At 38.0% G+C, this 72,089-nt stretch overlaps 2 protein-coding genes and 1 long non-coding RNA gene across 3 annotated transcripts; 1 reads left to right on the top strand and 2 right to left on the bottom strand.

Annotated features, from left to right (window-relative positions):
• The first annotated feature begins 14,443 nt into the window (after positions 1-14,443).
• Positions 14,444-23,839, top strand: LOC104235118 (thioredoxin-like fold domain-containing protein MRL7L, chloroplastic). The gene is made up of 7 exons (XM_009788797.2): positions 14,444-14,604; positions 16,358-16,552; positions 16,670-17,211; positions 22,835-22,916; positions 22,994-23,105; positions 23,212-23,364; positions 23,450-23,839. Exons 2-6 carry the CDS (start codon positions 16,361-16,363, stop codon positions 23,325-23,327), a joined length of 1,044 nt encoding a protein of 347 aa, XP_009787099.1. The 5' UTR covers positions 14,444-14,604; positions 16,358-16,360; the 3' UTR covers positions 23,328-23,364; positions 23,450-23,839.
• A 14,238-nt stretch (positions 23,840-38,077) lies between these two features.
• LOC104225468 (uncharacterized) lies at positions 38,078-46,777 on the bottom strand. Its single transcript, XR_011406845.1, has 2 exons — positions 46,247-46,777; positions 38,078-42,921 (listed from the first exon to the last, which is right to left on the bottom strand). It is a non-coding gene; the product is annotated as an uncharacterized lncRNA (long non-coding RNA).
• Positions 46,778-63,553: 16,776 nt separating this feature from the next.
• LOC138889812 (uncharacterized) lies at positions 63,554-64,153 on the bottom strand. The gene has a single exon (XM_070173148.1). The coding sequence runs from the start codon at positions 64,151-64,153 to the stop codon at positions 63,554-63,556; it is 600 nt and encodes a 199-aa protein (XP_070029249.1).
• Between the last annotated feature and the right edge of the window lie 7,936 nt (positions 64,154-72,089).

Raw genomic sequence — 72,089 nt, 5'->3', positions numbered from 1 at the left:
TTTTCAGACAAAGACTGACTAGACAGGTTTTTGACCCGACCCTTATTTGGAGAGACTAAAACTAAGAGAAAATGGGAATGTGACCGAGCCCTGGTATCTGGGCTGCCTACGTATCCTTGGCTATAAAGGAATCAGGCCACGTGTAGTTCAGAGATGAGTGAGGTGATGGAGTATACCGAGGTGGAGAGCCAATCGAGGTGCCGTTCCGTCGAGGTTCCGGTCCGCAGTCCTGCTATTACATCAAAATCAAAACATGAAAAAGACTAGCTAAGTCTATCAACTACGAGTTACAAGATTCCTATCTATAAGTCTTCTGAAGCTTGATCTTGAGTCTTGAATGGTTCTTCATGCAGACTTTAGCTTTGAACCTTGGCGCTTGTTAGCTGCAGGTGCTAGCTCGTTCTTCTACAGCTTTTGGGTTAGGACCGGACATGTAGTGCTTGTGACTTCCACCACGTCTTAAGCAGTTCACATCTTTTATCAACTTCTGCATTTGGATTCACTTCTTGCCTTTCTCTCTTTTCTTTATTGTGACTAACTTCTGTTGATCACCTCGGACTGTTGACTCGCATTCTTGCCGCGAGATTCTTTAGTTGCTGACTTGAATTGCAATCTGAGATGTTTTTCCTTTTCTTTAGGAGGACGCCTGACTGTTGAACTCGAACTGTCTTCTCTTGTTACTTGACACTGTTTTCCTTTGCACCTTGAACCATTTTTCCTTGAAACTTGAACTTTCTTCCTTCAAAACTGCTTTCCCTTGAAACTCGAGTTGTCTTCCTTCGACACTGATTTCCCTAGAAACTTGAGTTGTTTCTCCTTGTTCTCCAGGTGGGCGCCTGATTACAACAAAATAGACAAAACAAAGAAATTTTCTGCCCTAGTTTGCACTAGGAAGATTTGTGGGTTGTTAGCAAAATTGTAAACCACTTGTACTGTTGATGCAGTGATGAAATTAAACTAAAGAATAGACTAGGAAAACTATAAACTAAGCTTTACTAAAGTAAAAACTGACCCTATTCTCCAGGCGGGGCTCCCTGACTGCTAATTTGAAATGTATTCCCTGCTCTCCAGGCGGACTCCTGACCGCTGACTTGAAATGTATTCCCTGCTCTTCAGGCGGGCTCCTGACTGCTAAACTTGAATGTATTCCCTGCTCTCCAGGCGGGCTCCTGATTGCTAACTTGAAATGTATTCCCTGCTCTCTAGGCGGGCTCCTGACTTCAACAAAATAGACAAAACAAAGAAAATTTTCTGCCCCGGTTTGGTGACTGGGCACAGATGTAAGTGTAAAATGGATCACATTACCAAATATTAATAAGAACTTGAAAGCTAAAACTTGAATTGTACTCCCTTGTTCTCCAGGCGGGCTCCTGATTGCTGACTTGAAAGTATTCCCTGCTTTCCAGGCGGGCTCCTGACTTCAACTTGAAATGTATTCCCTGCTTTTCAGGCGGGCTCCTGGCTGCTAACTTGAAAGTATTCCTTGCTTTCCAGGCGGGCTCCTAACTTCAACTTGAAAATGCTCCCTGCTCTCCAGGCGGGCTCCTGACTTCAAGATAGATAACACAAAGAATTTGAAAGCTAAAATTTAAATTATACTCCCTTGTTCTCCAGGCGGGCTCCTGACTGCTGCGCTTGAAAGTATTCCCTGCTCTCCAAGCGGGCTCCTGACTTCAACTTGAAATGTATTCCCTGCTCTCCAGGCGGGCTCTTGACTTCAAATAGACAAAACAAAGAATTTGAAAGCTAAAACTTAAATTGTAGTCCCTTGTTCTCCAGGCGGGCTCCTGACTGCTACGCTTGAATGTATTCCTTGCTCTCCAGGCGGGCTCCTGACTTCAACAAAATAGACAAAAACAAAGAAAATTTTCTGCCCCAGTTTGGTGGCTAGGGATAGATATTATTGTAAAACTAAATCATATTACCAAGTATTACTAAAGATTTGAAAGCTAGGTCCCATTATTCAGGGGGTCCTGACACTCTTAACTAAATGACAATTTTAAATCTAAGTTATATCTTCTACAGGTGTGACTTCTGCTAAATCTTGTTATCTAAGAGGGTCTTTAAACTACTCCCCATTATCCAGGAGGGTCCTGAAAATCAAAGGTCAAATTTTATCTCAAGGGCAACAATTTTTATGTCTGAATTATACTACCCTACAGTAGAGTTTATGCTAAATGTTGTTATCTGATCGAAATCTTAAAGCTAAGTCCCATTATTCAGGAGGGTCCTGGAAACTCCCAATTGAATCCTATCTCGAACATGCATACTTATAAGCCAACTTATATTCCTTTGGGATGCATTTATGCTAGATTATGCTATTTCTGAACATTTAAACTAGGTCCCATTTTCCAGGAGGGTCCTGAAAATCAAAAATCAAACCTGTTTCCACGGATGATTTCTTCGAAACAAACGAACTTTTCTGCCCATGTTTCAATCAAAGAAAAATCTTGTTAGTTTAAAATGTGGTGGTTGGTTTGTGGCCTTGACTTTGAGGGCGATTGCTCCTTCACTTCCTATGATAACTGATTTCCCCTCGAGGACATTGCTTGCTTATGGACTAGCCACTTTCTCTGTCATCCTTATCACATAAAATGCCCTTTCTCCGTTCAGACCCAATTCCTTCTATCTGTTGCACTGCTCATGAACTGACATTTACCAACCTTTGTGTTTTACCAAAAATACTTTTGATCTGCCCACCTAACACCCTCTATCTGTTGTATCGTGCTCTTGTGTTGACGTGTACTACATCTTTGTGTTTCTCATGAATTCCAAAGCACGACAATTGCCACCCACTCATCGCGCATGTTGTTTTTCTTGACTTAAACCACTGGCCCTGGCCTTGAGGTCTGTTGCTCCTTCACTTGCCACGATAACTTTGATTTCTGCTCGGAGGACCTCGCTTGTCACTGATTAAACACCTTTTGTCGATCTTACCACAGAAAATACCTTTGATCCATTCACCAAACCCCTCCATCTTGTTGCATTGTTTATGAATTGATATGTACCAAACCGTAGTGTTTCACCGAAAATACCTTTGATCTGTTCACCTAACACCCTCCATCTGTTGCATTGTTCCTGAATTGATGTGTACCAAACCTTTGTATTTCATAAGGATCCCAAAGCATGTTGATTATTACCAGCTCAATGTGCTTGTTGTTCTTTCTTGACTTATGACACTTTGATGTACTGGCCAGATCCCGTTTTGTGCAATTGAAAAGCCGGTGGCAAATTTTGAAGTCATTTCTCACTTATTTTGACCAAACAGACTTAGGAAGGGGAAGTAAACAAGACAAAAGGAACAGAGTAAAGGGCCAAGGAAAGAGATGATTCCTAACAAGAAAACTACAAAGTAGAAACCTATCAGATGTGGATACCAACTCTAATGACCATGACATGCACATGTTGATTAAGTGGCCTAATCCGTCAAACAAGTCTGATGTTCAACTCTTGTTATACCCATGAACCGTGAAACTGGGCTTCAATGCTCTGATTATCCAATCTGATTCACAATCCTTATTCGACTTGTAGTGCCCGAAAGGTTTTCACCATCAAGCCTCTCTCATTCTGTTCTTTCTCTCAACTTCCCATCGCCTTACGGCGTCCGCAAGGGCTTTCACCAATAAGACTCTCTCATTTTTGGATTTCTCTTAACTCTCGTCTCCCTACGGTGCCCGTGAGGGTTTTCACCAATAAGACTCTCTCATTTTTGGATTTCTGCTTGGACCAGAGTGTTGCCCCTGATATGAATTACCTCTCCTTGCTTGACTTGGCATCTCTCGAAGACTGATCGAAAGGTCTTTCTTTGGACTGTAACGTGGGATTTTGGATAGGGTTAAAAAGAAAGGATATCAAAGGCTCAAAACAATTCAAATGGGTTCAAAATTACAACTTTCGGAATCAGATTTCTTACAACAACCACAACTTCTGCCCCAATTTCTTTGCTTGGGGACTTTTTGAGTTTTTATTTTGATGGGACCGAACCGTGAGGCTGCCTACGTATCCTTAAAAGGAATCAAGTCGAACATAGTTCATGACATAGGAATTGCTTCGTTTTTGTACTTTTCTCTCTCTCCTTTTTTCTTCTTTTCCTCTTTTTTCTCTTTTTTTTCTTTTCTTTTCTTTTCTTTACTCTTTTTCTCTTTTTGTTGTTTTGTTGTTGTTTTTTCTTTTCTTCTTTTTTTTCAATTTCATTTTTCTTCTCTCCCTTTTTGTTCTTTTCTTTTCTCCTTTTTCTTTGCTTATCTTTCACGCTTGTGTTTCTGATCTTTGCTACTGATTCCGAAAGAGGGGTATGAAAGAAAATAAATGAGGCTCAAAGGGGTAACGAAGGATAAAGTGTTTAGATAGCAGAACAAAATGCCTTCGTCATTCCAATCTCCAAAACATGCCAAGTGCAAACTACACAATTAAACAGACCAAGGAAAACATTTGTAACATCTTTTGATTGTACTAGACTTGATAACCATATCCACACATTCGCCTTTTACATCTGTTAATTACCAAGCCCCATTGACAACACCCTCACTCTCATTACCACGAACGCCCCCCTAGAAATTTGGGGCAAACTTGCCATTATCTTCACCCGATGCAGCATGATGCATTTTAATAGTGTATTTTTATGTTCCACCTGCCCCAGTTTCACAAAATTCGGGCTTGAAGTGATCTCAAAATGCCTTCACTTATTTCCCTCCAATGTCCCTATATCTTCAACGTTGTTTCATTGCTTCGTGACTAAACTGACTTTTAAAACCAGGCTGAGAATTACGAGTGCATGTCATGTCACTAGAGTCAACAGGAAAAATACTATAAAAGAAAAAGAGAACTAAACAAAAATGACTAAAAATAACAGAAAATTGCATTAGACAGATGGTGAAAGGGTTTGAACAACAAAACCAACAAACTAAACTGAGTTACAACCCTAGAACAAACCTAGACAACACTAAAGGAGTTACTACGAAAAATAAACTAGGCAAAATAAAAGGATAGAAGGGTTTGAATTACAAGACAATATCCGGATTACAACCCTGAAAATAACCCGGACAGCAGAAATGACAATAAAATAAACCACCAAGACTCCTCTCCAGCTAGCCAAGAGATGAAGCGTCTTTCCAATTACCAAGCATGACATCTTAGCCACTGGGTTCCCCATCAATATTACCAAAACCATTAACAACCTCAATATTATTAACTTCAGTCCGCAAGTTCCCAAGAGGATTCACATGCTCCCTGTCACTATCATTGATCACAATTACCCCTTCTTGAATCATTCTTTCTATTTCCCTTTTCAAAGAACGACAATCTTCAATGCTATGCCCTTGGACATTAGAGTGGTACATGCATCGTACAGTAGGATCAAAGCCTTTTGCATATGGGTCTGGAGTATAGCCGAGGAGCGGCTTAATTAGGCCAGAATGCTTTAACTTTTCAAACAAGCTTGTGTAGGACTCCCCAATTGGCGTGAAACTATTTCTTTGCCTTTGTTCCCTTCCACGCCCCTATTTTCTAGGGTTGTTGGGTGCTCGAAAATGTTGTGAAGGCAAGAATGCATTATGTGGTGCTGGCGCTCGCCATAGGGAGTGACCTGTGGTTGGACATATGATCGAACATTGTTCAGAGGATGATACTGAGGTGGATTATGTGGAGCTCGGGGACAAGTTTGGGGTTGGAGTTGAGGCTGGGTATATTGGTGAAGCGGACCTTTTGGTCCACGTCGTGACTCTGAAACAACCATGGCAAAATCATCATGTTCCTTCTGACCCAGCAAGCTTCCTGTGTCATTCTGAATTGCTTGTGTTGTGACTTTTAAAGCAGAATAACTCATGATCTTGCTAGACTTCAACCCATCTTCTACCATTTCTCCCATTTTTACCACATCATTAAAAGATCGACCCATAGCCGTGATCAAATGCCCAAAGTAAGTTGGTTCTTGAGCTTGAAGAAAGTACTCGACTATCTCTTTTTATTCCATGGGAGGATGGACTCTGGCAGCTTGCTCTCTCCATCTGAGCCCGTATTCCCTAAAGCTTTCATTAGGCCTCTTTTCTATCTTGTCGAGGGACATGCGATCTGGGACAATTTCTATATTGTACTGAAAGTGCCTGGCAAAGGCTTGAGCCATATTATCCCACGTGTACCACCTGCTAGCATCTTGGTGGGTGTACCACTCCAGAGCTGCCCTACTCAGACTCTGACTAAAATATGCCATCAATAATTTGTCTTTCCCACCGATGCCTCTCATCTTACTACAGTAACCTCTCAAGTAGACCACGGGATCTTCATGCCCGTCATACAAATCAAACTTTGGCATCTTAAACCCAACAGGCAGTTGGACGTCAGGAAACAAACACAAGTCTTTGTAAGACACGCTCATCTGGCTCCCTATCCCTTGCATGCTTCTTTAAGACTGCTCTAAGATTTTCATCTTCCTGGATATCTCATCTTGCTCCACTGTCTTAGCAAGCTTTTCAGTTTCGCCGGGAGGCTCAAAATGAGGAGCGGGAGAGTATAAATCTGAGACTTTGAAAGTTGGTTCTGGTGCATAGTGTTGGGCACCAGAGACTTTGAACACAACCTCGTTAGAGGATCGAGGAAAAGTAGCTGAGGGAGGAGCTACAAGAGCATGAGTGGCCAAAAGAGCGGGATACGAGGTGGTTTTGGCGGGTAGAGTGTGAAAAGGTTGTGGGGTGATATCATCAGCAGTGGAAATCTGGATTTGGGATAGTGGTGGGATAGTTGCAGGGTTTTCGGTGTAGTTAGTGGGGAATGAAGGCGGAGGATGCCCCCTGATCCAAGACTGATACATTTCTGCCATCTGTTGTTTCACCCTTTGGAACTCCTCTTTCGATTCAGACTCTGACTCCACAAACTCCCTTGACGGGTCAACAACTCTTGTGCCCAAATTTTTGCTAGTCATGGCTACCTTGCCCTTTGGCCTTGTGTTGAATGGATGAGTTATCTTAAGAACCACAAACCAACCACCCTTCTGCTCAATGAGGAGAACAAAAGGAACAAAATGAAGTCATCATGTTAGCGTTAGAGCATTTAACAGCTAAAAATATCACATTTCGTGCCATGCACCTAGCAATAATTTACGGTCCAAGAATGACTTCGAGGGTCACAAGGTCACTTGGCATCATCCCAATTTGTTCATTTCAACCTCTCTTCTCTTTGTTTTTCTGGTACTTGCTGGCTTGCCCATTTTCCTTCATTTCTTTTTCTTTTTTATTTTCATCACTCTTTTCTTTCTCTCATATCTCACATCCCATAATTTCACCTTTTTTTTCGTTTCCCCCTTTTTCTTTTTTTTTCCTTTTCCTCTTTTTCTTTTAATAATAATAAAACAATGATTCGATCGAACCCTATGTAGGTTGCCTACGTATCATGACGCCGCATGAATCAGATCTTTGCGTAGTTTTGGAAGATCGAGAGTAAAACACATAAACTAACGTATTCTTTTTCATTTTCATCTTTTTTTTTCTTTTTTACCTTAGTGACTAATCCGATGAGAAAAGAGAAATAAAAGAAGCAAATCCTTTTTTTTTTGAATTTTCTAGACTGAATGCTCTATAACCGATTCTAAACTCAAGCTTAATGAGCACATATTTTTTCTTTTTGAAATAAATACTCTATGGAAAATTATTAAGGAAAATCCCTACAAGAGAAAAAAATATTTTTTTTGATTTTTTTTCTTTTTAAGAAGGAAATCTTAAGGCCAGACCAAAGAAAAATATTTTGAATTTTCACTTGATATCCTGAAGAAAAGACTTCGAAACAAGAAATGAAAAAGATAAAAAAAAACTGTTTTTGGATTTGAATTTTGATTACCTAAGGAAGAAACTCCGAAAATAAACCAAAGAAAAAGTATTGTTGTTTTCTTTTTCTTATATGTACAATGTCCTAAAGTTCTAATAAAAATAAAAGATTTTTTTCAAGTCATTTTTCATCAATTTTCCAAAGAAAAACCTCAACAGAAAATCTTTTTGGATTTTTGGATTTAATATCTTAAAAGAAAACTTTTAAAGAGGTACTAAAGAAAATTCTTTTTTTTTTTTGAATTTTTGGTCTTAATATACTAAAGGAAATATAAAAGCAATTTTTATTTTGATATTAATTGCCTAAAGGAAAAACAACCTCAAAGGAAATTTTTTTCATTTATAGAATTAGTATTCTAAAGAAAACTTATAACGAAAATATAAAAACGCAATTTTTTTTTTTGACTTGTAATACATTTCCAAATACCAAATAAGGAATACAATAACAAAAGACTAGGCAAATTTAACTAGACTATTACAAACTCTAACATTACCTAAAAGACCGAATACTACTATACATGACTAGAAAGTAAAACATAAACAATTGACTCAAAAATATAAAATGACTCCTCGAGCAACTTCTGAATGCAGTGATCCTGACTAGATGTCCTAGGGCTTCGTCATGCTCCAACTCCGATAAATAAATCCACACCTGTATAAGAAAACTTGAACCAACACTATATGAGACGATAACATTCCCTACTAGACACATGCAAGACATAATTGAGGCTACTTTTGAAAAATGGCTTACTTGGCCAAAAGGTGGCTAGAAGTGCAAAATTTGGCTATGACCCCGCAAAGTCAAGAACCTAAGATTTACTAGGAAGACCGGACCTTAAGTGGGTTGCCTACGTATCCCGCCCCGAGAGACGAGAATCAGGTTCGCGTAGTTCGGGCAGATTGGATACGGGCGAGAATAAAGAAAAAACAACTGACGTATAGCAAACACATTTTTTTTCTTTTTTTTTTCGAAAAATAATGAAACATATAAAATATTTTTGGATTTTCTTTTCTTTTTTTTTCGATTTTTGATTTTTGAAAAATGATAAAAAGTGCAAAATCTTTTTGAAGTTTCCATGCTCTTTTTTTCTTAATAAAATGTAACAAAATTATAATTGGGCCCTACTCGCTTCATCCTCACATTTCAGCCTCTCTTTTTTTTCTCTTTTTTTCCCTTTTTTTTCATTCGCCCTCAGTTATCATTGGTCCGCAAAATGACCCTTTTACCTTGAAGAAATGCAACATGTAGCACATAGGATGCATCAAGATGGTCTGTTATTTTGGGTACACCTGTCCTAGACAGACCCAACCCCTTTGTTGAGTCTCCAAAGTCAAAATGCACATGATGCAAACAAACGTTCCTACTAGGGATCCGGCATAAGGCTTTGTTATACTAGGTTTAAAACCTGAGTTTATTTGTTTTAGACCTGGCTTACCCGAGCAGACAACTCGAGCCGGGGGGGGGGGCTGCGTACCAGTAATCAAAAGATCATCCGGCTTTGCAACTTGTTCGAACCTCGTCCTATTTTGGATTTGACACTAACAGAAAGAAGTCATGACCAGCGTGCACTCCTCAGGAGAGGGAAAAGAGGGGTTTCGTAGCAGTTTATATACAGTTCAGATAATATCAAAGCGGTAAAAGCAACATTTAGCACATTAGGCCTGAACATGTAATAAAATCAGATAATAAATAAAGCCAAATATAACAATTTATCTAAGCTCGAATTCTGAACCCTAAACCAGAGATTCTGGGTTCGATTTCCCAGCAGAGTCGCCAGAGCTGTCACACCTCCTTTTTTACCTACACCCCCGGGAAAGGGTGTATAAAGGAGTTTTTCCACTTGAAGTGACAATCGAAATGAGATTTATTTATTTGAAGATTCAGAGTTGCCACTTGAGATAATTTGTGGTGTCCCAAGTCACCGGTTCAAAATCCTGAATCGAAGAAAATATTGACTCTGTTTAACAATCCGCGAACCAGAAATCCAGGTAAGGAATTCTGTTAACCCGAGAGAAGGTTTTAGGTATTCCCGAGTTCCGTGGTTTTAGCACGGCCGCTCAACTGTTATATTTAGCTTAATTATCTGATTTTAAACAATTATGAACCTACGTGCAAATTTTGACTTTTAACCGCTTTATTCATTTTTAGAGAAAATTGCAACGTCATTAAAACACACCTCAAACCACGTCACATAAATGCACCCGCGGTCTTCGACATATTTCAGCATCGTTGAGATTTGGGTCACATAAATGCGCACCCGAATTTAGGAAATCAATTTATTAAAATAACGCGCCTAAAGCAATTATGCGTTTATACCCCACTCAATCCGTAAGCCCAAACATTTTCATGACCAAATAATATCCTTAGGCTCAAACAAACAATTTTTTACAAGTCTAATTTATTCCTTTTCTGTTGCACCATTAACAACTTCAAGACACTTACAGGGAATGCATATAACGGAACTACCAAAAAAAAAATTAGATTTCAGAATATCCTAAACCAGTACTACAAATCATCATATATGCGTTTGTCTATCACTGAAGAGGTGCATAAGCATATAAGCGATAAAAGGTTCACAAATCATTCATCCTCCGATCAAAACAGTAAAAAAACTTAATCCAAACCATTCATACATTAGAGAGTAATAAATTGACGGAAATACACTTAAGCCAAACAGAGTATGAAAAACGAGGAACCAAACCTCAAAATGGATCAGCACCTTACTTATGAGGCAGTGTTAGACTCAGACACGACAAACCATGGATGGAGCTGAAACGGAACCCATGAACAATGACCACGGACAACCATGAAGCTCGCCGGAGAACTCAAAAATGGACAGAACTTTGACTGGGTGAGAACAGGGTAGAAACAGGTTGTCTAGGTTGGTTTTCTTAGCTGTGTTGCTGCGTTTTCCAGCAAAGCACTTGGCATAAGTTCTGGTTTTTCCGGTGGGGTTGGTTTCCGGCGAGGAGTCACTGGACGGAGTCGCAAGAGTCGGCGACGGGCTGGCGAGGTGTGATGGGGCGTTAGGCTGCTGGGAGCAGCTATCAGAATGAAGAAGAAGACCAGTGGGGAAAGGGGTCGTTTGGAGAAGGCCACGCGAAGGGGGGTGGGGGGTCGTGTAGAAGACGATGCAAGGGGGGTCAGGTTTCTCTGTTTTTGCGCAGCTTTTTCAGCTGCCACTTTCAGCTGCCACTTTCAGCTTTTCCTTTTTTTTCGTTTTCAGTCCTCCTTCGTTATCTCCCTTTTTTCGTCATCTTTTCGTTCAACTTTTTTTTGTTTCCTTTTTGTTTTTCAGCGTTTCGTTTTTCATGCGCAACCTTCGTTTCAGACCCCCTCCCCCTCGTTAGGTGTTAGCTTGTTTATATATACATAGGTCTAGGTTAGTTTTTGTAGGGTTTTTAGGTTAATGGGTATGAGCCTAGGAATTATGGGCTTGACATTGTGGGCTAAGTCCATAATTAGGCCTTAAAATGGGTTGCTCGAGCCCAAGTTCTATTCTTTCCCTGCAAACGAGATTAAAAATACGGCCCCATTTATTAATTAATCCTACTATTCAAATAATTATTAAAATGAAACTAACCATTAAAACAGATCTATGTTTGGTATTTTCAAATATCATATTAAAATAAAAATACGATACTATTGTTGTGTGTATATATATATATATATATATATATATTAAGATTTTTTTTAGATTAAAAATGACTACAAAATATTAATGAACCTATTTTTGTGATTTTTTGTTTTCTTGTAATAAAATAAAGTAAAAGAGTCAAAATTACTTAAAATATCTATATTATGCCTAAATTAAATATTTACGCGCTAAAATATGAAAAATCTTGGGGAGGGTCAAAAATCACATGTCTACAAAGTCTCCCCATTGCAATTGGCTTTTGGTCAGGAGCCAAATATTTCCCATCTTTGGATCTTTGGTTGTGCGATATATGTTCCAATTGCTCCACCACAACGCACAAAGATAAGTCCTCAAAGAAGGTTGGGGATATATGTTGGATATGAATCTCCTTCTATTTAAAATATCTAGAGCCGATAACAAATCAATGTGAACAAGAGGTTCAAAAGATTATTCATTTACAAAATATTGCAAATCAATTGCCAAATGCATTCACTGACCTACCAAGGGTGACTAAGTCACATATTCCAGCTGCTAATGCTCCAATTCGAGTTGATATCCCGGCAGGACAATTAATTAAAGCAAATGAGTCTAAGCCATGCTTGAAACGTGGTAGACTAATCGGTTCTAAAGATAAAAATCCTCGAAGAAGAAAAGGAGCAAGTGATCAAAGTGAACATAACACAGAGGTAGTGGCTCAAGAAGAGCCCCAAGACGTAACAAATTATAAGACCTTAGGAGAGGTCCAGGTACCTGAAAATAATGAAAATGAAGAGATATCAATAAGTTATGTCTCAACCGGGAAAAGATGAAACCGAAATAATATTGTTATCGATAACATTTTTGCTTATAATGTTGCTGTTGAAATAATGCAACAAGATGAGGATCTTGAACCAAAATCTATCAATGAATGTAGACAGAGAAATGATTGGCCAAAATGGAAAGATGCTATCCAGGCAGAGTTAACTTCACTTGGAAAACGTGAAGTCTTCGGACCCATAGTTCGAACACCTAAAAGCATAAAGCCAGTAGGGTATAAATCAGTTTTTGTGCGAAAACGAAATGATAAAAATGAAGTCGTTAGATATAAAGCGCGACTTGTGGCACAAGGGTTTTCCCAAAGGCCTGAAATTGATTATATGGAGACATATTCTCCTGTAGTGGATGCTATCACCTTCAGGTATCTCATAAATATGGCAGTACAAGAAAAACTTGATATGCATCTAATGGATGTTGTTACAGCCTATTTGTATGGATCATTAGACAACGAAATTTTTATGAAAGTACCTGAGGGATTTAAAGTGCCAGAAGCATATAAAAGTTTTCGAGAAACTTGTTCAATAAAGCTTCAGAAATCTTTATACGGATTGAAACAATCAGGTCGTATGTGGTACAATCGCCTGAGTGAATACCTGTTGAAAGAAGGGTACAAGAATGATCCAATTTGTCCTTGTGTCTTTATAAAAAGGTCTGGATCTGAAATCGCCGTGTATGTTGATGATTTAAATATCATTGGAACTCCTGGGGAGCTTCCAAAAATAGTAGACTGTTTGAAGAAAGAATTTGAAATGAAAGATCTTGGAAAGACAAAATTTTGTCTTGGTCTACAAATTGAGTATATGAAAGATGGAATATTTGTCCATCAATCAACATACACCAAAAAGATTTTAAAGCGATTCTATATGGATAACGCACATCCATTGAGTACCCCGATGGTTGTGAGATCACTTGATATAAAGAAAGATCCATTCCGACCTCATGAAAATGATGAAGAGCTTCTTGGTGCCGAAGTACCATATCTTAGTGTAATTGGGGCATTAATGTATCTTGCCAATAATTTCCGAACAGATATAGCTTTCTCAGTAAGCTTATTGGCAAGATTTAGTACTTCGCCAACACAAAGACACTGGAATGATATTAAACATATATTCAGATACCTCCAAGGGACCATTGATATGGGTTTATTTTATACAAATGAATCCAAGCCATCATTTATTGGTTATGCAGATGCAGGATATTTGTCTGATCCACACAAAGGTCGATCTCAGATAGGCTATTTATTTACAAGTGGAGGTACAGCCATATCATGGCGTTCGACAAAACAAACTATGGTTGCTACTTCTTCAAATCATGTAGAGATAATAGCCATTCACGAAGCAAGTCGAGAATGCGTTTGGTTAAGATCTATAACTCAACACATTCAGCAAACATGTGGTCTTTCTTCGAAAGAGAATATTCCAACAATATTGTATGAAGACAATGCTGCATGCATAGCTCAATTGAAAGGAGTATATATCAAAGGAGATAGAACAAAACACATTTCACCGAAATTCTTTTTCACTCATGATCTTCAGATGAATGGTGAAATAGATGTACAACAAGTTCGTTCAAGTGATAATTTGGCTGATCTGTTCACTAAGGCGTTACCAACCTCAATATTTAAAAAGCTGATATATAAGATTGGAATGCGTCGTCTTCGAGACATTAAGTGATTTTTCATGAGGGGGAGTAACTACACGCTGCACTCTTTTTCTTAACCAAGGTTTTGTCCCACCGGGTTTTCCTGGTAAGATTTTTAATGAGGCAGCAAACAATGCATATTATAAATAACTATGTACATCCCAATATTTTTTTTTGTAAGTTTTTAGTGAGGCACATTATCTTACATGGACATCCAAGGGGAGTATTATGAATAGTTTGTATATTGGATACTACTTTGGATACTACATTGGATGCTACATTGGATGCCCATATTGTGAATAACTTAAAGATTAAATTTCCTACTTTATGTCCATCATCTTTACTTTTTATGCCTATAAAAGGTCATGTAATTGCAATGAAAAAATACACCAAAGTGAAAGAAGAAAACACTTCTGCCTTCTTTCTATCTATTCTAATTTACATTTTACAGCATTACTTTTATTTTATAACAATATATAGATTTTAGAGAAATTTCCACTCGTTTATCACTAAACTCTCCTCAGAAGTCATAAAATCTGCAGTTTCATCCACGGGATTTCACTCCATTATAGTACACCTTTTAACTAACATTTCCCTCTCTTTCTTGAATCCTTTCATTATCTCTTTGGTTTTGCAGAAAGTTTGGGAGAGTTGTGTATCGCACCAGCTCAAGAAACACTAATTATTCTGACCAAGTAAGAATTCTTCAACTTCTCCCTCCCCTTAAGCTGAATTTTCTGTAATTTCCTTCTGGGTTCTCCGTTTGAAATGGGTTTGGGGGGGGGGGGGGCGTTAAAGTCTCTGTCTTTTTTCCTCCCCAGAATCTCCTGTTTGAAGTATGGTTTGGATGCTACGCATAAATCAATTTGTTCTTTTAAATTTGTTGTATACTCCAAGTTTAACTGCTGTGCACGTTTTGCTTGTTGTTTTCGACATTTGAATTTGGATTGAAGCTAGGTCTTTTTTTTTTCTTCTTTTCTTTCAGTCACAAACTTCACTAATATGCTGTTTGTTATTTTATTTCCTTTTTTTGGAAAGTTGCCCCACTTGAATTTGTGGCAGTACATGATGTTCAATTTGAATCTTGTATAAATATGTGGTGACCATTGAGAATAACAAAATAACATTCGTAAAACCCAAGTATCGAGATAAGTATGAAAGTTGTGTATGAATTAGGGGTCTTTTCTCCTAGTGGTAACTGTAATTGGTGGCCTAAAACTGGAAATGGATGAGAGAGCTATATTCTATTTGTTTATTTGATAACAGTTTCTAGTAAATTAGTGGATTTCCGTAGACGTTGGGGGCTTAGGAGCAGGGGTTCTAACTGCTATGCACTTCATTGTTGCGCCCTCGGTAAGACTGAATATGCAAATGCATTTTAATCAGGGATTTTTCCCTTCTTGGACTGCAGTATTAACTTATGACCACTGGGTTGATTATCAAGTACGCTACTTGATTATCATTTTTCTATAGCTGCTGATGCACACCCAAGTTGCGAAATGTTATATAATAGGTGTAGTGCGCTAGTTACTCATGTGGATAGAGTTTACGAGTAATACCAGGATAGGTTCCACTTAACAAATTCAAGGTCTAAGAGCTATGTGAGACTGAGCACTACATCAGTGCTCTAGTGCGCTAAGTTGCCTGGAACATATACATGCTACAAGGACCTGCGACATGAAAACGAGTTGATTTATACAGTTGTATATAGGGAACACATGACTAGATGACAGAAAACTAAGTATTTCAAATTGAGATGTGTCTCTGATGATCGTAAAGATGTTATTTGCTTTCTCAATCGCGATTTCTGGTGAAAATGAAGTTCGCCGTTTCTCATATTGTTGAGACACATCTCAATTTGAAATACTGGTGCAATTCGCAATTGGGTGGTAGCTATTTCGTCAGTTGTACCATTTAATTGACACTGCACCTTTTTCCCTTTGGTCTTGTGGTTATCTTAAAGAGTTCCTTTCTGTACTCTCAATAGCGCTTGTTGAGGAAATGGAGTTCACCGTTCCTCTTATACTAATAGCCGAGGAATGACAAAAAAAATACAGAGAAAATGCATAATACGTCTAAGCTTCAATTCATGAACTATGTTGAATTCCATTTGACCTTAAAACCAGTTGTTGTAGGTCCAACATAGGATACTGGATAAGAAAACACTGATAAAATAAGTCGGAAAATGAAAAATAGAAGAGTCCCTGTGTTTCAATAAAACCGTTATAAAGGCCAGTGGTGACCTAAGCCCCTGCTATGCGTGGAGGTCGGGAAAGGGCTGGATCACGTTGGGTCTGATGTACGCAGCCTTAACCGTTATGAACTTGAAATTTAGCAAATGGGATAATTGCATGTCATAACTATATTTTCTCTCCCTTATCTTTGTTTAGATATTGCACAGAATTTCTCTTATGGTAAGTTACAATTTTTTTTTTTTTGATTTTCTAGTCAATGGAATTACAACACAGTCTAAGGCTGCAGCGTTTGACCCCACCTTTAGAGGAGAAATGCCTGAGAAGCTTCTCTTCAGTGTTTGGAATTGTTCCTCAAAGGAGAAACAAACTGAGAAGTTCTATCATATCTTCATCGACTTTGAATTATTCTGGCCAGTCAGCACCAAGATTTTGGACATCCCAGTTGCTGGTATGCTCTTCTCTCCACTTCCTTTCTTATTTGTTTGGACTACATCATTGCCGTTAATCTCTATTACATGTTCATATTCTTCAAGATCCCTGCTTTGACAATGAAGTGTAAAATCAGGTTCATGGTCTCAGACAAAAGGGATTAAAAGCTTCGAAGCTAGAAGAGTTGCTAAAATTTGGTAATGGAGAGGAAGATTCAGGAGATGAATCTGAATCTGATTCTGAATCTGATGGAGGTCATAAGAGGGATGATTACTTTCATATGGATGAGGATGAAAGGCGGGAATGGCGGCGGAAGATAAGGGATGTCATTAAAATGTCTCCTGATGTTGAGGAAGAGGTAGATCTTGTTGAGAAAAGAAAAAAGATGCAAAAGCTTTTGGCTGATTACCCTCTTGTTGTTGAAGAGGAAGACCCTGATTGGCCAGAAGATGCAGATGGGCGGGGTTTTAACTTGGATCAATTCTTTAACAAGATCACTATCAAGAACGTTAAGAAAGATAATGATGATGATGAGAATTATGACAGTGACAATGAAGTGGTATGGCAAGATGATGATTATATTCGTCCAATTAAGGACTTAACCACTGCAGAATGGGAGGAGGCTGTGTTTAAGGACATCAGTCCTCTTATTATACTTGTTCATAATCGTTACAAAAGGTGATCTCTCAACTCCTCTACATTTCTCATTAATGATGTAGCCTTTGACTTAGATATGAAAGGCAGTTCTGTCAGTTGTTAGATAAGGGCACTTGCTTTCACTGCTATCTCTTTTTTGTTTCTCGTCCATGTTCCTGAAAGTTAAAATCTACTTGCTTCTCTGATGGTCTAGGGGTTATCTGTTGTCTGTATTTATGCGTCTTGCTTCTATTAGACAATCAAATTCTTTTATTACATTGTAGCTTACATATGCATATGCATATCCATATCCATATCCATTCTCTAGATTTCTTTACTCTTCACCATACTATAAGAGAGCAAAGAGGTGAAAGGTGAAAGAAAGTCCAATGTGCAGACTCTCGGTTAACTTTACTGCCGAGAGGAAGAGTCCTTTAAATATTTCTTATGTACAAGGATTCAGTTACACAAGTCCTATAATCTCTCTAGATTTTAATTTGAAGATATACAACAAATCATAACAGTAATTCAAAATACAAAGTTGATTCAAAATAGGAGAGAATATCTGCTAGTAGTTAACTTAATCTTTTGCTGGTTCTTGGATTTGCTGGGAGAGGAATTCTCGGTCAATACCCCCCGGCAAGTGGATGGTGAGGGTCGAACAAGTAGCTTGGATTTTAGCAGATTGAATCTAGCTGTTCCGAGAGCTTTTGTAAAAATATCTGCTATTTGATTTTGAGAACTAACAAAGCGAACAACAAGTGAATTATCATCGACTTTTTCCCGTACGAAATGATAATCAAGTTTAATGTGCTTCGACCGTTGATGAATGACAAGATTGGTAGAGATAAAGGTAGCACTTAAGTTGTCGCAGAGTAGAATCGGAGGTTGGTTAAGAGGAGCATGCAACTCATGTAAGAGTTGCTGGACCCAAATAATTTCAGTAGCAGCAAATGCAAGAGCTCGATATTCAGCTTCGGTACTAGAGCGAGCGACAACCTTTTGCTTTTTAGAGCACCAGCTTACTAAATTACCACCATAGTAAAGAGCAAAATCATGTTGAGAACGACTATCATCTGGGTCAGAAATCCATCCAGCATCAGAGAAAGCAACTAGGCCGGAGTCTGTGGATGAGTGAAAGTAAAGACCATGGTGAAGGGTGCCTTTAAGATATCGAAGAATACGCTTAACTGCAGCCCAATGGGTGATGCATAAATTGACACACCCGATTGGCAGCATAGCAAATTTCGGGGCGGGTAATGGTGGCATATTGAAGAGGCCCAACAATGTGGCGATATAGGTGAGGATCAGGGAGAGGATCGCCGTCATGGACAAGACGAGACCCTGGTGTAGATGGAGTGGAGATCGGTTTGGCATTAGCCATCTTGGCACGTACAAGGACATCTCTGATGTATTTTTGTTGGGTGAGAAAAATGGTATCCTTATTTCTGGTAACTTCAATGCCAAGGAAAAAATGAAGATCACCAAGGTCCTTCAAAGAGAAGGCAGCATGAAGTGTTTTAGTAAATTGAGTAATGAACCGAGGATTGCTTCCCGTAACAATAAGGTCATCAACATACACTAGGATATAAGTAATATCATTGGGTGATTTTCTAACAAATAGAGAACAATCTGATAAGCATGATTTAAAACCATAAGATAGGAGAAAATTTTTGAGCTTGGTAAACCATGCTCGAGGAGCCTGTTTTAGGCCATAAAGAGCCTTTTTGAGTAGGCACACATGGTTGGGGTATTGGGGATGAACAAATCCCTTTGGCTGCTCCATAAATACCTGCTCATTAAGGTCACCATTTAAGAATGCATTGTTAATATCAAGTTGATGCAAGGGCCAACCTTTAGTGAGGGCAATAGAGAGAACTAGCCTAATGGTGGTTGGTTTGATGACAGGACTGAAGGTATAAAAATAGTCAATGCCTTCTTCTTGATGAAACCCCTTTGCCACTAAACGAGCTTTATAGCACTCAATGGAGCCATCAACTTTATATTTGATCTTGTAAACCCACTTACAACCAACAATATTAGAGTTAGGAGGCGGTGGAACAAGTTGCCATGTATTATTTCGCATAAGAGCAGAAAATTCTGTTTGCATAGCTTGTTGCCATTGAGGAAGTTTGGAAGCCTGGTTAAAACTTTTGGGTTTGTCAATAGGTAGAGGATCAACTAGAAGGGAGTGTTTGGATGTGGTGAGAGCTTTTGGGGCTAAAGAGTTGGTTTTGGAGCGGGTTATCATTTGATGGTGAGAGTTGTCTGGTGGTCGAAAATATGAAGGAGTTGTGGAGTAGTAAGTGGGAGAAGGATGCCGAGAGTTAACTGGAGGTGGGGAAGGTGAAGAGTAGTTGTTGGAAGGAAAGGCAGAAGGTGATTCAGTGGGTGGCAAAGATTGAGAAGAGGTGATTACCTGTGTGCTTGTCGAAGAACAACATCTCGAGTAGTCGTTGACAATTGGGTTGCAGCTTGCGGAGGTGGAGGCAAGGAGGCAGCTTGTTGGAGCAATGTGGCAGGGACTGTAGATTATAAGGAGCATAATGTGGAGGAGGGGTTAGATGGCACATGATGACACATATAACCCTTGTGTTTGGAGCTATAACCTATAAAGATACATGGCTGAGAACGAAATTCAAACTTGTGTTTATTGTAAGGACGAAGAAAAGGAAAACAAAGACAACCAAAAGTTTTTAGAAAACCATAATCTGGTGGACGACCATATAGGCATCGGTAAGGTGAAGAGTGGTTTAGGATGGGGGTGATGGTACGGTTAGAGAGATATGAAATGCTGGTTCCCAAAAGGACAATGGGAGAGAAGCATGGGCAAGAAGAGATAATCCTTTTTCGACAATAATGCGATTGCGTCGCTCTGGAGCACCATTCTATTCTTGTGTGTGCGGACATGAAACTCGATGTTGAATGCCTAGAGTTTGAAGATGAGAGGAAACATTACAAAATTCACCTCCCCAATCAGTTTGTAGACATTTTATTTTGACATTGAATTGGGTTTCAACCATGGTATGGAATTGTTTAAAAATAGTAAGCACATCTGATTTTTGATGGATAAAGTAAATCCAAATAAACTTGGTACAATCATCCAAAAATAAAATAAAATACCGAGTCCCATTAATAGAATTGATAGGAGCCGGGCCCCAAACATATGAATACACAAGATCAAAAGGACGCATACTAGATTCATGACGATGAACTAATGGAAGACGATGACTCTTGCCCATTTGACATGGCGCACAAACATTAGGAAAACTAAAATTTGAAACAGGAAGATTATATGTAGAGACAAGACGACGCAGTGTGGCTTCGTTGGGATGAGCCAATCTGCGGTGCCATCCAACAAGGGTAGTGCGTTCACCAAGAAAGGCCATAGGCGGTGATTTTGTGGAGGTTGATGTAGGTGGTGGAGTGAGGCGATACAAGTCATTGTCAACGACTCCCCGAAGTACTGTTTTGCCCTGCAAATTCTTGACAAAGCACTCATTAGCATGAAACTCAACAAAGACATTATTATCACGAGTGAGTTTGGAAATACTTAAGAGACTTTTTGTGAGCTTGGGAACATCAAGAATATTAGAGAGTTTGACACTTTTAGGACTAGCAGACAGAACTTTAGAGCCAATATGCGAAATATTTAGTTACATACCATTGCCGACCACAAGTTGATCATCTCCATTATACTCCGAGTTGATGGATAGGTTAGCTAGATCTGGAGTGACATGGTGAGAGGCACCCGAGTCGAAGTACCATGCTGGATCAACAATTGTAGATGGAGAAGCATAGTTGGCCTGTGGTTTGGAGAGGGGTCCACGTATAGTAGACATGGCATAAGGATGTGAAGAAGCTATTGTGGACTGAGTGTTGGTGCGTGTGGGAGGGTAGGCAGTAATGTCAAGGCGTTGATAGCAGTTACGCGCTTCATGTCCAGATTTCCCACATATTTGGCAGTGAGAGCGACGACGATTTAGGCGTGAATTTGAATAACTAGACTGCTTTTGCGTAAGAGCAGGTGCCCGAGAGGTTTTGGCTAAGTTGGCAGTGGGCATAGAAGAATCTGAAGTAAGTTGAGCCTCTTCATTTATTCGTTCTTCTTCTTGAAGAAGAAGTCCGAGTAGGTCTGTGGGATTAATAGGTTCAACTCGCAAGTTAAGAGCTGCACGAAAAGAACCAAAAGACGAGTCCAGGCCATAGAGAATATATGAAACAAAATCATCATCCGAAACAATTTGAGAGCTTTCGCCTAAAGCATCGGCTAAAGCACGTTTCTTTTCAAAGTATTCAAGGATAGAGAGAGATCCTTTTTGAAGAGAATGAAGTTGCCATTTAAGTTGTCGCACACGGGATTTTGCTTGGGTTTGGAAAAGGCGTTCAATTGTGTTCCATGCTTCATAAGAGGATTTGGCAGTGATTACATGAGGAAGCAGGGGGTCTGAAATTGTTTGTTTGAGCCAGAGAAGGACGTAGAGATCACGTTGGTGCCAATCTTCATATTTCGGATTTGGAACAGTAACAGGTTGTTCAGTTGGAGCACTTTGAGTTGTTGTAGTAGCAGGTGGCGGGTTGTAGGATAGAACAAAAGAATGAAGACGAAAAATTTGGAGAGCATTCATAACATTACTCTTCCAAATCTGAAAGTTATTGCGATCAAGCTTTGGAGAGAGATTTGGTAAATGATATGTAGTTTTATCAGAAGATGATCCCTGAGTGAGAGTGAGACTATTGGTTAGCGGCCATGTCAGATCGATGTATCTGATACCATATAAGAGAGCAAAGAGGTGAAAGGTGAAAGAAAGTCCAATGTGCAGACTCTCGGTTAACTTTACTGCCGAGAGGAAGAGTCCTTTAAATATTTCTTATGTACAAGGATTCAGTTACACAAGTCCTATAATCTCTCTAGATTTTAATTTGAAGATATACAACAAATCATAACAGTAATTCAAAATACAAAGTTGATTCAAAATAGGAGAGAATATCTGCTAGTAGTTAACTAATTTTTTTGCTGGTTCGTGGATTTGCTGGGAGAGGAATTCTCGGTCAATACGTACTAATGCATACACTTTGAAGTCTCTCCCACTTATTCACAATTAGGACAGAAAAGTCAGACGTGTAGTAAACTAAATTAATTGGTGAGTCCTGTTTAAATTAGAGTGCTAAAACAAAGGTGAATTCTGTTCATTCTTGTCAGTCCATATCAGCTTAGAGGAGAATGGCACCGAATTCACTAATTTTTTCCTTTCACTTTTATATCTTTTCATAAATATCATTCTTTTATGTGAAAGTGACCTGGTAAACTTTTACTACAAAGAGTTTTTACTCAAAAATATTGGAAGACTTGGCATTTTAGAGATAACATTTCTAGAAGAGATCAGCATAACTTATTTCACAAATAACCCGAACTTTATTTGTGTATTTTTCATGATGGCAATCTCTCTCTGCTGTTCTTTGAGATCATTTTCATTTGACGAAAAACCATGTATTTTCCTTTATTTGAAGGGATTTCCTAGCATAAAATTGGTTACTTGCTGAACCATATAAAACAAAAGGCTAAAGTAGGTTTTTCAAAGTGCACAAGTCTCTCTCAATAACTTACTTTAGAACAAAGTAAGTCTTTTGAATACTATCTTATGAAGCTCTGTGTTACACACAGGCCAAAGGAAAATGAAATGGTTCGTGATGAATTGGAGAAGGCTGTCCACATCATCTGGAACTGCAGACTACCATCTCCAAGGGTAATAAGTTAAATCATTTAACTTTTAAACAATTATATTCCAAACACACTATTGATAGTTTCTTTTTTTCTCTGTAGTGTGTAGCAATTGATGCTATTGTTGAAGTTGACTTGGTGTCTGCTTTACAAGTCTCTGTTTTCCCCGAGCTCATCTTTACTAAAGCAGGGAAAATCATGCACCGCGAGAAAGGTTAAAGTCTATCTAATGGAATATTGCTTTTGACATTTGTCGCTTGATCTCAAATCCTCATTTTATCTCTAATCTTCTTTTTTCCTTTAATTCTTGAGTTGAGTAGTGAACCGAACAGCAGACGAGTTGTCCAAAATGATGGCATTCTTCTATTATGGAGCTGCCAAGCCACCTTGTCTCAGTAGCATCGGGAATGCTGAAGAGCCGATCCCTATAATCTAAGCAAGCGATTATAAGTGTCAGACAAGTCTCCGGCCAGGTCTATTTAAACAACATTTAGTAGTTAAAACTCGGAATTTTTTTGTTCTAAATTGTCATGAGTGTAATACGTATCGATCCTACAGGGGCAGGGATGAGGTTTGGCTGTAAACGAAATCATTAAGATGGGCCGGGATGTCCTTACTGAGCTCTTGCTCGTGTTCTTCAAGATTTTTGCTGGTTCCTCGGGTGCTTATCGTTGGTGCAGTGGCCCCCTAGTCTATTGCTTGCGCAAGTGTGATAGCTGTATGGCATGCGATTTATGTACATTACTCCAACTTATTTAGTACCCAGGAAGCAGATATATCTCAATTCTCGTCCAAAATCGTTTTAGACTAGGTTTATTGTCACTTTGTAAAAATGGGGCTTGGACAGTGGCAACTATATTCTAGATCCTATTTTTTCACATTTTCACAAATATGACTTTTTACTCAAATCGAATAAATTAAAACCAAGGTCAACTGGTTTTGAAATCCTGTCAGGTGTATATCATGATTCATTTGGTAAAATTTCATAACTAGAACGCATCCATTATGTACTATGAATGGCTACGGAAGTAATTTGGAATTTTCTCTATAGATTAAGAAAATTGAATCATATCTCGTTCATACATATTTCTCGCCTTAATTTTACTTTATTTTTACTCTTTTCTTGTTCCCAAGCAAGCATTCAAATCTCAAATCCTTAAAACATCATTCTCAAGTACTTATATACTGTGACCGACGATTTCTGGCGAAAGGGTACATAGTAGTTATCTTTTTCACTTTTATAAAAGTTCTTTGTCTAAAATTAGGGCAAAAAGATCCAACATATTCTATGTCACGATAACATATTAGAGCCTTTTGAGTACGCAAAAAGTTTGTCTGCGAACTACCGGACTGTGAAATAAATTGTACTGCTAACATGTATTTCAGTGCTCTTACTATTGTTACCAACAATATAACGAATGCAGTCGATAATAAAGATCGATATTCGGCATATAAATCAACTCAGCATAGTACCAATGTGCACATTAGATATGTATCGAATCTATTCCGTTTAAACGAATTGGTGACTGAAGTCTTACCAATCTTCTTGGGGGATAAAAGATGAGAGAGTTATTTTGGAATAAGTAAAGATACAATTAAAAACATGGAATTAATTTGCAGTCTCTAGTGATGGATTATTATATGCAGCGGAAGCAATCCCAGTATCAAAATCACATGTAATTTAGACAACTAGCATAAACGGGATTTCACGGGTTACCTCTTGAAGCGTGAACATATCTCTTCTACCACGTGAGCCTTCAGTTCCATAACTTCTCAATGGAATCTCCATCACCCGCACAATCGTGATCCTCGAACGTTCCACGGTCTTCTACTGTGTTACCCAAATAATACCCGAAAATAGCAATTTCGTGTGGGCGAAATTTCTAGGAAAACTTGGCTGAAAATTTCAGCCACCATGTACTCATCCCTCTAGGTGGAAAACCTTATGTATTTATAGCACAAGTTTTAAGGGTTAAGACCCTTTTCCAAAACCTGTTAGGTTTTCTTTTCCACCAGAAAAAGGATTCCTTTATTTCCTATTATTTAGGCACAGTAGGGACCACAGAATTTAATTAACAAGGCTTCCAATTATGGAATTAATTTGTAATTTTCGAAATTAATATCCACCATAATTAATTACGAATTATTCCACTAAAAATTCGTAATTACACTCCTTATTCAATTTCGAAATTCATCCATTAAATCTTATTTAACTCCCCATGTTAAGATTCAGATACGAATCAATTAAATTAAATTACTGACGATTTAATTTATTGATTATTTCCTTTAGACTTTCGCTTAACTTATTTCATGTGTCGGATACAAAATCCACCGGCCGGGTTTACACATGAAAACTTATAAGCTTTCATAAAGGTATATCATCAATCTCTAAACCGAGACATGGATTCCATCAACTAACTATTACTTCGCCAATGTATATTATTATTATCCAATTTACCAGGCATATTGACCCACGAAAGAATCTCGCCTTTTAATAAATCAAAACAATAATAATATACACAACTAATAATAATTATATCAAGATTAAGAGTATAAGTACATTTAATGGCTAGAGAGTTTATTTTATTAAGTCAGTATAAAATACTTATCTCTACCTGGTCCGTTCAATACATACAAAATGTACTAGCACAAGAAGTTGGAATTAAACCATTCCCATAATCAAGATTAATTATATTTAATCTTGTGCTACAATCATTCCTGATGGTTTGTCCAATTCCATCATTAGATTGTGAACTCAAACTTTATACTTATAAGAACCGATGATTTAATCTTCCGTGTATAAGCTAAACTCTATACACTAAATCATCTACTATATAAGCAAAGGACACAGACTATTATATGATCTATTTAAAACTTTATTAAAACTGAATAAACAATTATTTCATAATAAATACTATATCTAAACCAAACTCATGGTTAATAGTATATATCCCAACAATCTCCCACTTAGACTTTTAACCATGATAATTATTATAATATACTATATCCAAATGCATGGTTAATAGTATATGCCCCAACAATCTCCCACTTAGACTCATAACCATGCATCTACAACTTTCTCAGGCATTCTTTTACATGACTATTAAAAGTCTTCACCAAATAAGGTTTTGTTAAAGAATCTTGCCAAGTTATATCTGATGCAATATTTGTCCAGTAGTACTTTGTCGTAATTATCTAGTTTGGTATTAAACTCTTCAGAGATCCTGTTACCGAAACTATCCCAAGAATGAACACCGAACTATAATTTTCTTTAGCTTTCTCCCACTAAGACGAAGTACCACTAATATTACCTTCGTTACCTCACGACATTGAAATATTAGTGACTTCTTACTATAGTGTTCAATGTTCAAACATCACTCCCACTCGATAAAGGCATATTATGTCTATTAACGTTCTCCCACTACTTAAATGCAATGGAACGTCAATTCTGACGTGTGGGTTTTGATGTTCTTGAACATCTAGTTATTTCTTTGCCCAGTTCCTGTAAAAATAGTTTACTTCTAGGAACATGTTTTATTAAACAGTCCTTATCTAGAAAAATGCATTTGTTTTAACAATTGCCTTATTTTCTTTAGGACAATAAAATAAAGCTTCATTCGTTTTCTTGGATATTCGATAAACATGCACCTATCCATCCTTAGTTCCAACTTACATATCTGCTTTCCCTTTCAGCACATATGCGGGATAATCCTATATCTGAACATGCCACAGACCAAGCTTACATTCAGTCCACAGTTCTATAGATGTCCCAGGTACTAGCTTAGAAGGAACTAAATTCAGAATGTAATTTGAAGTTTCCAGGAAATATTCCAAAAATAAATAAGGCAAATCTGAATAACACGTCATTAGTCTATCCATATCCAAAAGAGACTTATTTCTTCTTTCTACTACACGACTCTATTATGGAGTTTACGGTGTAGTCAATTGAGATGTAATCCCTATTCTGATATGTAACTAAAAAACTCTTTAGAGAGATGCTCGCCACTACAATCAAATTGTAGTAACTTAATATATTTCTTTGGTGCTTCTCTATTTCAAGTCTTAAAAACCTTGAATTACTTAATTCATTAAGACTTACAGTGCATCAAATAAATATATTAATATTTTGAGTAATCATTTATGAACGTCATAAAATACTCAAAATCTATCTCTTACGAGTATGTTCATTTAACCATACAAATCAGAAAGGATTCATTCTAGCTTATCACTAGTTTTATTTCCTTTTAAAGGGAAACATCTTTTAGTCAAATTTCCTTCCAAACAGGATCCACAAGTTGGTAGTGCCTCTACTTTCAATGAACCTTAAGGTCCATACTTGACCAACTTGAAATCCTATCCAGATTAATATGACTTAGATAAAAGTGCACAGATAAGTTTTACTCAATTTTGAAGAACATATTCTCTTATGAGGTAGACTAATATTGTTCTGTTCAGGAGAGACATCAATATATAATAACAAGGTCATGCATTCATGTACCACAAGAGATAAAGTGTTTATTAAGCTCAATAACTCAAGAGTTATTCGAAAAATAAAACAAATATCCATCTCTTATTTTGCCCAGAAACCGGAATTAAATTCCTTCTAACAAAAGTACATATATTGCATCCTTAAAATTAATGACTTATCACTAAAAGAAAATTTTAACAAGTAATACGACAAATTGCATAAAATCATTGTGGAGTTGAGATAAAAATATTAAATAGATCATAATAAGTCAAAACATTGAATAGTAAAATTCAGACTGCATTCAATATTTATATACATACATGCATCTGGAATAATAAATTTCGATGGGAAAAGAATTATTCATGCAAAGTATATTATATAATGCAAGAATTATACAATCCAAAAATAAATAGAACCAACTCAGATGGAGAGCATACTATTATTTTCAGTCAATTGTATATAACTTTTTAATACAAAAATTTTAAAACACACTACACATATATGTCATGCATCTTGAATAGCAATTTCGATGGGAAAGAACTACTCATGCAACATACATATGCAATGCCAGATTATTCACTCCAATAATTAAAACAGACCCAACTCAGATGGAGAGTATACTGTTAATTTAAGTCAAGTGAACATCATTTTTAATAGCTCTAGTTTCATTGATCCAACATGTATACTCAGATGGAGAGTAAGTACACGATATCAATTACTAGTATTTCACCTAGTGAGCTTACAATAAATTTATCCGATATGGAGGAAGACCTAAAGTCAACGCATAAATTTATTACTCACTTGAAATTAATAGTGGAAGACCATAGAAATATATTTCTATCACCACTTAATCATGATTGTATTGTAGTTACAAAATTGATTCAACCCTTTAAGCTCAGATGGAGAGTTAATACTGGTTATCAATAACTAGTAACTATAGCCAGTGAGTTCATAATAAATTTATCCGATATGGAGGAAGACCTAATGTCAACGCATAAATTTATTATCTCACTATAAATAAAAAAAATGAAGACCATAGGGGTTTATTCCCATCACCACTTTATCACAACCACGAACTTTTCTCTGAGGATTAAGTTCCATATTAAAAAAAATGCTCAATACCCATTTAAACAGTCTTAAAATACTAAAATTAATATTTCACACTGTATAGTGGTGATTATTGTTGACTGGACTATTTCTGATAAATCTACCAAATTTCATATCAATCAAAAATTGCGACCAAATTTGGAAAATTATCATTTTAAGCATTTTTTTTAAGAATTTAAAATATGACCTACATTTTTTTTATCATATACCAATTCATGTCAAATCAACATGTGTTATCATGTTCCAGATTAGACATATAAAATGATAGAAAGAATGACTTTTCGTATGTAAATCACATTTTAATCCGTCAAACCTCCAAAAAACTCACCTAAACGATCCCAAATCGTCAAAATACGATGTGATTCACTGCATAGCAGTGAGTTCTTCTTAAATGATCGTTTCCAATGATCCTACCGAATTTCAGGTCATTCGGAGATCGTGAAATTCATGATCGCCAAAAACTAGACCAAATTCGAATAAATTATTTTTTTTGGCGTAGTCAGGATTAAATCCATGTGATTTGCATTCTTGCTATATATCATATCAAGTTAAATCATCATGTTTCAGATTTAACACAAATATAGCCGATATATAAAGAATAATTTTTCATATTTATAACAAATTCAATTTAATAAACTGCTTGAAAACCCATCTAAACGACCTCAAAATGCCAAAAAACAACATGATTCACTGCATAGCAAGGAGTTTTTTTTTTCACTAGATCGTTTTCGATGAACCCACCAAGTTTCAGGTTAATCGGAGTCCGTCAAATTCATGACCACTAGCCTGTAACCAAACTCGGAGAATAACCGTTTTAAGTAGTTTCATGAATTAAAATAAATATGATATTGATTTCCATTCTCCTTATAATTACACTATGAGCTCAAGGCATATATTATTTTCTTCCTATTTCTAGGATATATAATATCTCCTTTTGCAATAAATTATCCTTTTATTAAATACATAAGAACCTGAGATATTATATTTTCTCCCGTTCAGTGAAAACCCCAATATCTCTTCTCATGGGTGGAGTTAGTTTCACTAGTACCCAAAGATAAATACTCTTTTTCTAGTTATGAACCTCCACCATTAATGTAGATTTCTCAAGGATAATTTTCACATGGTATATTAAACATATTTCAATGACTCAAATAAATAGACCATTTTGTGGATCCTACTTATTAATCATAATGCTCAATCCATGAATAGATATAATTTCACATGTACAAATTTACTAAGAATTTTTCATGAGTTCAAATAAACAAACCACTTCAGTGGTAACTATTTATTACTCATAAAATTCTCAATTTACAAGTGAATATATATTTAGCTCATAAAATTATTTTATGGTAGACCATAGCTTAAAAGTCATACCAACATTATAAAACTCATACAACATACCGTCATATTTCACTTAATTAGAACCTCCAATCAGAGAACAAAATTCTTCATCGAAAATCCAAACTAGTAATCACGTAGGGCATGAAAATATAAACTTAAATTTGAGAAATTTTTTATGCACAAACATGCCAAACGCTCCAATCATTAGTCATCCAGGATATCAAATAGAGAATTTTACTTTCTTACAAAATAATTATATCATTACACAATATGAATTATACCTTGTAAGACCTAGTCAATAAAATCTTACACCTCTATTATTGAATTTAATACAACAACACGTTTATTTGCTAATAGTCAATGTGTAAACCTATTATATGACTAGTATTTAATCATGGGGACCATGAGGAGTCATCCCCAACACCATTGAATTAAAAAAGAATTAAAATTATTAAGAAATAATTTCCATAAAATAGAAAGACGTCCAAAACACAGTCCAAACGACCTCAAAACGCCGAAACATACCATGATTCACTGCAAAAGCAGTGAGTTTTTCTCACCACGGCGTTTCCGATGGACCCACCAAATTTCAGTTCAATCGAAGTCCGTCAAGTTCGCTGACCTCCGAAAATTCCGGCTATTCGGTCAAAACTAGGTTTTGCGTTTTTCTAGGGTTTACCCCAAAAAATTCAGATAATCTCAATCAAATATCAATAAGAAAACATATATCTCATGATTATAAGAATAATCCATAAATTATGCACAGTTAATTCACAAAACAGCAGTGCAGTTTTTCAGAAAACCACATATATATGTAATTCAAAAAATGCACATAAACACCATATTCTTGTTTCATGAAAAACTTAGTTATCTAATTAGATGTGAGTGAGCTCTGATACCAATTGATGGATTATTATATGCAGCGGAAGCAATCCCAGTATCAAAATCACATGTAATTTAGACAACTAGCATAAACGGGATTTCACGGGTTACCTCTTGAAGCGTGAACATATCTCTTCTACCACGTGAGCCTTCAGTTCCATAACTTCTCAATGGAATCTCCATCACCCGCACAATCGTGATCCTCGAACGTTCCACGGTCTTCTACTGTGTTACCCAAATAATACCCGAAAATAGCAATTTCGTGTGGGCGAAATTTCTAGGAAAACTTGGCTGAAAATTTCAGCCACCATGTACTCATCCCTCTAGGTGGAAAACCTTATGTATTTATAGCACAAGTTTTAAGGGTTAAGACCCTTTTCCAAAACCTGTTAGGTTTTCTTTTCCACCAGAAAAAGGATTCCTTTATTTCCTATTATTTAGGCACAGTAGGGACCACAGAATTTAATTAACAAGGCTTCCAATTATGGAATTAATTTGTAATTTTCGAAATTAATATCCACCATAATTAATTACGAATTATTCCACTAAAAATTCGTAATTACACTCCTTATTCAATTTCGAAATTCATCCATTAAATCTTATTTAACTCCCCATGTTAAGATTCAGATACGAATCAATTAAATTAAATTACTGACGATTTAATTTATTGATTATTTCCTTTAGACTTTCGCTTAACTTATTTCATGTGTCGGATACAAAATCCACCGGCCGGGTTTACACATGAAAACTTATAAGCTTTCATAAAGGTATATCATCAATCTCTAAACCGAGACATGGATTCCATCAACTAACTATTACTTCGCCAATGTATATTATTATTATCCAATTTACCAGGCATATTGACCCACGAAAGAATCTCGCCTTTTAATAAATCAAAACAATAATAATATACACAGCTAATAATAATTATATCAAGATTAAGAGTATAAGTACATTTAATGGCTAGAGAGTTTATTTTATTAAGTCAGTATAAAATACTTATCTCTACCTGGTCCGTTCAATACATACAAAATGTACTAGCACAAGAAGTTGGAATTAAACCATTCCCATAATCAAGATTAATTATATTTAATCTTGTGCTACAATCATTCCTGATGGTTTGTCCAATTCCATCATTAGATTGTGAACTCAAACTTTATACTTATAAGAACCGATGATTTAATCTTCCATGTATAAGCTAAACTCTATACACTAAATCATCTACTATATAAGCAAAAGACACAGACTATTATATGATCTATTTAAAACTTTATTAAAACTGAATAAACAATTATTTCATAATAAATACTATATCTAAACCAAACTCATGGTTAATAGTATATATCCCAACATCTAGTACTCCCTCCGGTTCAAAATAAGTGATTTTTTAACTTTTTTCTTGTGGTCCAAAATAAGTGATTTTTTCAGATTTCAAGAATGAATTAATTATTTTTTTTCCTACATTATCCTTGTAGTAATTAATGTTGGAGTATGTGTTAGGTCTGTTTATGTGAAGAGATAGTAAATGTTAATATGATCAATTTCATTGCTAATTAATGTTAAAAGATGAATTTCTCAATATCACTTATTTTGGACCGGAGGGAGTAATAATGATTCATGATTCCCTAGGATCAAGAATCTGAGTGTTGCTTCAAGTTCTAAGACGTGCTCTTTGCTTCTCTTCGTTTTCACCTTAGAAAAGCACAAACCAGTGGAGCATATTAGCTTCATTTAGGCATATTTCCAGATTACCCAAATAATTTCTTTTTTTTTCTATGTGATATTTTGAGCTTAAATAGAGAGACAATTGAAGGATAAATATATTTCTGTGTGCTTACTGTTTTCCATGATTACGACGTAAAGTGAAAATTCCGTAATATTCTGTCTTCCATTCTTTCAGTCGCATTAGAAGATATCCATATCTTTCTTTGTCCTTTAAATAGTTTGGCATCTTTTAATAAATCTTTTGGAAGAAAGTTATAAAATTTAATTTAGCAGTTATCTCCGAATACGGCACTAGATCCTAGTAGTTACCTTAATTACAAAGTAATACTGTTTAAGAAATGATTTTCTTGAACCTTAAAAAGTTTTATACGACCTTTTATTTTGAGATGAAAAGTGGTTACAACACGTCATTGTGAACGGTATATTACGAAGTAACAAAATTTGATAGTCTTTATTTATTTAATTTATATATTATCAATGTAATTTTACCAATTTTAATAGGTCATTCATATTGTGGAGGTCGAGTATTAATGTTGTAGGTTAAGAGGAAGTTGTGAATATTTCTACGACGCACTCGAGTAGGACTAGACAGTTAGGATTTAGTTTTAGGATGCTAGTGGTCATCTACTGATGCATGACTTTATCTACTGGTTATTATTGTACTTTCCATCTATTTCGTATTTCCTATATTGCTGTTATTTTATTATGGCTGTATTGATGATACTAATATATCGTCTCTTGTCGTCTTCTTGAGCCGAGGGTCTCCTGGAAACAGTCTCTCTGCCCTCGGGGTAGAGGTAAGGTCTGCGTACACATTACCTTCCCCAGACCCCACTAGTGAAATTACACTGAGTTGTTGTTGTTGTTGTTGTTAATAGGTCTTTCATAATTTGCAATGGAAAATTACCTATAAATAACTTTTAAGTGCCCTATAATATAAAAAATCATACAATATCGGTTATATAAAAATTAAACTCATTCTTATTAGGGACGATCGATCCCTTTTCTAGAAACTTGTGTCTTTATATAGATTCATAATAATGCCATCTACCTGTCCGTCATGTGTAGCAAAAGATGTTTTCATTAATTATGTATGACATACTATGCTATATGCATCTCATCTCTTATGTCCATAACCGCTAATCAATCCAATAAATAATGATTACAAAGGCATAATCATGAGTTGCTTAGAACTATATCTTGTGAGGCTATATATTTGATTAATTAGAAGTATACATATTAGAAAAACTAACCATAAATAGGAAGATATAGGAACCCTACAAAATTCAGCCACGTGTCACGTGGTAATGATCTTTAGAATTTTGCACGTGATACTTGACCATTAGAGAGTAAAATTTCTTTTATGTTTCTCTCACGTTCTAGTTTTTCGCTTAATTCAAGAGGGTCAATGGTAAAAAAAATTTAGTGTCTTTATTTCCACAAAGTTGTACCCTACACTCTCAACAATTAGTTAATTAATTGAAGCTTATTGCTTCTATGATGATATCGCTCAAACGTTTTCTTCAAGAACTTATGTTGCAATTAATGCATTATGTTGTCCATTACAATAAAATTGCGCATTATACCTGACCAAAAGTTTCATGTTTCATACAAGAAAAACACTCATCGACATGAGATACTACTAAATTCATGAAAATGTGGAGAGAATCGAACCATACATGTCAAGTAGATTTCCACATGAGTGAAAATTCTTTAAATTAGAGGATAAGGAATGAGAACGGCTGTCGCATGAGATATACACAACACATAGTGCAAGACTTCTTTCATTGTCTAAGGTACATTCCGTAAAGGATACTGCATGTACTGAAGTTACCTAACCATAGTTAGACATTTGTGATGATTCAAAGGGTCATCTTATATTTTAAAACTCGATTCCGTATTCCGAGGCCTTCAAAATCTTATTTTATTCCCTCTCGATTTGCGTGCGCAGTCCGAACGCGTTTCTGAAAAGCCTTTATGTGAAAATTGAGAAAAATAATAATTTTTGGCTTAAAAGTTTATTTTAGTTGACTTCGGTCAACGTTTTGGGTAAACGGATTCGGACCCGTATTTTGACGGTCCAGGTGGATCCGTAGAAAAATATGGGACCTGGGCGTACGCCTAGAATCAAATTCCGAGGTTCCTAGCCCGCGAAATAAATTTTTGAAGAAAATTGAAAAGACTGAAAGTTTAATAATTTAAAGAATTTTATCTTGTTGGTATCGGGCCGGTATTCTGGTTTCGGAGTACGGTACAAGTCCATTATGATAATTATATCTTATCTGTGAAATTTGGTGAGAAACGAGACTGATTTGACGTGATTCGGACCTTTAGTTGAAAAGTTAGAAGTTTAAAAACTGTCTTGAAGATTTCAAGCAATTTGGTGTTAAATTCGTAGTTCTAGGTATTATTTTGGCGATTTGATCGCCCGAGCAAGTTCATATGATGTGTTAAGACTTGTGTGCATGTTCGGTTTGGAGCCCTGAGGGCTCGGATGAGTTTCGGATAGGCTACGGGATGTCTAGTCTAAAAAAAAAGGACATGGTATTGGATAGTTGTAGAAATTGCAGGTCTCAGATCTTAGCGGCCGCAGAGTAAAATTCGCGGACTGCGGCCGCGGTGGGGACTTCGCGGACCGCGGTAGGGTAAGGCTCAGGTTTCGCGGCCGCACCCTGAACCCCCGCACCCGGAATTTCGCGGGCCGCGTAGCGAGGATCAGAGGGGTTATATAAGCAGGACTTTTTATTCATTCTTCAATTTTTCAAACCCTAAAACATAAGAGGTGATTTTCCAAAGACTTATTCTTCTCCAAATCATAAGTAAGTGATTCTTAACTCATTTCTTTCACTCTTTTACTTATTTTTACAAGATTTCTTCCTAGAATCTAGGGTTTTCATGGTAGGATTGAGGAATTTTTGGGTAGAACTTAGGAATTTTGAAATTTAGGAATTTGGACCTCAAATTGAGGTCGCATTCCAAAATCAATTGTATATCCGGACTCGGGGGTGATGGGTAATCGGGGTTTGGTCCAAATTTCGGGTTTGGACGAGGCGAGCCCGGGTGTTGACTTTTTCAAAAAATGACCTAAATTGATTTCCTTGCTATCGTGGGTAGTTCCTAAGGCTTAAATTGAATACTTTGGTTGGTAAATTGCTATATTCTACTGGTTCGGAGGCTTGTGCAATAGAAAAGGTTGTGATTGAGCTTTGAGTGGCCTGCGGAGGTAAGTGTTGTGGCTAACCTTAGCTTGAGGGATTAGGTATTGTTGCCTTATTTGCTATGTGTTTGGTTGTTGAGTACGACGTATAGGTGAGGTGATGACTCCCTATATGTTCTTGTCGATTCATAACATTCGAGTTAGTTGTATTCTTGTAACTGTTGTATCCTTTGATCATATAACTCATGTTTAGACTTGTTATTTCATATGTTGAGCAATTCTTATCATAGAGATCAACGACCACAATCAACCCCTTTCTTTTTTAGTCCCAAACGACCCCCAAACCTTTTCATTTCCCACTGTCCGCCGCCCTAAAATTCCTCTCTTCTCTCAAATGATCTCAAACCTAACCCTAATCGGACCTCGCTGTCACACCCCTTTTTTACCCCTCCAAAAAGATGTGTGTTATGCTATGTGGGTTAAAGAGTTTTTCCAATTAAAGTGACAAACTTGAGTAGGGATTATTTTATTTACAGAGTCGCCACTTGGAATTGATTTTTAGGTGTTCCAAGTCATCTTTTATTTGAATCCCTAGTCAAAGGAAGATTTGACTCTATTTTTTATCGGTCTATGGAAATAAAGTTCGGGTAAGGAATTCTGTTGACCGAGGAGAAGGTGTAAGACATTCCCCAAGTCCCGTGGTTCTAGCACGGTCGCTTTATTGGCTATATTTGGCTTAAATTAAATTTGGATAAAACTAAGATTTATTTGATTTTTATGCTTTTCATATGTCCGCTTTTATTTATTAAAAAAAATAAAGAAAAGATTTGAATAATATAAAATTGTCCTAACCGCAGCACGCTAGCGAATGCATGATCGAAACAAAATTTACTAATTTTGTAATAACCACCCTACGCAAGTGAATCCGCAATTGTGACAAAAGATTATTAGCACATTATTACTCTTGAAAAAATATCTACATTTTATATTGCTTTATTATGGACAATAGGCCAGTCAGAATAAATTCATTTGGCCAAAGCCTGTTTCTCGTAACCCCGTTTAAGAACTAACGTGAGAAATAGGCTAAAATATAAGCAAATAATTAACTGAAGGTATAGTATTAAATACTAGTAGAATAAGCTAGGATAAAAAATTATTTAAAATTTCTATGGCCCATTAATGTTACAATTAGCCTAAACCCACAATCTTTTACTTTCTGTCAAGCAAACACATGGCCCATTATTCAGTCAGCTATTGCCTTCACCAATATTCTTAACAGAATTAATTCACAAAGAGATCCTATACTCATGACATTAACAGAAGAAAAGTAAAACACATGGACAAACATTCATGAATGATAAATAAATTAATAGAACGACCAAGGAACTTCAATAAAGTGGTAAGTGTGAACCTTTATATTCAGCGAATAAGCCTCTTCAATAGATCCAAACATGAAGCTCCAACATCATCAAAGATATACGAAAACCCGAAGCTACAACCCGGATAAAGAACCCGAATATGACTTGCGACCGGAGACTGCATCGGAACCTCGAAACTCAGCGGTAGAGAAACACAACAAAAAGATGAGCGATTTGTGATGTTGATTGGGGACTATTTTGCTAAAGCCTTTGGGGCTGATTTATGGTGGTGTTTGGAGGAGGCTTCAAGGTGTTTAAAGGTGTTTGAGATGGTGGGGAAGATGGCTGGTTTTTAGGCGTTTTGCAGCTGATTTTTGGCTGGATTTAAGGGGGGCCATTTTGAGGTGGAAAAGAGCTGATATCTATGAAGAAGAAGTCCTCCTTCTTCCGTCGTGTTAAGCTCTCCCTTATGAAGTTTTTAGAGGTGCTTTTTATGGTAGAAAAATGGATGTTTTCAATGGTCAAAACAAAAAGAAAAGATGGGATCCCCCTTTTTTTAGTCCTATTTGTGAGGGCCCGTTCTCCTCCTTTTTTCAAGTGGAGACATCTTCTTTTCTTAACTCATTTACTTTCTAATCTCCATCCCTCTTTCATGCCCCTTTCCCCGTTCATGTTTTCTGCTTTTTCCCCCTCTTTGAAATCCTTGGTCAAGAAGAAAGAAAAATGAAAACATGTGGACCCCCTGCTATGATTGCGTATAAGTCTTGGGCCCAAAGAACGTGGGGCAGAGTGAAAAGAACTAACAGAAATATTTTTTCCTTTTTTATGTAATTGGCATGTGCAAATGAGGTATTACCTTTTCTTTCTTTTATAAGAATAAAAACTATAACTCTAAAAATACTAACTCTTTTTGTGTGATTTTTAGTTTTATCAAATAAACTGACTAAAAAGTAAAATAAAGACTAAAATATATAAATTAAACTTTAAAATATTTATACCAAAAAAAAATATGAAAATTTAACTATGGTAAAAAATTAGGTGCTCACAGCATGCCCCTCTTTGTTTGGAAACATGAAGAGTTTTCTGACAAAGTAAAGGTGAGCTATGCGACTAATTTTTGATTATATCATTATTCAAAAGGGGAAAAATAAAAGTGAAAATAGTGCAATCGAGTCCTGATTTTGGACAACTTATATATCACAGGTTATAGTGGAATCAGGTCGTGTATAGTTCAAGAAAAATGTTGGAATGCCGAGTTGAGGAGTCAAGTGAAGTTCCGTCGAGGCTCCGGTCCACGGTCTTGTTTATTACATCAAAGATATAAAAAAAAGTTACATTACAGAAAAGGAAACTACAAGATCTTATCTATGTCTTCAGAAACTTGATCTTGTGTCTTGACATGATTCTTCTTCACAAAATCTGATCTAAACCTTGATGCTTGCTAATTGCAGGTGCTAGTTTATTCTTCTACAGCTTCTTCTTATCAAAACGGGAAAATACAATGTATCGTGACTTCAGTCATGTCTTGAGTAGTCCAAATCTTTTCATCCGTTGTTGCATTTTGGATTCACTCTTCTTTTTTTAAATGCTGGATTGCCACTTCTCTTGGTCATCTCTAACTCTATACCTCGAGGCAAAACTTGCTTAGACACCAAAGCAAACAAACGAACAAAATTTTTCTGCCCCAATTTTTACTAGAAAAATTTTGTGAGTTATTGTAACAAAATTTTAAACTACTTCTTTGTTAAAAGCACTAAAGTGTTAGGATTGGTGTACCCTAAGAAAATATGATTCTTTGGGAATGGTGTACCCTTATTGTGTAAATGGTCTCTCAACTAAGGATTGATGTACCTTATGTTAGAAAACAAAGCTAGGGATTGGCGTACCCTATATTGGTAAGGAAATGTAACCTGGGGTTGGTGCCATGTATTACTGAAAAAGAAAATGTAACCAGGGGTTGACACCCTGTATTACTGAAAAGGAATGTAACCAGGGGTTGGCACCCTGTATTACAGAAAAAATGTTGAATCCCTCTCGGTGAAAAATTTCTACCTGTGATAAACTACGAAAAGCAAGCCTGAGAGAAGAGTACCTCTACCCGGAACTATGAGCTGGATCCCCCTAGGCGAAAAAGGTTCTACCCAAGTTAAGCTACGTAAAAACAACCTGAGCGAAAAGTACTTCTGCCCGGAACAATGAGCTGGATCCCCATAGGCGAAAAAGTTCTACCTAGGTTAACCTATGTAACAATAACCTGAGCGAAGAGTACTTCTACCCGGAACTATGAGCTGGATCCCCCTAGGCGTAAAGACTTTACCCGGGTTAAGCTATGAAAATTAAACCGGGCAAAAAATACTTTTACCCGAAAATATGAGCTAGATCCCCCTAGGCGAAACGGTTCTACCTAAGTTAAGCTGCATACAAACAACCTGAGCAAAGAGTACTTCTGCCCGGAACTATGAGCTGCATCCCCCTAGGCGAAAAGGTTCTACCCGAGTTAAGCTGCGTAAAAACAACTTGAGTGAAGAGTATTTCTACCCGGAACTACGAGCTGGATCCCCCTAGGCGAAAAAGGTTCTACCTGGGTTAAGCTGTAGAAACTAAGCCTAGGCGAATAGTACTTCTACCTGGAACTATGAGCTGGATACCCCTAGGCGTAAAAGGTTCTACCTGGGTTAAGCTATAGAAACTAAGCCTGGGCGAATAGTACTTCTACCCAGAACTATGAGCTGGATCCCCCTAGGCGAAAAAGTTCTACCTGGGTTAAGCTGTAGAAACTAAGCCTGGACGATGAGTACTTCTACCCGAAACTATGAGCTAGATCTCCCTAGGAGAAAAGGTTTTGCCTGGGTTAAGCTACGTTAAAACAACCTGAACGAAGAAAGATTCTACCCAAGTTAAACTACATAAAACAACCTGAGAGAAGAGTACTTCTACTGGGAACTATGAGCTGGATCCCCCTAGGCGAAAAGGTTCTACCTGAGTTAAGTTGCGTAAAAAAAATCTGAGCGACGAGTACTTCTACGCAGAACTATAAGCTGGATCCCCCTAGGCGACAAGGTTCTACCCGGGTTAAGCTACGAAAACTAATCCTAGGAGAAGAGTACTTCTACCCGGAAACTATGAGCTAGATCCCCTTAGGCGAAAAGGTTCTACCTGGGTTAAGCTATGTAAAACAACCTGGGCAAAGAGTACTTCTACCCGAAAATATGAGCTGGATCCCTCTAGGCGAAAAGGTTCTACCTGGGTTAAGCTACGAAAACTAATCCTAGGTGAAAAGTACTTCTACCTGGAACTATGAGCTGAATCCCCCTAGGCGAAAAGGTTCTACCCGAGTTAAGCTACATGAAAACAACCTGAGCGAATAGTACTTCTACCCGGAACTATGAGTTGAATCCCCCTAGGTGAAAAGGTTCTACCCGAGTTAAGCTACATGAAAGAGCGAAGAGTACTTCTACCCAGAACTATGAGCGGGATCCCCCTAGGCGAAAGGATTCTACCTGAGTTAAGCTACGAAAATGGGAGGTGTGAACAATAGTGATCCATGCTGAAAATAAAAGAAAATAGAGATTTTAAGGAGATTACGTTTGGTGACATTCGTTCTTTTAGAATCGCCATTCCGCACTGCTTTGTTCCTGCTTCAAACAAAGAAAAACTTGTGAGTTTTCAAAGTGGTGGTTTGTTTGTGGCCTTGTTGCCCTGAGTAGTTTGATTCACGGCCAGTGCTGCCGAAGAACCTATTTGTCAGCATGGTACCGAGATGCTCGGCCGCTCTGTATCATTTTCTGGAGACCTTGGCTTTCCAATGTTGCCCCCAATTGTTTCATACCCAGATGTCCATGGTATCGCCACCCTTGTCTCCAAGGCAATTTTCTTTAAAATCAAACTCAGCTGTCTTGCACCCAGTATTAGTTTTTGTCCGTAGTGCTTATCAACTTTTCTCATGAAGCAGGTCTTGCTTAGGTGACCTTTTCAATTTCTTTGAGACACTTTGTTCGCCTTATCAAATGAGATCACAAATGGATTCATGCCTTCGTCAATGCCATATATGCCACAAATTGTACTCGTTATCACGGGGAAACCGTGGCCAGTTTTGCAGCCATTTCTTTGCTTCGTTTTGATGCAGGATTAGACCGAAAGGGACTCAAAGAAAAATTATGGGTAAAAATAGAATAATAATTGAAAGTGAAAAAGAACTGTACTTAAACAAAAGGTGTTCCTTCCGGGGAAAGGAACATGGAGACTTATTTGGAGGTATGTACCGACTTCAATGAATCATGACATGCATTTTGGACTGGATGCCTAATCCATCTGAATTGTCCGACTCTCAGAACTTTATCACAACCTTTGCCTCAAAATCGAGAAACCTTGTCCATGACTTTATCGATGCCAATGGCTGTGAGGATCCTCTTCTCGATCAGTGGTGACCTTTGCGGGTTTTCACCAACTAACCTCTCTCATTTCTCTTCTCACCATCGTCTTATAGTGCTCTTTGCGAGTTTTCACTAACAAGACACTCTCATTTTAGTTTCTTTACTCAACATTGCCTTACGATTCCCATGAGAGTTTTCACCAACAAGACTCTCATTTTATTTCTCTTATATTGGTCGTACCATATCCAAGTAACTGTATCCTCCAATTTTGAACATTCTTGCTGATTGATCGGAAGGACTTGAAAAGGATTTGGGTTAAATTAAAACTTTGGAACCTTTCAGGCGAAACCATCGCCGAACTATTGTAACATATGCCCCAGTTTTCATTTTTGGGGAATGTGAATTTTTGTTTTGGTGTGACTAAACCCCAGAGAGAGGCTGCCTACGTATCCTTTCGGAATCAAGTTGAACGTAGTTCAGGATGACTTGAACTTGTTTTGAATTTTTTCTGTTTTTTTTGTTTCATTTTTCATTTCATTTTTTTCCAATAATACCTTTAGGTTCTAAAGAGGGTAATCAAAGAAAGGTAACCAGCTCAAAGGGTTGCCATAAAGGGTTGATGGTGTTTGGGTAGCGAGAATGAAGGCCTTCGTCATCCCAATCAGAGAATATTAATGTTGCACAGGGAGTTAAACATAATACCTTTTGATTGCATCTGCATTGACAGTTGTATCGAAGACATTTTCTTCGATGTATCCTAAATACAACGCTCTGCAAGACTCTTGTTATAATATATGGACCTTTTCTAATTTTAACGCAAACATTTCTTCAGCTTCTTCATGATGGGGTAGGATACATCTCAGCATGAGTTGCCCTACTTCAATTTTTCTGAAACACACTTTCTTGTTATAGGCATGAGCCATTCTTTGTTGGTACAACTGCTTGTGGCAGACCGCAACTAACTATTTTTTCAGCCATTCAAATCAACCATTTTAACCGGATTTTGACACAATCTTGATCCTTGATCTCGGTTTCAACAAAGATCCAAAAAGAGGAAATTTCAACTCCTGCTGGTACCATGGCTTCAATTCCATAAACCAATCACGTAAGGGAGGTTTCATTTGGACTTTGTTTAGGCTTACTATTCCAATTCTCTGTATATTTCATTACAAGCCTCATCTTCAATACATTCTGCTTCGTGATTCATTATTTCGGGGTCTAACAGCATTTTAGGATATGGGCGGTGCTACGCCCCTATTATCCCGTCCTCGAGACTGAACTAAGACACATCCCTTCTTTGCTTATGGTTTGGTTCGGGTTTAGTTTCTGCCGGTCAAAATAAAATACCAGGCCGGAGCTAAGACGCCCACCTTTCGGTTCGGGGCTGAAGTTTTCTCTTTCTGTCAGAAAACGAGCTTCTGGCAAAACATCGGGAGGGAGTGCTACTGCTTCCTTAATTCATCAATTCCCATCTATGAAAGGATTTCCACCCTACGTCATCATTTTCATGCTTTTTGTTAAATAACATGAGCACCTGGGGAGACCGGAGAGCTGTTGGCGGGGCAGAAGCATTCTTAACTGGGGGGAATGCTTTCTATTCGGCCTTCGATTCTTGAAGTCTGCAAGCATGTCATGTCATTAAAATCTGCATTAATAGAACTCAAAAGAGAATAAGAAAAGTGACAAGATTAAGAAAAGAGACATTCCTAGACAATGAAATATTAATTTCATTTGATTTTTTTTAATTTTAACGATAGAAGGGTTTACATCAGAAAGTAAGACAATAAGGTAAAACATCCGGATTACACCCTGAAATAATCCGAAAGCCAAAAGAATAGCAAGACCGACTACCAAGACTCTCGTCTGATGGGGACTATTCAGATTTTTTTTGTCTCGGCAATGGTTGTGTTGGCATTCAGTGTCGGATCAAATCCTCATCTTTATAGATCATTCCAACTACTAGTCCATTGGTGTGAGCAAGCAACACATTTGGGTCCCATTTTCCCCTAAGAACTACTGACTTGGTCCTCTATTTCTCTTTTGAAAGTCCAACAATCTTTAGTATCATGCTACACTGCTCTAGAGTGGTATTCACATTTAGCATCAGCTCGGTGTGAGGGGGACTCGGGGTTCAGCCGGTTCGAGCCCACTAGCTGTAGCAGACCTAGCCTGATTAGCTTTTGAAACAAACTTGAATATGATTCACCGATATGGGTGAAATGATTCCTTCTAAGAGGCTCTCTCATGTGAGGATTGTATTGGAGAACATTCGTTTGGTAATTATATGGAGCTTGATAATGACGGGCATTTCTGGGAGGTGGAGCTCGATAATATTATGGCCGCGTACAAGGTTGCGCGTTCATTACCGCATAGGGAGGCAATTCCACGACATAAGCAACATCTTGATGGGGATAATGGTATTGTGGGACCTTAGGAAGCATGTATGATTGGTTGAATGACCTGTGGCGGCCCCTCGAACTAGAAACTATCATGACTCCCTCTTCTCTCCTGTTTCTGTCACTTTTTTTTCAATATATTTTGTTTCTTCTTTTATTTATTTATTTATTTTTCACACAGTGTGTTTATAGCTATGATCAAATCCGACGTGGATTGCCTAAGTATCATGACACCATATGAATCGGATCATTACGTAGTTCAGGAATAAAACTAACACTTTTTTTTACTCATATACAAAATAACTCCATGAAAGCTCTTAACAAGAAAAAATATTTTTGGATTTTTTTTTTGGATTTAATTTTTTTATTGAATTCTTGAAAGAAAGATTCTAAAAAAAGATATTTTTCTTTTTTTTTTTAAAAAAAGTTCCTTTTTTGTTTTTTTTTGAAATTTATGAAAGAAAGACTTCTAAAGAAGAAATAAAACATTTTCGAATTTTGAAAATTTTTCCTTTAAATTGTGAAAAAAATATTTTGGAATTCAGTCCTTTTTTGAAATTTTTGAAAGAAGTTTTTTTTTTTGACTTTTTTATCTATTTTTGAAAGATTGTTTTTTTTGGATTTTGTTTCATTTTCTAAGGAAAGATTTCTAAGAAGGAATTAAGGAAAAGGAGAATATGTTTGGATTTTTCTTCTTCTTTTTTTTTAAAGAAAATTGGGGGTCGGAACCGATGAGGTTTGTCTACGTATCTCACATCCGGTGAGAATCAGACCCGCGTAGTTCGGTGAAACTGGGTACTTTTCTCTTTTGATTTTTATGAAAATTAATCTTTACACCTCACACCAGACTACTACAAAATCCTTTTTTTTTAAAAAAAGGGTTATTTGCGCTAAACTAGGAGAATGACTCCCCTTTTTCTCTTCTCTCTTTTTTTTAATAATTTCGCTACACTAATTTTTTAAAGTCGGTCGACAATGCAAGTAAGCCTTCCAAATGATGTATCAAGTAGCACATAAGTGGACATGATGGTCTCAAAGAGGATACATGTCTTATACGGACCCGCCCCCTGTGCCGAGTTTTGCTAAGTCAAATGCACAAGATGTACATAAAACGAACCTACTAGGGATATCCGGCATGAGGTTTGTTCTTCTAGGTTTAAATCCTGGTGGAGAAGGTATCTAGACTGGCTTACTCGAGCGGACAACTCGAGCCGAGGAGGGTCAATATACCGATAACATTGCTTTCCGGCTTAACTGGTGGTGCTCCCCACCTAAAAACATGTGTGACTAAAATCCTTCACCGGGTGACAAGCACCTCGGCTATCTTAAAGAAAGTGAGCTATGTCAAGCAAATGCCCAATTTTTAATTTCAAGAAGACTCAGAGGGGGTGCGTGAGAAAACAGTTTATATGTACAGTTCAACAATATCAAAATGATAAAAAGCGAATAGGTAGCACATTAGGCACAAATAAATCACAATATTTACAAAATTAATAAAGCCAAAAAAGTCAACATGTACAAGCTCGAATTCTTACCATTATCCTCAACGGAGTCTCCAGAGCTGTCACACCTCCTTTTTACCCCTCCAAAAAGATGCGTGTTATGCAATGTGGTTAAAGAGTTTTTTCCAATTAAAGTGACAAACTTGAGTAGGGATTATTTTATTTATAGAGTCGCCACTTGGAATTGATTTTTAGGTGTTCCAAGTCATCTTTTATTTGAATCCCTAATCAAAGGAAGATTTGACTCTATTTTTTATCGGTCTGCGAAAATAAAGTTTGGGTAAGGAATTCTGTTAACCGAGGAGAAGGTGTAAGGCATTCCCCGAGTCCTGTGGTTCTAGCACAGTCGCTTTATTGGCTATATTTGGCTTAAATTAATTTTAGATAAAACTACAATTTATTTGATTTTTATGCTTTTCATATGTCCGCTTTTATTTATTACAAAAAGATAAAGAAAAGATTTGAATAATATAAAATTGTCCTAACCGCAGCACGCTAGCGAATGCATGATCGAAACAAAATTTACTAATTTTGTAATAACCACCCTACGCAAGCAAATCCGCAATTGTGACAAAAGATTATTAGCATGTTATTACTCTTGAAAAAATATCTACATTTTATATTGCTTTATTATGGACAATAAGCCAGCAAAAATAAATTCATTTGGCCAAAGCTTGTTTCTCGTAACCCTGTTTAAGAACTAACGTGAGAGATAGGCTAAAATATAAGCAAATAATTAACTGAAGATATAATATTAAATACTAATAGAATAAACTAGGATAAAAAATTATTTAAAATTCTTATGGTCCACTAATGTTACAATTAGCCTAAAACCACAATCTTTTACTTTCTATCAAGCAAACACATGGCCCATTATTCAGTCACCTATTACCTTCCCCAATATTCTTAACAGAATTAATTCACAAAGAGATCCTATACTCATGACATTAACAGAAGAAAAGTAAAACACATGGACAAACATTCATGAATGATAAATAAATTAATAGAACGACCAAGGAACTTCAATAAAAGTGGTGAGTGTGAACCTTTACATTCAGCGAATAAGCCTCTTCAATAGATCCAAACATGAAGCTCCAACGTCATCAAAGATATACGAAAACTCGAAGCTACAACCCGGATAAAGAACCCGAACAGGACCTGCGATCGGAGACTGCATTAGAACCTCGAAACTCAGCAGTAGAGAAACACAACAAAAAGATGAGCGATTTGTGATGTTGATTGGGGACTATTTTGCTGAAGCTTTTGGGGCTGATTTATGGTGTTGTTTGGAGGAGGCTTCAAGGTGTTTGAGATGGTGGGGAAGATGGCTGATTTTTAGGCGTTTTGCACCTAATTTTTGGTTGGATTTAGGGGGGCCATTTTGAGGTGGAAAAGAGCTGATATCTGTGAAGAAGAAGTCCTTCTTCTTCCGTCATGTTAAGCTCTCCCTTACGAAGTTTTTAGAGGTGCTTTTTATGGTAGAAAAATGGATGTTTTCAATGGTCAAAACAAAAAGAAAAGATGGGATCCCCTTTTTTAGTCCTATTTGTGAGGGTCCGTTCTCCTCCTTTTTTCAAGTGGAGACATCTCCTTTTCTTAACTCATTTACTTTTCTAATCTCCATCCCTCTTTCACGCCCCTTTCCCCGTTCATGTTTTCTGCTTTTTCCTCCTCTTTGAAATTCTTGGTCAAGAAGAAAGAAAAATGAAAACATATGGACCCCCTACTATGATTGCGTATGAGTATTGGGCCCAAAGAACGTGGGGCAGAGTGAAAAGAACTAACAGAAATATTTTTTCCTTTTTTATGTAATTGGCATGTGCAAATGAGGTATTGCCCTTTCTTTCTTTTATAAGAATAAAAACTATAACTCTAAAAATACTAACTCTTTTTGTGTGATTTTTAATTTTATCAAATAAACATACTAAAAAGTAAAATAAAAACTAAAATATATAAATTAAACTTTAAAATATTTATACTAAAAAATAATATGAAAATTCAAATATGGTCAAAAATTAGGTGCTCACACTCGCCATCACTCATCTATGGCTATCTATGGTGGTTCCTCACCACCCCCAGACCTTTTGCAGCCTCTGTTGTACTGGTATCACCATCTTTAGGGTCCTCAAGGGACCAGGGTTAGTTTGCTTGTATCTATAGCTATTTCTCACCTGTTTCAGGCTGTCATGGTTCGATTTCGAGTGAGATATTCCTATATCTATGGGTTTATAGGTTTGATTCTTCATCTCTGTGATTGTTCTTCTCGAAAACCCTAATTTCTCTCTTCTGAACTTCTTAGATCTGTATAGATCTGAGATGGTTTAGATCTATTTCATATGTGTTTTACAAGAGCCTTTTGGTTTTTACAAGAATCGTGTGATTTTCGAATGATTTTTCATTTTTTCTAAACTAGGGTTTCCAGAAATTTCTTTTCCAAAATGTTTGATGATTTTTGAGTGTTTGATCTTCTGCTTCTTATGTGTTTTGATTGATTTTATAAGTTGCTACAACCTTAACTCGTTTATACTAAAAGCCCTAATTTTTGACATTCTTTGTTTGGTTTCTGAGTACTGGGGTATTGACTGTGTTCTTGCCTTGGTTCTTGTGATTTCTTTTTAGTCATTTGAATGTCTCGTGATTTTCTTATCCTAATATGCCTCTACTGAGTTTCTTAGTTCAACTCTTTTACTGATTCTGTATGTTTGTGTTCATTCTGACTATTCATGTTAAGACATATATCTTTCTCCTTAAATCAGTATCGTTTTCTTGATTACCAATTTGTTTCATGTCGAATCTTGACTATTTATTTCTTACCTTATTTTGTCTGTGAAACTTGCTGACTCTTTACGTGATTTTCTCTTTGATTGAACCCCTGATTATTCTGAAGTTCTTATTTCATGGTTTGATTTGAACTCTTTTCCTTAACAAAACTTTTGATTCTTACCTCTCTACTCGGTTTGATTGAACTCCTTGCCTTAATTAGTTTTTCCCTTGCCTTATTTGCTATCTGCTGATTCTTATTGATTGTTTTCTTAATTGAAACTTTTGTTCATTTACCCCTAATTACCTACTCTATACCCAAACCATACTTGATTCTTTTCCTTAAATATCTAGCATGCTTTACCGTTGATTGGTTATCCCTTGATTAAAGGGAACACTTACTGATTTACATGTGTGATTGATTCCATGAATTTTCCTGATTGCTACTTAATTGATCCCTTACTTTATTTTGTTTAAATCTTGATTACTACGTAAACTCCCTCCTATTCTCACTTCTGACAACGGATATAGTTCAAAACTACTACTTTTTACACCCTAAAAAGGCTCTCTTTCTGCTCTCTTTGCTACTTGTGATCCCTGCTATTCTAGCCGGCTGCAAGCCAAGGCTAGAAACTGCACAATACCTTGCTCACAATCTTGTGTTTTCTTTTTTTAACTAGGTATGCCTCTAATTAATTTTTAAGAATCAACACCTATGTGTTTACTTACTGCTTTAGTTCATATGGCTTGAGTTTATTCTTGCTCTTGTTTACTGCTTACCCAGCATGCCTAATATTGCCTATTCAAATCTATGACCAACATGTTTCTACTCTACTTGTTTGTTTGTTATTTTGTTTGACATGTCTACATATGTAACTGACCTGTTTAACTAACTTTTGTTTATATAGCATGCTTAGACTCTGCCTTTGTGTAATTAGCATGCCCTCACCTGTCTTTGCCTATTCTGCCTCACTCCTGCTAAGTTAATTACTCTCCCTAGAATGGCTTCAACATGTTTCTGTTGCGATATTTGCTGCATGACCTGCATTCTACCTACTAGTTCTATAGAACCCCCTCAAAACTCTATGTATCCTATTGTCTGTATGCTTCATTAAGGTGTACTCTCTATGTTCCCAATCCCTGTTCCCTTTGTGTGAAAGCTGCTTGCCAAAGTTACTTCCTAAAGTTTGTTTGTTCTCTGTCTTGTTTTCTGATAGCAAAATTATTTCTTTACACTTTCCCTCAAACATTTTTATCACTAATGATTTTCAGAAGTTCTTTTCAGTCCTAAAACCTTTCTATTAAACTCTTTCAAACTATCATGCACTTTCACTTACTCTTAGAATACTAGGTCATGCCCCTCTGATATGTGTACTGCCTTGAGATCTCTCTGAACTTTGGCATGTCAGGGCTGCCCTTTCCACATTGCACCTTAATCAGTTATCATTTTAGAAAGGTCTAGGTGTGATCACTGCTCGGGATCCTTGAGGTCCTTAGGGAACTCTGACACACCTAGACGTAGAATTGGCTATGAACTTTGGCATTTGAGACTACTGGAGGCTTGAAAGTTATTTGGGGCCTACTTCAGGCTCCCTATAGATTAATTTCTGTTTTATTTATGTAATTTTTTTATTTAATTCATTGGTCTATAATAATTTTTTGTAAACAAACAGTGGGGTGATTAGTTAAAAAGGAAGGGTAGTTATGTATTATGGGTAAAATTGGGTAGATACCATGCCTATAGGGTCCATGTTGATTCAAATGTGTTTGTCATGTTCTCTTTACTTTCACACAGTCAAATGTGTCTAAACTGGCTTTAATAATAGAGATCCTGCATATAGGGTTAAAATCAGCTCTATAGAAATCATGCCTATAGGGGTTTCACTTTGGTTAAATGAATGCTGTTTGTTTTACCCTGCTTAATTAGAAATCGTGCCCATAAGACTTAAAACAGTTCAGTTAGAAAAGTCGGTGTAATTCATGTTTATATATTCTGAATTGGTTTAGTTAACTAGTCTGTCCGTCTCCTTAACAAGTCTTCAACACTGCTTCAAGTAACATTGCTAAAAATCATGCCTATAGGATCCAAATTGCCGTTTAAAATCATTTTACTGTTTTACTGCATTTCTAATTAATATAGATATCATGCTCATAAGACATCACTATTATGCGCCTAGGCAAGCCTGTAGGGCGATTAAAATTCTGCAAATTATAAATCTGCACCTTGTTATTTGAGATTGCTCACATTCAACAGGTTTAAAAGAATCAGTAGGCAAGTATGATTCAGCTTTTGATACTTTGGTCCTAATTTAATACTGCATAATCTCTGCTCACCTAGATATCATGTTCTAAGGTTTTCTCTTAAATACTTGAAACTGTTGTTTGATACGTGCACTTACTTGTTATGTTTGTGGAGGTGAATGTGAACCTTTAATTGTTCTCTTTAAATGCAGTCCTAATTGTTTTTGATTGACGCCTAGACTTTTATCCTTTAAAAACCTTTAGGATTGTCTAGAATTAGCTAAACTAGAGGTCCTAAATACCTCCAAGGCCACGAGGAAAGGACAGGTAGTGCACGCATATGATATCTTTCAAGGTTGCTAGAACGCTTTAGGCTATGACCAAGGGGAGGGAATTGTGTAGTAAGGAATATGATGACTACGCGCTAATGTCACGTGTATCCCCTCGTTAAGGAGTATTTACCGGACATTGTGTGGGTATGATCCTGTAGGCTAACCAAACTAGGACCCCTCTTTCCCAACTCCCGTTGTTTAAATAAATTTACATTTCTTTATATATGTGCAACTTGTTCAAAGCCGTTTCCCTTGCTTCATTATTTGAATTATACATGTGCTTAGAATGTCAAAACATGCCTTTTACTTGCAAGTACGTGTTAAAACTGTTTATTTATTAAAATAACTAATTCACATAGTTTAAGTTCGGCCGGGACCCATCGTTGTGGACCGCGAGGGGTGCCTAACACCTTCCCCTCAAGGTTATTTCGAGCTCTTACCCTAAATCTTTGGTAATGCAAACTAGTCTAAGAGTTAATCGCTCTAGGTGCCCTAACGCACCATAATCCGTTAGGTGGCGACTCTTCAAATACCTAATTCCCAAAAGAAAACGAGTTATTTCCCCCATGAATGTCGAAATCCGGACTTCCCCGTCAAAAAAGGGAAAAAGGGGGCACGACAAAAGTTAATGCACGAAGGGTGATGTCGTACCATTTCTATTATTCCTTACAGTGAGAATGAGATTAAAAGCACGAAGGGTGATGTCGTGCACTGATTTGTATTATTACTTTCGTTGGTGCAAAGCATGATATTTACTGCGATCCTTTACTATACTATTTTCAGGATTTGATATTTTCCTCCTTCCTGTTATTATCTGCTTAAATTCTTGTTTGTTGTTATTTTCTCGTATATGATTTAACTGCACAGGTTCATGTTATTGTCGTGTCCTAGCCTCGTCACTACTTTGCCGAGGTTAGTCTTGGCACTTACCAGTATATGGGGTAGGTTGTACTGATACTACACTCTGTACTTTTTGTGTAGATTTTGGTACTGGACCGTGTTGATCTGAGTTGGGTTGCTGCCTTCAGTCTATCAGGAGACCCAAAGTAGATCTGCCGGCATTTGCAGACCCTAGAGTCCCCTTCCTTTTATCCTAGTTTCCCTGTTTTCTTTTATTTCAAGAACAGATGTATTTTCTTTTAACTAGTATTTGTAGTGGCTCTTAGAAGTTCGTGGATTGTGACAACAGATTTTGGGTAGTAGAGTATTAGTTTTTGGATTATTATAAATTTCCGTACTTCTTTAATTTGTTTGGTTTAATTATTGTTATGTACTGGTTTGGATAACGGTTAACGTATTGGATCTTTATCTGTTGGCTCGCCTAGCATTCTGAAAAGTTAGGCGCCATCACAATCCCGAGGGTGGAAAATCTGGGTCATGACACCATTAGTCAAATGTAGTTAGCTATGTAGTTAGTTAGTCTTAAGCCAACTAGAATTTAACTAATTCAGTTAGTGGAGGTTAGTAGCTAGGGGTATATATGTTAGTGTAAGAACCCATTTCTCGATTGCGAGAGATAAAATCAAAATGTGAATTTCTTTCTCTCTGTTTTCTTCTATGTGAAGTTTTCTTTTTCGAGCTTCATCAAAGTTAATTCAATTCTGCTGCAATTCAACAAATTCCTCTCCCAATCGAGGAGATTTAAAAAGGTATCAGAGCGATAATTGATCAAATCTAGGGTCCTTCATCACAATTCATCAATCGCGATTGACGAAGTCGTTGAACAACGATCTAGCGTAATTGATCCCAATCATCTGTTATATCTGCATTCATATGATACTTTGAATGCATTATCGCTTGGTTTTCAGTTGATTGGAATGGAAAACTATACTCTTTGGCGTCAAGTAATGGAAGTCTCTCTGCTCACACGCAATAAGCTAGATTTTGTCGATGGATCCATCACTAGAAGCACATATGGTGAGAAACATGTGAATCTCTAGGATCGGTATAATGCAATTGTGAAGTCGTGGATTATGCACAATGTGAGCAAAGATCAGCTGAGTGGAGTGTTGTTTCGATCCAATGTGCATGCAATTTGGTCAGATTTGCGTGAGAGATTTGACAAAGTAAATGCATCACGAATGTATTACTTGCACAGAGAAATCTTCACTCTTACACAAAGTACATTCTCTGTATCAGTCTATAATTCAAAGCTAAAAGATTTTTAGGATGAATATGACTCAATTATACTCTTCGACTTGTTGTGGCAAATCGAAGAATTACATTGAACACCAGCAGTACCAGCGTTTATGGCAATTTTTTATGGGATTGAATGAAGGATAAAGTCAAGCACGTAGCCAAATTCTGATGAAATCAAAAATACCAACTGTTAATCAGGCTTACACAATGATTCTTCAAGATGGGAGCCAGAAGATTGTAGCTGGAGGACATTGTGATGTTTCTAACAATCTAGATCCTACAACCTTGTTTACATCTAAGAATACAAGGTATAAACAGAAGAAGAACTATAATTTGTAGTGTTGTTACTGCCATTTACGTTGTCATACAAGGGAGAATTTTTACAAGCTTATGAGATGTGATTTCTGCAATATGAAAGGACATCTTAAAGAGAATTGTTAATAGATCATTAGTTATTCCACAGATTTCAAGGCTAAGAAGAAAGGGCTACATGTGAGTGGAAATATGGCAAAATATGAAACAACAGCTACTACTTGTGTCTCTCATCCTTGTGAGCACGTGATTTTTGCCCTACATGAAATACTCCCATAAATTCAAAACAAAGTAATTTTGTTTCATTATTTGCAATTTTGTGGATTTTGTGGCATTTGCTATTAATTATTTGCATTTTTTTGTCTGTGCATTTCATTTATTAATTAATGAAATATACAAAATATGCTGCATTTGCATTGAGGATTTAATTTTTGCATTTTTGAAATAATTAGTAATTTAGTGTTTATAAAACGGAAAAATCACAAAAATAGTTCATTTTTGCATTCTCATTTTAATTTCTCGAATGTTGTTAGCTTTCTTTAAGTTGGTATTTAATTCGTACGTAATTATTTTTAGAGATTAACTAGTTTAATTTGATAGGATAATATTAGTTTTAATAATTTAGGATTTATTTCTAATTTTGGAAAGAAAAAGAAATTTGGAAATTGAAAAAAGAAGAAAAAAGATTAAAAAAAAACAAAGGGTAACTCGGATCTGGGCCAGTTAATTAAACCCTCCCTTTCAGCCCAATTTCTCCCTCGTACCAGCCTAATTCCAGCCCAAACCCGCCTATACCCGGTCCGGAGTTCCCTTTCAAGTGAAACGACGCCGTTTCCTATTGCCAATCTGAGCCGTTGATCCTCACTTGATCTAACGGCTCGGAACTAAAGATGGGGAAGTATATATATGTCCGAATACACCCCCCTCAGATCATCGTCTCCAACAGCCCAGCTTCAGAACCCTGCCCCCCAAACCCTAGTAGCTGCCTCAGAATTCTCCACTGTCCGGTGGCGGCGCCGGCGTCCAATCGCCACCAAATTAACACCCTGAACTCCTCTCCACTTCCCCATCCCAAATCTCCACACAGTTCCTCTCGAATCCCCTTCCATCGCCTCGAATCTCAGATCTGAGATTAGCACCGAAAACCCTAAAATTCCCAGATCCACCCAAAATCACACCATGCAACCCCTCATCTCCCTCCGGCCTCAAATACATGTGGGTTTCATCTCAAAATGGCCCCTAGTGGTAGAGTAGAGGTTCGGATTGCCAAGTTTCTCCTTGGGATTTTTTTTGCCGGCTTAGCAAGGTCAGGTGAACCTATTACCGTTATTAATCGTTTGTCTTCTGTCGAGAACAACCGATTAATGACCGTCAAAGGTTCACTTCCTCCTCCAAGTTGTTAGAGTTCGTGCGGTTCTTGCCGAAGCAGGTTTGGAATAATTTCCCTTAGCATCGATTCGTTTTTCTCTTCTGTTTGTTTGCTCGGTTTGTTTTATAGCTTTTCAGAATCTTCGTCTCTTGATTAATGGTATTATGTTCTGATTGAGAGATTGTTAGTTAGCTTGTTTGCGTAGTTGTCGATGACAATCGGCTTCGTAAGGTCTGCGTTTAATTTGGTTTCAATTTATGAAATTTTCTTTTGTTTTCCGCTGGGATTTCATGTCACATTTTGTGAATTAATTTTGGAACTGAGTCAAGTATAGTTCGTCGTTCGCATTAATTCTTGTTTCACAAATATTTTCTGAATTCCTGTTTATGTGTGAAGGGTATGCAAGCCAGTTTCTCATAATTTCAAAAATTGTTTTGGGTTTCAATTTGTTTAGAAATGTCAACCTGTTAGTTTACTGTTATTGAGATTGGGGGCAGTCAGAATTTAAGGGGGTAAGTGAATAATGGGGAACTTTAGGGGATAATTTTGGAGATTGTTTCAACCTAAGGAATCTTTAATAACTGATGGAAGCTTCCTAAATGGACAGCTTCCCAAAATGGTTAGGGAAAAACAGGCTGTAAGTTGAAAATATCTGAAGAAAATGGACAGCTGTCCAAAAATTCAGTTTTGAAAGATGCCATATGAGGGTATTTTTGGAAAATCTAACTGCCTTGCCTTGGAAGGCACACAGCAGACCCTCAGCCTTTAAAAAGAAAGCTTTCTTATCATTCAAGTCAGTTTTGGTTACATTTTAGAGAGAGAAAAAGGGCTGAAAAATTAAAAAATGAGAGACAGCTAAAAAGAAATACACAAAGTACTGTTCCATTGAAAATCTTTAGGGAAATTCTTGTGGTACTGATTCTGTGATAAGTTCCGAGCAGCTAAAGCTTCAAAAGAGTTGAATATGTTTTGGTATACAAGTTTTGGTTCACTGTTGGGTAGATTTTGGTTTTTTAGTTGTATGTGATATCACTGTAGGTACAAACTGGGCTAAAGTGGTCTTTCCTCAATCATTTCTGGGCTGATTTTGTTGCTGAGTCCTGTTCCTGCTACTGATTCCACTCCTGACTCCTCATTTCTCTGTTTTGCTTTTCAATTTCCAGGTATTTCCTTACACCTTGAATGGAAATGAAGCTTTGTATGGCAATTGTGCTTGAATTATGTAGTTCGAGTTGAAGAAATCGATCGCTGCCCTTTCCCTATTACTTTATCAGTTGTGGTGTTTAATATATGTCGTCTTCATGTTCCTACTAGATTCACATAAGTTATTTACTTATTACCGTACCTTTTAGATTCTTTATGATGTTGTATAAAGTTCTCCCTTTCACTCGCTTAACTTGAAAGTTGAAGGATTTTTGATCATGTGTAGAAATAGTAGGGAATAACTGCAAAGAGTTTTAGTGGTATCAGATGTGTTTCAGGTCTGTTTGGGGTCTATTGAGACCAGTATTGTTGGCTTGATTGCATGCTTTAGTTCAGCTATAAAACTGAGGCCTGTTTATTAGACAAACATTATTCGTTGCTGAGGAGACTTGATAACGAGTCTTTGAGCTTCCAGTAGATTACCTTGAAATTTGATTTGGGATCGTTGGGGCCAAAGCTCATGCTCTTGCAAGATGGCCTTGTGAGTCCAAGGCAGATATGGGATTGAAACGCAGACATGATTGAAATCTTAAGTCCAATTGTCCCGTGTTTGAATAATTAAGGGAAAAATGTTGGTTTGTCACTGCTCCACATTGCTTTAGCTGATTGGCGTTCAATAAAATATGTGCAATTGATAAGTTCCTGGGTGTGATCTGCTTTGGAGCTTGCAGTTGGGCCTTTACGCTGGCCCCGTGCCCTCAACATGTTCTAAATTCTGTTGTACTTCGTAATTCCGGCCTGTTATTGATGTGGGTCTGTAGTGGGTTGGGTTATATATTTATGAGACGTTGTTGCATTTCGTTAAGTCACTTGTTTACTTAGATAGAATTCAAATCACTTTAGACATTTAGTTAACTAACTAGACATTTTTAAAAAAAAAAAAACGGATTGAGGCACACCTGACTAGTCAAAATGTATAGCTCGTGGCCTTAGTAATTCCGACTCGATTTTAGGAATAATTGTTGAATAGTCGTAGAGGAACCTTTAGGGCCGTTTAAAATACAATTGTGATTATGTACACGTTCGCGTGACATGATTACAATTCTAAAAATCAATTTGGGGTATGCGTTCGTGCAACTTCGAACAAACTTTCTTAATAATAAAAGCGGATTCTCGTATGGTATTAATTAAATTAGTTCATATAGCCCGAGGTGCGTCGTATACCATTTAATCATACAAATAACGAGTATTTATAGTTTGCTTTAGATACGCGCAACTTTGGCCAAATAATTTCATATATAATGATAAAGTGTTATTAATTGTGGACACGTTCGCGTGACAAGATTTTTAACGCACCGAAGGGAAAGAGTATACGTACGCGTAACTCGACCCTTTAACTACGAATGATCAAGTGAGTTAAAAGCGGTTAATAAATAAATGTACATAGGATCTAAAGTCAGTAATTAAACAATTTTTAAAAGCTAAGTATGATCAAAGCAACCGTGCTAAAACCACGGAACTCGAGAATGCCTAACACCTTTTTTCGGGTTAACAGAATTCCTTACCCGGATTTCTGCTTCGCGGACTGTAGAACAGAGTCATATTTTCCTCGATTCGGGATTCAACCGGTGACTTGGGACACCATAAATCTTTCAAGTGGCGACTCTGAGTTTTTAAACAAATCCCGTTTTGATTGTCCTTTAATTGGAAAAACTCCCTTATATTTATACTCTTTATGAGGTGTAGTAAAAAGGAGGTGTGACAATCTTGTATTCACTCAAGATCAATACAATCAAATCCTGAATATGCTGAGCAAAACTACAACAGGTGATACCTGTGGTCATAGTACACATATGGTAGGTATATTTCTTTCTAAGCATAAACTTATTCGTTATTGGATAGTTGATACTGGAGCTACAAATCATATGACTAGTAACAACCATTTGTTGGATGATGCTAAAGTAGGAAATAATGGTCAAGTCCAGATGCCAACTAGTGATTCTGCTAAGATATTCCATGTTGGAAGTTGTCAATTGTGAAGGTGATGTAATTATAGATGTTGTATGTGTTCCAAATTTTAAATTCACTTTATTGTCAGTATCTAAACTCACCAGGGATTTGAAATGTTTTGCATCTTTCTATCCGGGATTTTTCCTCTTCCAGGATCTCTTCAATGGGAAGTTGAAAGTGATTGGTAGAGAAGAGGAAGGTCTCTATGTGTTGAAGTCTCAGAGTAATAATGCAATAACTAGTCCTAGCAGATCAATGAAATTCCAAACAATATCAGATCAAGAGATTTGGCATAGGAGATGGGTCATGTGCTAATGACAGTCTTAAGAAAGATTCATATTTTTCAGAATAAATGTAATTTTTCTTTGAATCATTGTGGTGTCTGTCCATTAGCTAGAAAGACTAGAACTACTTTCCAGAATAGTACTAGTAGAGCTACTGCTCCTTTCCAATTGCTTCACTTAGATGTCTGGGCCCTACAAAATTGAAACTTATGATGATATGAAATATTTCCTCACTATGGTAGATGACTATTCAAGGTGGACTTGGAATTTTTTGATGCGTGTTAAATTTGATGTTTCTGGTGTACTTAAGGCATTTATTGCCATGATTCTCAATCAATTTGAATGCATGATTAAAGTTGTTAGGACTGACAATGGCTCAAAGTTCTTTAACTCAGTTTGTGATGAGTTATTTAGTATGCATGGTATAGTATATCAAAGCTATTGTCCATACACACCCCAAAAAAATAGGGTGGTAGAAAGGAGAAACATACATATTCTTGAAACAGCAAAAGCAATAAAGTTTCAAGGACATCTACCTGCCAAGTTTTGGGGCTGTTGTGTAGAAGTTGTAGTGTATATCATAAATAGAGTGCCTTCCACTATTCTGGGGAATAAGTCACATTTTGAATTGTTGTATCAGAAAGTACCTACACTGTCACACCTGAGGGTCATAGGATGTCTGTGCTAAGCCTCTAAACTTCCTAGGCAAGACAAGTTCAATCGTAGAGCCATAAAGACAATGTTGTTAGGCTATGGTTCATTCTAAAAGGGATACAACTTATTTGATATTGACAACAGGGTAGTGTTCATCAGTAGGGATGTTCAATTTCATGAAACCATATTTTCTTTTCATGGCAGTTTTGCAGGAAAGATTATTGATTTATTAGCACTGGATCAGCTTCCTTGCCTATGGATGATGAGATATTTTCAGTTGCTTTGCCACATTCAGAAGCTATTCCAACTATACCTCCTTTGATCCATGCTTCAATGTCACCACCAACTTCACCTATTTCTACAAATTCACCTAGTGATCAGCCTATGACTTTGCCACAATCATAAGGTGTACCCTTGGAAGTTGAATCCTTAGCAGGTGAATCCTTAGCAATTTAATCCTCAACAATCAGGAAGTCCACCAGAACTTCCAAGCTGCCAATTTGGCTAAAGGATTTTACTGATCCTGGAAGTAAACATGCTGCATGAACTTGCTTATATCCCATATCAGGTTTGGTCGATTATTCTTCCCTTTTCTCAAATTATAAGAGCTTCATTACTAGGTTTTTTGCTGAAGTAAAACCTACCAGTTATGATCAAGCAACCAAATATCCAAGATAGATTAAAGCTATGCAAACTAAGATCAAAGCTTTAAAGGAAAATCAAACATGGAAAGTAGTTCCTTTTCCTCCTGGAAAGATAGCCATTGATGCAAATGGGTGTATAAGATCAACCATAAAACTTCAGGAGAAGTGGAAAGATTCAAATCAAGGGTAGTTGCAAAAGTCATCAAGAAGAGGGACAGGTTACCAAAAAATCTTCTCTCCAATTGTTAAGATGGTTACTATCAGGAGAGTCATTTTTGTAGCAACAACTACGCATTGGGACATTCATCAAATGGATGTCTACAATGCCTTTCTACAAGGTGATTTATATGAAGAAGTTTACATGAACTTGCCTCAAGGTTTCAATCATCCACATGGTAAAACTCAAGTATGCACGTTACTCAAGTCCTTGTATTGACTTAAGAAAGCCTCAAGGCAGTGGAACATCAAGCTCACTAATGCTCTCTTGTCCTATGGCTTCACTCAAAGCCACCTGGATTATTCCTTGTTCACCAAAAGATATGGTGGCAATATTGTGGTGGTGTTGATCTATATATATGACCTGTTAATAACTAGTGATGACTCTATTCTGATTCAAGAAACCAAGGACAAATTATAGAAGAGCTTCAAGATCAAGGATCTCGGTGCCTTAAAGTATTTTCTTGGAATTGAGTTTGCAAGAGGTAGAGATGGTATATTAATGTATTAGAGAAATTATGCTCTTGGGCTCATCTCAGACTTGGGATTATCTGGAGCAAAGTCTCTTGGTTCTCTTTTTGAGCTCAATCAGTGACTCACTACTGCTGAGTTTGACATTCATTTTGGTATTCATGATGGTTCCCCTAGATGATCCTGAATTTTATCAGAGACTACTTGGGAGATTGATATACCTGACGATTACTAGGACTGACATTACATTTGATGTGCAATGCCTCAGCTAGTTCATGCATTCACCTAAGTAGTACTCCCATTTAGAAGCTGCACTACGCCTAGTGAGATACGTTAAGCAGGCACTAGGATAGGGGATCCTTATGTCCTCAATTTCTAACTTTTATCTAAGTGCTTTATGTGATGTTGATTGGGAAGCTTGCCCTAACACTAGGTGATCTGTTAGTGGCTACTTGCTTCAATTTGGTGATTCGTGAGTATCTTGGAAAATCCAAAAAGCATTCCACTATTTTCAGAAGTTCTGCTGAAGCATAGTATAGGAGTTGGCTTATATTATCCCAGAGATTGTTTGGTTGGTTGGCTATTTATGGAACTTGCTGTGGACATTAAAGTGTCAGTTTCCTTATTTTGTGACAGCAAATCTACAATCCAGATTGCTGCAAATCCCGTGTTTCATGAGTGCAAAAAACACATCAATATCGATTGCCATTTCATCTGTGAGAAGGTTCAACAAGGCTTGGTTAACATTCTCTACTTGGCCTCTTCTAAACAATTAGCTAATGTCTTCACTACAAGCCTTACCATTTATCAACACAACTACTTGGTTTCCAAGCTAGGGATGAAGAATGTATTTATTTCCCCTAGCTTGGGAGGGAGGGGAGGGTATAAAGGATACTGCATGTACTGAAGTTACCTAACCATAGTTAGCCATTAGTCAATTGTAGTTAGATCTATAGTTAGTTAGTCTTAAGACAGATGTAATTTAACTACTTCAGTTAGTGGAGGTTAGTAGCTACATGTATATATTTTAGTGTAAGAACTCATTTATCGGTTGAGAGAGATAGAATCAAAATATGAATTGCCTTCACTCTGTTTTATTCTATGTCAAGTTTTCTTCTTCGAGCTTCATCAGAGTTAATTCAATTATGCTATAATTCAACAAATTCCTCTCCCAATCGAGGAGATTTAACATATTCCTGCATTTCATTCGGATGTGTTGACAACCAAAATGGTTGTCACGACCTAATTTCTCCTATAGGCCATGATGACGTACAGTGAACTAACTCTATGATCCTTTCTTTTAAAGATTTGAAATAGTTGTTTTTTAGTTTGTGCATGCCTAAGAAGTAAGCATTTAATAAAAATGAGAGATCAAGGTTTTTAAAGCAGTAAAACAATTAAGATAACCTAAAAACCATCAAGTGTCTACTAGCTTAAACCTCCAAGACATGGTGTCACAAGGGTATGAGAAACTAATAGAATATACAAAAGAATACTACACTACTATCTAAAGTGAAATAGACAGAAAATACAAGCAAAAGAAAGACTTCGGCTGCTACAGAACGGGCTCGGAAGGCAGCTCACCACGAAGCCTCGTAGTAGTAGTCAAGGATGCGCGCCAGACTGATATCCAGATACAGCTACCTCAGATCTTGCACATTTAGTGCAGAAGTGTAGCGTGAATACATAAACAAATGTACCCAGTAAGTATCCAGTCTAACCTCGAAGAAGTAGTAACGAGGGGTTGACTTTGACACTTACTATGGGCTAACAATAAAATGTCAAAATGATAACTAAGCATGGTTTATATAAATATAGTTGAAAGCTCAATAACGGGAAATAGTAGGCAATCATCTCACTAATAGTAAATCCCAAATTTATTTCCATCATTTAACAATTTATATCTCAAGCCAATGAAGCAATATAAATTATGCATCTATCTGCTACCGAGGCATTCAGCCTGCTCCACGAACAGAGAAAATACATTATAGCAGCCGATTCAAGATTTATTAAGAGGCTAATATTTAAAGAAATACCAATTCTCAATAAAAGTCAAGTGACCCATCTACAACTTCAAGTAAGTGAAATTTAACCTTTTACAATTTCTTTATCAAGTTCCAATATGACTTAAGCAATTAAGTTAACAAGTAGGGTGCAAACATCATAAGCATAGCATGGTATGAGTCCTAAATTACCCCGACAATAGCATAATTAGTAGTTACGTACGGGCTCTCATCACCTTGTGCGTACGTAATCCTCACAAATAGGAGCACATATTAATAAATTCACCTGTGGGGTTAATTCCCTCTCACAAGGTTAGTAAAGAGACTTACCTCGTCTCAAAGCCTATTTTCCGGTCCAAGATTGTGCTCAAACCCTCAGTTCGGTGCTGAACAATCCAAAACTAGTCAAATGGTATATAAATTACTCAATACATGTTCAAAAATTCATATGCTAACTATCAAAGTGATTTCTCAATCCTATTTGAAGAATCCCTAAAATTCACCCCCGGGCCCACGTGCCCAAATTTCTGAAATTTTTGAAGAAAGTTGTTACCCATAACCTCATAAACTCAAATATATGATTTTCACTAAATTTCATAACAAATTTCGTGGTTAAATCCTACTTTTATCAAAACTCTAGGTTTTCACCTACACCCATGATTTTCACTAATTTGCATGTTATAATCTACCCATAAACTATGTATTTAACTCACGTTCTACAGAAATTACTTACCTCAAAGTGTTTGGTGAAATACCCTCTCTAAGAGCTCCATGAATCACCCAAACAATGAAATAAATGAGCTCAAAATGTTTAAGTCCCGCATTAAATTGGGGTCTGCCTCCAGCAATTTTAGCACCTGCGGTCGTAGGGCCGCACCTGCGACATTGCTTCTGCGGACCGAAATCCGCTTCTGCAGAAGTGCCCAAGGCTGGCTGGCTCCGCTTTTGTAGAGGGGGTCCCGCTTCTGCGGAGTGTGGGGCGCACCTGCGGTTCCTGGGCTGCTTCTGCGGGTCCTTGCTCGCTTCTGCGAGCTCGCACCTGTGGCTGGCCCTCCGCAAGTGTGATTACACAAGAAGTTGAAGGCTTCAGCTGATGCTCCTAAGTCCAAATTTGGTCCGAGCCTCATCCGATTAACGTCTGGGGCCCCCGTGGCCCCACCCGAACATACCAACAAGTTTGAATCATTAAACGGGCTTTCTCAAACTCCCGGAAGGCACTAAACAACATTAAAACTAAGAATCGCACCCCGAACCACTTGAATAAAAAATATGAACTTCAAGTTCTTCAATTTTCTCCTAATGCATTGAAATGTACTTAAACTACTCAGAATGACACCAACTTTTGCGTGAAAGTCTTAAATGACATTTCTATTCACGATCTCAGAATCCCATTTGGACCTCGATATCACCAAAACCTACTCCAAACCAAATTTAAAGAACTTTAAACCCTTCAAAGAGCCAACTTTCACTATTAGGCGCCGGAACACTCTCGGATTATATAAAACCCGATCCGAACATATGCCCAAGTCCAAAATCTTCATATAAAAATATTTGAATCGTCAAATCTTGATTCTGAGATCGTTTACTCAAAACATTGACCGAAGTCAAACTTAGCCTTTTTAGTCAACCTTAAGGAATCAAGTGTTCTGATTTCAACCCGAACTCTGCCAAATCTCGACTAACCATCCCCGCAAGTCATAAAATAGTAAAAGCTCGTACGAGGAGTCTTATTTAGGGGAACGAAATTCTTGAAAGCAAAACGACCGATCAGGTCGTTATATTCTCCACCTCTTAAACAAATGTTCATCCTCAAATAGGTCTAGAATCATACTTGGAGTGCTGAATATGTGTGGATATCTGCTCCGCATGTCCTCCTCGGGCTCCCATGTCGCCTCCTCGACTGGTTGGCCTCTCCACTGAACCTTTACCATGGAAATCCTCTTGGATCTCAACTGGAAAACCTTCCTATCAACAATAGAAACCGGCTCCTCCTCATAATCCATGCTCTCATCTAACTTTGTTGTGATAAAGTATATCACATGTGACAAGTTGGCATGAGACCTCCGGAGCATAGATACCTGGAAAACTGGATGAACTCCCGATAGACTGGGAGGCAAAGCAAGCTTATAAGCAACCTCTCTGGCTCGTCTTAACACCTCAAATGGGCCTATAAACCTTGGTCTCAACTTTGCCTTCTTCCTGAACCTCATTATCCCCTTCATCGGTGAGACTTTCAAGAGAACCTTCTCCCCCAACATAAATGATACATCACGGGCCTTTTGATATGTGTAACTCTTCTGTCTAGACTGTGCCGTGCGAAATCGCTCCTGAATCAACTTTACCTTTAACAAAGCATCCTTCACCAATAGTACCATATAACTTAGCCTCGCTGGGCTCAAACCACCTAGCCTCTAGTGCTCATACTTAACCTGTTGGCAATTTAGACACCTTGAAATATACTCAACTATGTCTTTCTTCATCCGCCGCCACCATTAATGCTGCCTCAAGTCATGATACATCTTCGTAGCACCTGGATAAATAAAATACTGTGAACTGTGTGCCTCCTCTAGAATTCTCCCTCTCAAGCCATCAACATTAGGAATACATAGATGACCTTGGAGTCTCAGAACACCATCCTCACTAATAGTAACCTCCTCTGCAGCACCCTGCAGTGCCGTCTCTCTGAGAACCAACAAGTGTGGATCATCAAACTGTCGAGCCTTGATCTACTCCAATGGTAAAGACTGGGCAACGGCGTATACAAGAACTCGACTGGGCTATGAAATATCCAACTCACAAGTCTGTTAGCCAAGGACTGAATGTACGAAGCTAGTGGCCTCTCCTCTGCTAAAATGAATGCCAAGCTATACCCACTCTCTGACTTTATACTCAAGGTATCCACAACTACATTCGCCTCACCCGGATGGTAAAGAAAGGTGATATCATAATCCTTTAGTAACTTAAGCCATCTGGGCTGCCTCAAATTGAGGTCCCTTTGCTTAAACAAATGCTTCAAGCTGCGATGATCAGTGTAAACCTCATAAGACACCCCATAAAGATAATGCCTCAAGATCTTAAGAGCATGAACAATCGTGGTTAACTCTAGATCATGCACGGGGTAATTCTTCTCATGGGTCTTCCCCTGACATGAAGCATACGTAATATCTCCTCCCTCCTACATCAATACATAGCCCAAACCAATGCATGAACCGTCGCAATACACAGTATACATCCCCGAATCAAAAGGCAACACTAGAAGTGGTGTTGTAGTCAGAGCTATCTTGAGCTTCTGGAAGCTCCCCTCACAATCATCAAACCAATGGAACAAAGCACCCTTCTATGTCAATCTAGTCAAAAGTGTTGCAATAGATGAGAAGCCATCCACAAGCCGGCGATAATAACCTGCTAACCCCAAGAAGCTCCTGATCTTAGTCGCCAAAGTGGGATGAGGCCAACTCTAAACTGCCTCAATCTTCTTGGGATCCACCTTAATACCCTTGACTGATACAACATGACCCAAGAATGCTACAGAATCTAGCCAAAACTCACGTTTGGAGAATTTAGCATATAGCTTCAGTTCCCGCAATGTATTTAGCACCACTCTCAAATGTTGCTCATGCTCCTCCATGTTACGCGAGTAGATCAAAATGTCATCAATGAAGACAATGACAAACAAATCAATGTATGGCCTTAACACCTTGTTCATCAAATCCATAAATGCCGCTGGGGCGTTAGTCAAGCCAAAGGACATCAGTAGAAACTCTTATTGGCCATATCTAGTACGGAAAGTAGTCTTCGGAATATCCGAGTCCCGAATCTTTAATTGATGGTACCCCGATCTCAAGTTGATCTTAGAGACAACCTAGCACCATGCAACTGATCAAACAAATCATCAATACACAGCAACAGGTACTTGTTCTTAATGGTAACTTTGTTGAACTAGCTGTAATCAATGCACATCCGCATAGTCCCATCTTTCTTCTTCACAAATAACACTGGTGCAACCCAAGGTGATACACTTGGTCTGACAAAACCCTTTGCTACCAACTCTTCAATTTGTTCCTTCAACTCTTTCGGATCTATACGGTATGGTGGGAAAGATATAGGCTGGGTACTTGGAGCCAAGTCAATACAGAGATCGATATCTGATAGAAACTAAGGGTCCACCAAACTATATAGAGAACCGGGTTCTCTATTAATTCCCACAGAACACACGCACACTGTAGTAAGTAACTGACACAATGGAGTTTTACGTGGAAAACTCCTAGCTCAGGGGATCAAAAACCACGATCTACCCTTGTAGGCTTTGAACTTCACTACTGAGTAAACTTTAGATTACAACCTATTGTAACCTAGGAATTAACCTCTTAATCCATCACTAACTTATAACAACTCTATTACAAGGCACTTTGTAATAACTATATGTTTACCTTGAAAATGGTAATTATAATTAGATTTGATTTTATGGTTCTAAAAATACATGATTTATTTTTATGCTAGCTATTAGGCAGTAAATGCTAAGTGTGAGACTAGAAAATAAGATAAGAGCTTGAAGGCAGTATGTTAAGCAAACTGAGTGGTTGAGAATTGGGGCCTCGAGCTGGCCTATACGGGGCCTCGAGGTCGAGCTAATCGTTAGGCTATGCCCGGTCGATGAAGGACTAATAGTTTTGAGAGCTTTAATAAGAGCTATTTATGATCAATAATGAGTAATAAATGAAGAGAATTAATGAAACACAATAAATTTAAGCAATAAAAGTAAGTAATAGAATCAAGGGAGAATGTGTTTAATTTAGAGAGCAGAGAATGTTCTTGTATTGAATGTTGTATCTCCTTTTACAAAATGACAAGGGTCCCCTTTATATATGAGGGGGAATCCCAACATAGTATAAATGCATTTATTACAAAGATATATGGCTGGTACAACTATTTAATGCCACGGTATAGGCTCGTGCTAGCCTAATAGACTGGGTCAGCCTTAATCACGTGCCTTGGGAACTTCCCGTTTTTCCATCATAACTACCGATTTGCATTGCCCCGAGGTCAAACATTGAGAACCCTTCGATGTTTGACCTCGAGCCTTGCCTCGAGCCTTGCCTCGAGCCTTTGGAGACGTGTTTATGAAGAATCATAATGACCATAAATGGACCCTCTAATTTTTACCGTATACAGATAGTCCCCACGTTTCTTAGAATGAAAATGATAAGAAACGGTCTTGAATTCTTGTCTCTTTGATATTACCATTATGACGTCAGCTTATCAGAGCATTGAATGCCATGACTCAAGGCTGCGCAGGAGTCATTGTCAACATGACTATTGAGAAGCCCACGAACCTCTATTGGTTCGGCCTTTCCTCTTCCCAAACACTGCCCATATGGCTTCTATAAATACCTCAACCATTTTTTTATTCACACTTTTACAACGTCTTCAATTTTCTAAAGTTAAATTCACCGTCTTCTACATTCTTCTCCCTTCTATGTTTGCCTCCTCACTTTCTTTCTCAGAAACATTTTTTATAGCCATGGTTAGGACCTCTAGAATGGTACCTCAGAAAGAGGGCACCGCTTCTTCGTCTCGCCCACCTAGGGGTAAACCAAAAGTACCCCCAACTGTCGAGCAATGTACTCCTACCCAATTCAATACTGTATCCGATATCTTTATCGAAAATCCCCCTTTTATGCCAGGCCGATGTGATCAAGTGTCTCGGTATATCAATGTGGTGACTAATACAAATAGAGTGAAGGAAGGCTGCCGATGGGAAGAGGTAGTGTTAGTAGAGATCCCCAATCCTGAGGAAAGCATAGTAGACCACAAAGCTATCTTCCTCAGCGTGTATACATACCCATTTACTCTAGGTTCTGTAGATTCTTCGGATCCTTCTTCCCTTTTGATAGATCCGGTGATTCTTGACTTTTGTCATGAGTACCGAGTGACACTCGGCCAAATCTATCCTTCTTTCTGGAGGATCATTTATATGCTCCGATACTTTTCCAACCAGGTCGAAGGTACGACCTTCACCCTCAATTAGTTGGTCAGATTATACATCCCTCGTCTCTTCCCGGGTTTGATCAAGCTTCACCCTTGATCCGCGAGGCCGTTCTTTTCGAGCATCGATGAGGAAAATGATTGAGGGTGGATGAGCGGGTTTATCCGAGTGAGGACCTTGGTATCCCGGCTAATAGGATGCCATTCCCGAAGGAATGGAATATGAACCGTGAGTGCCCCTACCTCGAGCATATTTTATTGCCTTTTCATACCCTTCTGAAAAATGATCTTCTTTTGATTATGCAGCCACCGCTTGGTACCCAGGCACGGTTTAGAACCTTTCAGGATGGATCAGACAATTGGATTCTGCTTTCCCTTATTTTGATCATTCTTGGCGTGACTTGGACAAACCGCGGTGGTAGGCCAAGAACCACAGTATGCTTTTTATTGCTATATTTACTTGGTTTCCTTATGAGTATCTTTTGTGGAGGTAAGTTTGATGCATCATGCTTGTGCATGCCTCGGGGATGGAATGTCGATGAGTCCGTCTCTTGATGGTGAGGAAGGGACCTCAAAACCCAGCAAGGGCAGGAAAAGGAAGAAAGAGACATCGGCCGGGTCCCCCAAGTCAGAGAAACCTAAGGTTCGCAGGCCTCGGTCCGATGCCACGGTCTCAATTTTAGCTGCTATGGAAAGTCCCCATACCGAGGATGAAGGTAATGATGATGATGAAGGCCCTTTTGTACAAAATACGAGACAAGGTGCAGATTCTTCGCAAGTTGTTAGGCGGAAAGCTGCTGAATCGGGGGTGGTTGATATGGACCAAACCCCTACTGAGGAGACCCTCAAGGAGGGTGCGGGCACAGTCCCCGAGTTTCAAGTCAGACATGGTACAGTCCGTACCAATGAACCCGCTGCTGGTGACTCTGGAGGGCCTAAACCCGAAGCTTTTCGGGGGCAAGATGAGACCTTTGGAGAAATTAATGCTCTAGGTGGCCTTAATTTGGGCCCTTTGTACTCACCGGGGGAAATCAAGGATACACAGGACCGAGATACCGCCAATATAGGGGCCTCTCATGGAGGGGAAGATGTGCTCGGACACCTCTTGGATGATGTTGATGAGAACATCGATCTCGATGCTCCCATTGCTCTCGAGGAAGTGGAGAGGATTCAACAGCAGGTGATGTTCTTTGACATATCATTCGCGCTTTAGATCCTTATTCTTGCCTTTCTAACTTTTCTGTGTTGTTGCAAGCTAAGAAAATGTATGACCATGCCTTTTCTAGGCTTCAATATGAGCTTTCGTGCTGCGTGGAGGAGCTCGAGAAGCTCACCTCGGTAGTAAAGGAGTCGGAGGCCTCCTTTGCCCGAAAGGAGGAGGAGTTGAGCGGGTTTTGGGCGAGTTTAGAGGGAGTGCGCCAGGAAAGGGCTGGCCTTGCTGAGTAGGTAACATGGCATCCATGAACTCACCTTTTTTGTTCTTATAATTTGATGCTCACCAACTTTTCTTGCCTTTGCAGATTGGGCAAAAGGATGCCCTGGTGGGGCAACTTTAGGAAAAGGTTGCAGCCAAGAACGCGGAGATCCTCGAGCTAAGGGGGCAAAATGAGGCCGTGACCTCAGAGAGAGACCTTTTGCGGATGGAGTTGTCATCGATCCAGGGTCTTCTTTAGAGTGCTTAGAAGGAGGCTGCTGCACTATCCGTGGCCAAGTCCGAGGCCGATGAAAATGGGTCTTCATACATGAAAAATGCTGCCACTGCAAATGATCGGGCCAGAGAGATATCGGAGAAGGCCCAGCAGAAGTTGACTTAGGCCATTGATTACACTTGTTCGCAAGCAAGGAGGGAGGCTCTCGAGGAAGCAAATGCTAAAGGCACCGATCTCTCAGTTGAGATTGAGGAAGCCCGAATCTTGGAGGAAGAATCAACATTTTTGGCCACTTCGGATGAGGGCTCCGGAGATGATACAGAGAGTAGCGAGGTTGAAGAATAGACTTACGTCATCTTTCCCCTTTCTTTTTTGCATATGGATTTCTCGGGGGGAAAGATTTTGTAAAGACACCCCTTGTAAATATATTTTTTGGGAATGTAAAAGATTTTTCTGCTTCAAATCTTCGAATTTCATATTTCACTGTTTACGCAAAGTTAGTCTTTGAAATTTGACGTTGGCTCTTCGGATCCCATACTTGGAGTAATCGGGGCCCTCGATATCGGGAACCATCTCGAGGTTAGGTCGATAGCTTTTTTAGAGTTGATGCTTGTAATAACAGAAGTCCTCGGGATCTCAATGTCTCCCGAGCGCCGTATGACAGAGTCATTTATATGACACAGTTGCGAAGTGACAGGGATGGCCCCACTGGTACACTTCCCCAAAAATGGTACTGACATGGTTAGAGTTAATTGGCCTTATAGGCAAACAACCGCTGCTTGCTCTATATATGCATTTGCTTTGTTTCTTATCTGGGGACTCCACTACTTTGAATAACTATCCCTTTTATAGAGCTCTTATTTTTTGCGCCAGTTCTCTTATCATTTCAACTCAAAGCTTTCGCCCAAGTCTTTATCTTCCTTTTCTTATTTTACCATAGCCATGGCTGCTACGTCTAACACCGTTCACCAAGGAGAGGAGAGTTCCACCTCTACTTCGCACTCGGTCGGTTGTACACCGCCAGTGTCTGGTGAGCTAACTTCGAGGTGCTTTGTCTCGAGAAGGGATTTTATGTTAGAGAGAACTCCCAATGTTCAGGGCCATCAGAAGCATGCATCGAAGTTTATCTCCTCAATAGGGGAGGAACACCTCAAGGGAGTTAGAAAAGACTGCGGATGGGGGGAAAAGGTGGTACTGCAGGTACCTTCCCCAAAAGAGAGCATCACGGATCATGTTGAGGGGTTTTTGAACATATACACGTATCCCTTTACATTGGGACCTCTTAATAGGGTCGTGCTCGAATTTTGTAGAAGACATCAAGTTACCCTGGCATAGGTTCACCCGTCATTTTGGAGGATAATGCTGATGATAAGGTATTTTGTAGATAAGGTCGGGCTCGAGTTCACCCTCAGCAATCTAATTAGATTGTACCGGCCATTCTATTACCGAGGCCTGATTACTTTGTGACATCGATCCACCCAGCCCATTGTTGCTAGTAATGAAGAAGATGGGGACCGAGGGTAGATAAGCTAATTCATCCGAGTGCGGACCATCGATATTATCCCTGTAGAGTTCCTCCCATTTCTTGAGAAATGGAATTGCACACGTAAGTGGCACACTCATGTTCTTATTATTTTTGTCCATGGTAGAGGCGGATTCTGTAAAGACGCTTTCTTCTTTTTGGCAACAATCCCATGGATGCCACACAAGGTTCCCGGCCTGGCAGATTAGTCTCGAAAACTGGCAGCTTGCTTGACTTACGATGAGCGTAAGTGGTGAGATCTATACAAGGGTAGATGGGAGGCAAAACACCACGGTATATGATGTGTGGCTTGTTTGCTTTGAAAGGTACTTTCTTTTATGTGTACTAACTCCATCACCGCAGGCATTAGAGAATTTTCTGAGGTGAGGCCGTGTCCCCTTGGGGAGGAGGAAGGATCGCCGGCTTCGAGGCCGAGGACTAATAACAAATGGAAGGAGTCCTCGAAGGATGAGGGTGCTCATAGTGAGGCAGGCCCTGATCGGAGGCTCAAAAGAGATGTATCAGCTGGGCCTGCGGCATCCGAGGCTTCTAGCCTCGGAGAAATGGTTTCTCCTTTACTTCCATCTTCCTTTCCCGTCGAAGGTACTTTGTGGGATACGGGTGTTAAGCCGTCGTCCTTTTCTCCTATTGATAACTAGGGATTTTGACGCATTTTATACTCCTTCTTACTTACGCTTTGAGTATAAATTCATACAAAATAGTCCCAAAAGGCTCATAAGTTGTGCTTGATTGCAGGTTTGATCAATAAAGTGACAAGATGTCAAAGATCAGCTCAAAAGGAGTGAAACTTGCACAAGTACCAAAGACAAGACAAACTCAGGAAAAACAGGCCTAGTGTGGCCGCACTACACTTTGTGCAGTCCGCACTCGGGAGATTCAGAGAGCTGGTACTTCAGGCAGTAAGGCAGTGTGGCCGCAAAAGGTTTTGTGCGGTCTGCACTGAAGGCAATACGGCCGCACTACCATTCTGTGCGGTCCGTAGAGCCAAGGTTCAAAGAGGCTAAAGTTTGAGCTTTCAAGCTTGTGCGGTCCGCGGTCCAGTTTGTGTGGACCGCACTAGAAGCCTCTGCGGCCGCAGTCCATTCTGTGTGGTCCACGGAACTTGAGTTTGGAGAGCCAAGTTTTCAAGTTCAA

Source organism: Nicotiana sylvestris, chromosome 4 (assembly GCF_000393655.2).
Source record: "Nicotiana sylvestris chromosome 4, ASM39365v2, whole genome shotgun sequence".
Taxonomy (NCBI): Eukaryota; Viridiplantae; Streptophyta; class Magnoliopsida; order Solanales; family Solanaceae; genus Nicotiana; species Nicotiana sylvestris.
Note: the sequence above shows the minus strand (reverse complement) of the source record. Positions and strands in the feature narration are given on the sequence as shown.

What these genes read in the sequence shown, in the direction of transcription:
- LOC104235118 (XM_009788797.2), top strand. Translation starts at nt 16,361, where the DNA reads ATGGAATTACAACACAGTCTAAGGCTGCAGCGTTTGACCCCACCTTTA. An exon ending in TTTGGACATCCCAGTTGCTG is followed by an intron (nt 16,553 to 16,669) that starts GTATGCTCTTCT and finishes GTGTAAAATCAG; the next exon opens with GTTCATGGTCTCAGACAAAA. An exon ending in GTTCATAATCGTTACAAAAG is followed by an intron (nt 17,212 to 22,834) that starts GTGATCTCTCAA and finishes TGTTACACACAG; the next exon opens with GCCAAAGGAAAATGAAATGG.
- LOC138889812 (XM_070173148.1), bottom strand. Translation starts at nt 64,153, where the DNA reads ATGGTACTATTGGTGAAGGATGCTTTGTTAAAGGTAAAGTTGATTCAG.